Source organism: Zeus faber (genome assembly GCF_960531495.2).
Source record: "Zeus faber genome assembly, chromosome: 2".
NCBI classification, from domain to species: domain Eukaryota; kingdom Metazoa; phylum Chordata; class Actinopteri; order Zeiformes; family Zeidae; genus Zeus; species Zeus faber.
In genome coordinates this window covers 33,814,601-33,867,355 of record NC_137189.1, presented here as the reverse complement: position 1 = coordinate 33,867,355, position 52,755 = coordinate 33,814,601, and the positions used below count along the sequence as shown (strand labels likewise).

Here is a 52,755-nt window from a genome sequence, read left to right as displayed (position 1 = left end):
CAGTGAGCATGCAAAATGGCCGAGTCGCCCTGTGGTGATTCGGTGTCAGTTGATCCAGGATCAAACGCACGCCTCCTGTACGCCTCGGGACCACGAAGTAGTTTGAATAAAACCCTCCGTTACGACTGTATCGCTAGTCTCATGGTCACGGCATCAATGCCGGGCGACCCCGCCTTACCTTGAGTGAGCCGCGCAACGGCACAGACCCTCCCATGAACAGTCTGTTCTGGAGCCTACAGCTCCACAGAGAGGGGGAGAGGGGAAAGCCCTGACCATCAGAGGGGAGAACAGTCAGTGAAGTGACATGGAGGGTGTCGACCACACCAGCCCGTGGGTCAACGAGACAAGCGCTTCCCCCCGCGCACACTTGTACCTCCGCTTGAAGGCCCCCAGGGGCGGTGTATAACACATGCACACTACGCTGGCCCACGGGTGGGCAGGGGTGGCAGCAGGAGGAGCTCTCCGTAGCGATGCCGGGTGGGACTCCACGGCAGGCCGCTTCCGCGACCATCTAGCTGCTGCAGGAGCCAGTCAGGTGGTGGACGTTCTGGCGGCTGCTGTGGGGCAGGGACGGGGAGTTGTGCTCTTCCCTGCCAGCGGCAGGTGTAGAGAATCATCGCTACAGTGGACGTCGCTGCCACTGCTTTGGTCGACAAGACGTATCTTGTTGCTCAACAGGGCAGTAACTCGTCCTTTGCTGACAGCAGCAGTGGTTTCCTGGATGCGCCGGATCTCACTGAGGTCGGGACGAAGTAGTGTGCCTGCGACTTCTCGAGGTGCGGGATGCCTGTCCTCTGCTTCTGGAATCCTGCAACATTCCTGTTCAACGGCTTATAGGAGGACACCGGGGCGCAGGCCTCCCAGGGGGACACTCAGGACCACCGGTACTGGTGGTCGAGGGGCCATTTCCGCTATCCACTCCTGAACGTGTATGCCCCACCCACTATCAGTTCCACATCCACGATGGTGATGTGGGGGCATGGGAATCTCCAAGGCCTCCTGCAGCGGAGGAGAGGAGACCAAAGAAGTCTGCCCAGAGGGACCGGAGGCTACCCGCTGGAGGAGCATGCCGGCACAAGAGAGGCATGGCCCTCGGAGGAGGCTGGGAGAAGGTGTCCCCCCCCCTTCGCTCCCAGACAAATGAAGCCTCTGTCATGGGGGTCACGTGCTACCGTCACCCCTGTGCATATACAGGTGGCTCTAGTTGGCAGAGAAGCCATTTTTCAAGATGCAGAGAAAAAGTCTACGAGGTGACGGTGATCCTGAACTTGAACTTGAAGAAAGGTGAGCGCTCGTATATCAGTTGCTGCTCAATTGGAAAAGAGGATAAAGAGGGGCACTTCTAGGGTCCGTCCTGATTGGCTCAACCGAGTGCACGCGGTGAATTTTAGTAGTTCCGCTGTGTGGGGTTCGACATAAACTAGCCCCTAATGGGCGGAGCCTCCTGACATACAGCGGCAAACAAGGATCTATTGAGTAATCAGTGATAGATTGATTTTGACGTGAAGATACAGCGTTTCATCAAACTATTTTGTAATAACATATTTTAGTTAAATGTTTCTGAATATAAATCCTTATGAGTAAAACATAATTGAAAAGCATGAAACTACAAACTAAACAGTGGCATAGGACTAACGTGTCGTATAAGAAATAATCCTATCGTACTAACTAAATAGTGACGGTTTGATAGTCTTTGCATCAAAACTATTTAGTGACCTAGGTATTCGGTTTGGGAAACACGCTTCGACACGCTTGTAACTAACGAATGTGATGACAAGCTTCTGCCACTAGCCGGCAGTGTGCGCCAGCAGTTTAGAAATGCTTCGAACGCTGGTACTCCTCACTTTAAGACCGCGGTCTGTTCCTCCGACCAGGTGGTTGAGCGAGTTGGTCGATAAGCGAGGACCCGTGTTATTTCACGGTAAGGTGCCGTGGTCATTGTGAACGCTAGTGTAGTGAATACTGACAGACTGCGGGAACGAGACTGAGGACAGTGCTGAGATGTATATAGTATATATAGTTTATATATTGTATATAGTATATATAGTTTATATAGTGTATATAAAGGGTGATGCGCAATGAGATGCTTGACGCTGAGACGCTGCGCTATTGTACACAGTGTACAAAACAGACCGGTCGGAGAGCTGGTCGTCAGTCCGAACGGTCGTCAAACAGGTAGGTCGTTAAGTTCCACAATTTCGACCTTGACCAAGTCCAACAACGATCCCACTAAGGCCACTAACAGCGACAGCCGACACCGTCACCAATAATACAAATGAAACAATGCTACTTACGCTTGTCAAGGACGCATACAAAGGAAACCAGGGCAGGGATTTCGGACTCCCCACCGCGACGTCACAGAGCCGGGGCAGGCGAGACCAGAGCGCGCACGGCCGGTTTTTATAACCTCGGGGGCGCGGACGTCGGGTGACCCTTTAAAGGGCGCAAAACATGACAAACACGGGAGTTGCTGATGCAATTTTTTATGTTTTGCTGTGTTCTACTCTATGCAACTAGACTAATATTCATAGTGATATATATAGGAAGAAACATGCAGGACAAAATAAAATAAAATAAACAAACCCGGAGCGACGCGTACCAAAAGGCGAGATGTTCTGTAGCCAGTTGTTTCAAAGTGCTCCTTGTCTTGTTTGTTGTTTTTTTTTTAAAACAGGTTATCCACAGGTTACATCTGACAACATCCCCAAAACAAATCCCTTATTTACAACAATTGCACTTACATGATCACCGTTATATATGTACATTCAGCCCGGGGAACTAACAAAGAATTTGGATTTAAACATGGTGTCCTGATTGAAGGGGTCTTGTATGAGCTGCTGCTGAAATGGCCGGTAGCAGCTTTTGTGACAGAAAGTGAAATTAAATTCACACATTTATATATTTTGACACTTAAGATATTACGCTATTAAAAAAAAAAAAGCCTCCCCACAATTCACGTGAATCATTGTTTTGTACAAGCTTCTACCTTCATGCACTGTCTCTGAAATGAATTTGGTCAAGTGTATTTTGGGACAGGGGCGTCTTGAAAAAACCCCAAGAACTAATTAGGAATCAGATTCTAACTTTCAGTGTAAAACCTTAAATTGTGGAGAGAACACAGCTTGTGTTGTCCTCGGTCGCTGTAGCCCCATTACTCCCTTCATCAAAATATACACACTTTCTACAAATGAGAATAAATATTATACATGTTGCTGCAGTATGAAAACCGGGTCACCACCTCTGATTTTCAGTCGGGTTTTTGTCCTTAATTCTAATGGGTAAATGGTCTGAAATGTTTAAAAAATAATGAAACTTAAGACAACAACAACAACGAAAAAAACCCCAAAACAATGCTCATGGAACTTAAAGGATGGATTGGCAATTCTTCAACACGGGTCTTGTTAACCTTGGGTCCAGCAGGTTGCCAGTAGGAAGCGCAACTTCCTGTTTCTAGTCTCTTACATAAGCACAGATGTAGCCAAATTTGCAGATTTGTGACAATAATACACTGGAAAAACCTGACAAAATTTACGGTTTGAAACTGGGTGGTTTTTGTTTTTTGGTGTAACGTATTGTTCTGACGCTTAAACGTTTGACTGCATTGGAGCACAGTGGGAAGCTGCAGCAGAGTGGCGAGTTTCTCACAAACCAACATTTTAATAAGGCCCGGGTTGAAAAATGGCAAACCTTTCCCTTAATCAGCACAAGAACACCAATTTAGAAATGAAAATGACTACAATACAACTGCATAAAACACCGGAAATTGGGTTTCATGTGACCAGGAGCCTAAATGAGAATTTTGTGACCGGTTTTCATGCAACAGCATCGGTGTGCACAGTTCATTACACTGATAAAAACACAAACACTTCATGTAAACATTTAGTATCCAATGTAAAAGCTAACATTAGCACACAAATGCTCACATTTATAAAACACAGACCAAACAAAAACTTTTTTTTTTTGTTGCATAAAACAAATATGCTCTTTTTTTTATGCTCAGAATATATTACGGTTTAAGTTGTATCCTAGATTTCTTTTTTACGGAAACATAACAAAACAACAGACCATCCTTTTCTTTTTTTGTGCATAAAATAAATATGCTCTTTTTGTTGCTCAAATATATTACGTTAATTATATGAATTTTAAAACTCCCCCAAAATAACTCCCAGGCTCTCCCCTCCTCGATGTGCAAGTCTCCTGACTCGAATAACCCACCAGAACCGTTCCCGGTACGTTAAAAAAGTAGAATAATCGGAATAGCAATCACAAAATACGCTGACAATGTTCCAAGGCACATACGAGATAGAAAAATAAAACACACTGCTATTTTCTTTTTGAATAAAGAGAATATTCTAGCTACTTCCATGTACTTTTTGGAGGCATTGTAGAGGTATAGTGTGTTTGTGGACGTTAGGCCTTCGTCAGAGGTCATTAAACAGCGACTTTGATTCGGAAAGTATTCAGACCCCTTCACGCTTTCCACGATTTGGTAAGTTACAGCCTTACTGTAAAATTGATTAAATGATTTTTCTTTTTTCTTCGTCGATTTGCACATCTACATATTTCAGTTATTTGAAAAAGTTTTCCATTCACTGCCAGTGAGAGTTAGACATCTCTTTTGTCATCTAAGAAATGTAGTTGTGGGAGGAAGGAATGAACCAAATGGAAAAGCAGGGGGAGTTCATATATAAAGCGAAATTTGGAGAATACTTTGAAGTGAAATACAGTCATCTTATTATATGTTTTGGGGAAAAAATGTAATAAAACTGACATATTTGAAAATAGCTACAGTTTATACATATATATATATTTATATAGCTACTTTCAAAAATGTAAAACATTTTTATTTTCATTATTATGAATTCAATTGATATTAACAGCAACATTAGATTTTTTTTTTAGATTAGATATTTGAAGAATTTGCCAAATGTTTTCCTTTCATCATTTTTATTTTTTATTTTTTAATCTTTGATGGTCTTTTCCTGTGTTTCTTAAATATTTAAATCGATCAATATTTATATGTAAATAGATGGACACGTCATGGCAGGGGGTCTGAACACTTTCCCCTCAGTACATATGGGCGTTTTAACAAAGCTCTGGTGTATATTTCAGTTGCATATATCGTTTAGAGACAGTTGATAACGAAATACACAATATCTGTAAAAATAAAAATTAAAAATAATTGGAGTTTTTAAACCGGATTATTCGGCTGTTGTTTATTTGTTTTAAATTTATGAATAATCTATGAATTCAAAGCCAGTGAAATTCCTGTAACATGGAATATTAAGACTAGTTATGGCCACTGGTTATGCTCATCTATTTACCACAGGCATTGTGTGGAACGACTAGGCTCCATTTTGTTTCACACATAGGACCTCATGCCAAACAGTTATCGTGGGGCGTCCAGGCTTTCTGGTGATTCATTTTGTTTTTTGTCGTATCACGTGGTCTCCTCTTACGGTAGCGGTTAATGTTTGGTGTTATTTGAGAGGCTAAAACAGCTTGTAACTCTAACAGTGCACGTTTGGGTCCTGCTGAAAAAAAATATATAAAGTGGTTGCGGTGAAGATGGAACATCTACTCGCTGGGACTAAAATCCACAGAGTCGAAGGAGCGAAGAAGAGCCGGGGACGTCTGTCAGAAAACCTCCTGTGGTTGTATTTCTCTGGCGATGGGGGAGAGAGAGCGAGAGAGAGAGAGAGAGAGAGGCTGTCACTTCAAAGCCACAACGGCCACATTCATGACAGTAGGAAACAACACACCGACGTTGCCAATCATAACGGACATAATCGTAAAATAAAACTGTACTTTTCCGTATTTTTCAATAAATCTTTACACGGTATTGAAGGGGATAATGTAGAGCCGGCCAGTCATTATCACAAAGGTACCCCTGATCAGATCTTGGATCACCTGGCCGGCTGTAAATGATACCGCTTATTACACTAACACTACTTACCAATTTGGCTACTTACCAAATACACTTATAGTAGGAACTATCTCGGAGTTGATTGAGCGATTTGATGTGATTTTATTACTGGTTTGCTTGGTTTAGGCTTCAGCTAAGAAAGACATTCCGCACCAACACAGCTTACACAGCAACAACGTAGTCAACTATTCACCCGGCACACAACTAATGAATGCAATGACAGCTTCTGCCAGTGGATGGCAGTGCTGAGCCGGCTGTTTTGAATGATTCCGTTTTGAGTGTTTCTAAAACGTTTCAGAGCTTCCCCTATGTTTCATCTCTGATTGAGGTTGTTTGGGGATGAGGCGCCAACATCCGCCGGGTCAGGTTTCCGCCTACCTTTTTTTGGGATTGGGCCCGGCTGTGTGGTTGCGCTGGGCGTCCTCTGAGTAGCTGCTCGTCTGGGTGTGGGCGTGGCTTTCCGACGGTAGCCCCGCCCCCTCACCCAAAGCCGCGCCTTCATCGTAAAAGAGCAGGTTGCGGGAACGAACTGCAACAAACGGAAAATATGGTTTCCCTCCGATTTGATTGAGATCGATCGATGGACCAAAATCCACACACATAGTCGTGATTGTTTTTGTGGACATTTTTGTTCCGTTCCCAGGTCATTTGGTGGGAATGCGACGTGAAACTCTGTGCTATGATCCTGAAATGGGCATTTTGGGAGGGAAGTCTCCAGTAGTGAATATTCACAGACTTACCCTGACTGGTGGTGTAGAGGTCCACGGAGGGAAGTGGAGGAGGGGGAGAATGGGAAGAGGAGGATGATGAGGAGGAGGAGGAGGAGGAGGAGGAGGATGAAGATTGGGTGAGTATGGAGAGAGGGGGAAGACAGGGGGAGAAGGAGCCCAACACCAGGACAAAACACAACACCACCACCTGTGAAAACAAGAGGATAAAACCACAATGAGAACAATGATAAGGTTGATAACAAACACAAAGTACATCTCCTGATTGGTTTACAGTATATCTATATGCTTTAACTTGGAATGGGGCTCGACAAGTGATAGGTAAGCTTAGTAGCGGAGATGACGACAATATGTTCACAAACAATATCATAAAGACAACACCACAGCAGCAAATTCAAAAAAATACACATACGGTGGGTGGTGCAAGACACAAATACAATAATCACGCTCTCAGTATGTATAGATTTGGGAGATGTGTTCTGAAATTCAGAATTTTAGATATCTAATTATTTATTGACATGCGATATACAGTATACAGAATATGGGCTATCAATTGATTAAAATATTAAATCGAGATTAATCACATGATAGGCTTGGGCCGATTTACGATTAAATCGTCAGCGATCGACTCCATCGATCACGACTGACATTGATGACGGAGGGTTTTTTTTTTTGTCTGCCAGGAAAAATCAGAGAATTTAAACGATGTACATGAGTGCAGTTTACAGTGTTCTGAAACTGGAGCGGAGAGGGAGAGGGGGGAAGAGGGAGAGAGGGGAGAGAGGGTGCGCAGGCTCTCCCCCTCTCCGAGTAACCACTGGTCGAGTAACCACTGGTGATGGGGTCTCACTTCCCCTCTACAGGCCCGTACAGAGACTTTTAGGGACAGGTGCCAAAAAAAAAAGGAAAAAGGAAAAGGCCCTTGGACCCCCAGCTCTGGTTCTAGGCATTTTGCCGCTCTGGGCAAACGGAGCAGCGCAGCGGAGTCGCTGTGCGCACATCGCAGGTGCACCAGGTGCGAGGTTCATGAGGAGTTCCTCGTGAATATAATTTGCCCAGACAATCCACTACCTCAACACCCATTCATTAAAAAAAAAAAAAAAGAAACACGCCTAATACCGTGGACCATGGGGTCCATGGGGCAGGTGCTTGGACACCCTCTGCTGCCCCTCCCCTCCCCTGCATGTACCTGCAGCTCAATATGAAAATCTTGTGATTATAATATAGCAATATATGATATAATCTCACCGAAAAACATTTGGATTTATTTTGTTTGCTGAGTTTCTTACTTGTATGGAAAATTAAAAGCCTAACTCAGAGAATTGGAGCGGAGGTTTTGTTGTTTCTCCTTCAGACAGCAATGCGCGCTGCCTCCCGTGCCTGTTTTTTGATATTTTAGGTCAATTTATTTTTGTTTTTTTTCTACATGTGTGAAACAATTTTTATTTTATTTTTTTTAAACACAACTGAGTTAAGGGACTGTCCAAGTCCTTACCCTGTACTGTTCCAAAAAAAACCTGTGCGTCCACACTGTCGGGACACACGTCTCCCCGTTGCTTTCCATTGCTATGGAACTTAATTTGGTAAAAACTGGACGTTTTTGTTTAAATACTTTACTTGTTAATAATAAATCCTGCAATTCTGGAACGGGGAGAGCACATTTGCCACATTACATTACGCTCTATGCGCGCGCGAACCCCACCGCCGATTGCTGGGGCAGCGGCGTTTGGAATTTTGCACGATCGCCCAAGCCTATCGCATGATTGTCTATAGTAAATTGCGATTAATCGCACATTCTTTATTTGTTCAAAATGTACATAGTAAGGGATATTTTCCAACTGTTTAATACTCTTATCAACATGGGAGTGGACAAATATGCTTGCTTTAAGCAAATGTATGCTTGTTGGAAATCAATTAACAACGCCAAATAATCACAACTATTGTCCAGAAACCCTTAAAGATACTGCATTTAGCATAAAAAATATGCTCAAGTCATAACATGGCGAACTCAGGCCCAACAAATATCATTTACTACCAGATTGTCCCAGTTTTCACAACAAATAATAATAATAATAATAATAATAATAATAATAATAATAACAATAATATTATACTTGTTTTCAGCTGGCTCTGTCTGACAGAAACTGTCTATCTGTGTGCATAAACACACATACCTGTTAACCCTTCTGTTTCACCTGGGATTCTCCGTCCTCCAACTTCACTGTGTGTGTGTGTGTGTGTGTGCGTGTGCGTGTGTGTGCGTGTGTGTGTGTGTGTGTGTGTGTTAGAGTCACCATTAGACATGTCCCAGTTTGAGTTGAAGCCATTTTACAGGAACAGGGAATTACTCTTCCAGAAACCAATGACTGGAGTTTCTGGAGTTGTTGTAAGAGAGACCTGAAGAGACATGAAGAGAGAAGTCAAAGAAAAGATAAATAAAACCTAACAGCAGGACGTGACATGAAGCTGATCGATAGGTCTGATACCGTTAATAAATAATGTTAACAGAGGAAGTGAGTAGAGTCACCCTGACTTCATAAATGATCCGTATCGCAAACATTTCAATTTTTATTCTATTTGTAATATAGATAACACATCAGTTACTCCATTCAAAAGAACAATAGTTGTACATGGCTGCATCTGCACATAGGTTTGTGTAAAATTACGAAGAATCACAGAAAAACAGGAGGTAAAGAGCCTGTGTGTGTGCGTGTGTTACCTGTTGGACGTCTCCAGGTTTTCTACTTTCCTCCACAGGTCGCCATTTTCTGACGTGTAGTTCTCCACCCTGACACACACACACACACACACACACACACACACACACACACACACACACACACACACACACACACACACACACACACACACACACACACACACACACACACACACACACACACACACACAGAGAGAGAGAGAGAGAGAGGTCATCGGAAGCCTTGTGGCGCTTTTCCACCGCATGGAACTGGCTCAACTCAACGGTTTTCCATCCGGCAAAAGTTGTGGATAGTAGCCGATACTTATTTTGATGCTGCCTCCGTCGAGGTTCCAAGCGAGCTTGGAAATTTAACGTTAAATTTTGGTCACTTCGTCTGGGTCATCACTGCGTGACAGGGGTGCGAGAGCGACTGAGAACAGGACTGAGAACGCCTCCCCAACACGGGGCTATTTTTGTTTCATTCAATTAAGAAAAGAAATACACGGACTATAAAGAAAGAAACAAAAAAAAACAACACTTATTATTGGTTTTGTTTGGAGAAACAGGGAAACACGGAGGCGCGGGATCACTCCGAGAGCTCGCCGAGCGGAGAGGTCGGAGAGCGGAGGTTTCTCCGATGGGTCCAAAGGAAGTAGAGGATCGGCGACAAAACGGTTACGAAACCGTCTTATTTCAGGCGGCTGCTTCCTTTGGTAAGCGGTTTGAAATGTAATATTTTCCCGTACAAAAAGTGGGCTTCTGTATCTTAAAATGACACCCCAAAAAAAGAATGAAACCACCTACGGGGGGGACAGATAAAGGGAACAAGCATGGGCTCTAGAAGAGGGAACGCAGCCCGAGCAGAGGACAAAGAGGAAGGTAAGCGGTGATAAACAACGTCGCTCAAATCCCCTTCCTCCCCGTCCTCCTCTCCCTCGTCTCATCAGCCGATCGCAATCATCGACCGGGGACGTCCGCCTGCGCTCCCCGCCATGTGATTACCACCCGAGCCCTTTCATTCCATCCGCGCCGTCGTACAATTGAATCGACGCTCCTTTGTCTCTTTATAAGGGATCCGCCAACTAATCCCACCCACTCCACTTGGAAGGACGGCCGAGACCGAAATGATGGAGGGAAGAAAAGAGGTTCGTATTCACACGGGATTAGCCTCGCCGTGGACGCAATTTGGCGTTTCTTGTCTGTAAACACTTGAATTTTGGAGCAGAGTGCTGAGTTGCTCCACGGTTAAAAAAATGTATAAAAAATAAAACAATAAAAATAAAGACAGGAACCAACATTTTAACGGGGCATGAGTTGTAAAATGCCGCCGATTTGTTTCCCCATCTCACCTCTTCTCCAGGCATTCTACGTACTCCTTCTTCTTCCTCCGACTCTCCTGAGCTGAGATCTGAGAGGAATTTGAGACCGGATAACAAAGAAAGAAAAAAAAATAAAATCAGTAAATAGATATTTTAATTTATATAAATGTATACTATATAAATACAGTATATATACAACCTTTGGCAATTTTGCTAGAGGTAGCAACACACAATGACACAAAAGAAAATGCCCTATCTACCCAAACATACGTAAATAAATCCTATATAACTTATAAGACTAAAAAAAATACTGCTCCTGATAGTATGTATAAACTTTTTTTTATTTTTTATTTTTATTTTTTTTACTTTTACAGTTTAAATTTCATACCCCTTGTAAAAGGGAAGTTTGAAGGTTTATTTCCCTTATTTCAAAGGGAGCTAGGCTAGTTGATTCCCTCAGCAGCCATGCATTGAGTTAACACAGTTAGCCTGTGGCCCATCACTATCTTTGTACTGGATACACAGGTGTGAAATTTGTATTTACCTCCTTATCTGAATCTGGTAAAATATATATATATAAAAAAAAAATTGAAAAATAGATTAGAAGCCAATTCCCCATAAAGCAGACCTTGTTTTTGATCTTCCGTCTGACTCTCTTCAGCGCCTTCTCTTCGCTCTTGGTGAGAGGCAGCTTGTTGGGGACAGGATATCCCTCGGCCACGAGGGTTCTCTTCTCTTCTTCTGTTAGGAGGAGTGGTCCGGAACCCTGGAGCTTCTGTGTCGACAGAAACCGCATACAATTAGGGAGCCCACACATACCCAGGAATACTGCAGTTTAATATCTCCACAACTGCAACCATACATAATAGTTTGAGCGCAAAGTAAGAAAAAAAAAATCCTGACCAAGTAGGTGTATGTGGTACTCACTCTAAGGTACTTGGCAAAATACTTTAAGGCGACCTATTATACAAAACTCACTTTTTCAGGGCTTGTGCACATATATTTTGGGTCTCTGATGGGCCTACTCACACACAAACTGTGAAATAAGACAGCCCAGTTGGTATAATGTGAGCTGTTCATTTCAGAAAACATGTGATTCCGCTGGGACGCCACACGGCACCTCAGTAGAATGAGAACCACCCTCCGTCTGAGTAACTCTGCCCACGGCTGGAGCCCAACCGGACCGGCTAGCATTGAAGCTAAGAGCTAAGCATGGGAAGTGCTCTGTTGTTGGCTGCACAGACCAGCACAAATCTTTTAAAAGAAAGAGGAATTAAAAAACCAACTAACCCAGTTGGTTTTTTAATTCCTCTCAAAGTCAAAGTTGGAACACTTTTTTTTTTTTAAACGTGGCCTTGCAGATCTAGTATGAGTGAAGATCCAGCCACTGGATTGCTTATTTCTCACCTCAAATTTGTTCAGAAACAGATTTTGATGGACTGATAAGGGGAAACCAGAGAAAGTTTACAGAGAGATACAACTGAATCCGGAGTAAAGCTCGAACCCCATCGGCTCACAACCAGGGGCCTGGCTGCTCGTTAGCGAATCCGAAGACACAAACACACACACACACACACACACACACACACATCGCGATTGTGGCGCCGCCCCTTGCGGCCGAATGCGCGAGCACCTTGTGTCGATTACGCACATTTTAGTATTTTTAGTATTTTTACAGCTTATAGAGCTTATTGTGCGTAATCACCGGGTGTCACGACATGTCACTGCATATACTGTATGTATGACCGTATGTATATGTATGTGACAAATAATCTCTTGAACTTGAACATTTAAAGCTCTACACACTGAAACAGCCCGTTTTGGAACAGGAGGGTATAGAGGCATGTCACAATGGCTAGAATACATAATCTGAGTGGTATTTTCAGCAAAAAACTTCAGACATGTTTTGGGGACCTCAGAGACCTATATTAACTTGTGTAAAAAGCAGCATAGTAGGTCACCTTTAAAACTGCGGGAAAAAGTACTTCAAAGTAACCAGTCTCATTTAAACCCAACTGACCAATCGTTGTTGTACGATGACTCCACAAAGCGGGATAAGAATTCCTGACCTCCGGTTCGTGGTACCATTTTGAAAGATTTCAACTAATACAATGAATAGAATACTGTCTTACTTAGGGTGACCGCATGCAACATTAGAACGAAAAATCGTGTTACTTACGTGCGGGGCGGTGAGGAGCGGTGAAGAGGAGATGGCAGAGGAGGAGGAGGAGGAAGACGAACGAGCCGCCACCCTCTGCTGGGGCTGGGGGGAGGCGGGGGAGTGGAGCAGGTGAGGCGAGGAGGGAGGCAAAGAGCCGTCGCTGTCCCCGCCGTGGCTACTGCTGGGCGGGGTGGGGGGAAGCTGGAGACCGTCATCTGAAGGGAAGGAACCAGTGGTGTTACAACCTCTTGAAATAGACAGACAGACAGACATGTGCGACATACAGTATATGCTACGTTTAAACGTAGATAAACAGATGATGTACAAAGGAATAAAACCACGTTATGCGTGAGTGTGTTTCTGAGGCCTGTGTATTCACCGTCGGACATGTAGTCTCTCATTTCCCTGGGTTCATCTTTAACCGCTGGTAGCTTCATGTCGTCATCGTCGTGATCCTGCAAAAAAAAAACAATTAATATAAATATAATGATACAAACACGAAATGAAAAACTGTTTGGTAGTCATACATTATTACTCACCATGGCCAACTGGGATCCTCTGTGGGGGTTGAGCATGAGGGGCAGGTCATCAGCGGCTGGCGGCTCCGACCTCTGGTCCATGTCCGGCTCTTCCTCCTTCACCAAAATGGCCGACAGGTCTTGACTGAAACTCCACTCAAACTCTTTTGGGAGAAATAGAGGGGGGAGGGATGAGGTAGCGCCTCGCTGATCCGGGGATTCAAGCAGGTTACCGTGCGTTGGCTTGACCCTTCCTCCATTCATGACTGTCAGCTACGAAGCGGCGCTTAAGAATGCAGTCGGGGGCGGGCCACACGCCGACAGCGATGCCTCGCTCCGGAACATTACCGTCAACAAAACTCAGCTGACCGAATTGGCGACCCCACCACACCAACAGGCTGGGTTTCACAGTTGATAATCACTGCATTCAGCGGATGGATTAATGGTTATGCTGAATATATTTGCATTTAAAAACAATTACGATTTAGTTTATGTGTTCTACTCATCACGAAGACGCAAGACGCACAGGGGTGAAATTGGTATCGATATTCTCTCCTGAATCTGGGCGAAATGGACAAGAAGCAGACTTCCCGGAAGATTTAATCTCCTGCTTTTCCCACTCAAGTTTTCTACAACATGAAAAAAACTGGGATACGGTTCGTAAGTGAATGTCACACTTGAGCAACGACGTGGCAAGCAGTGATAAACAAAGCAGATTCTCACCAATGCCATTATCATTCACTGGCAGCAATAACCCGGGCGCCTCTACATGGCAGCCCACCGCTCCTAGATACGTCAGATACTAGGATGGGAAAATGCAGAGAAATTGCGAATTTCCCTGTTGTGGGACTGATAAGGGTATATAAATAAAAAATAAATAAAAATAACTGAGCGCCCGGCTCGACGTAGCGACCACTCAAATCAAAGTTGACATTTCTCCATATAAATATCTGATATGGAATGTTGTTTGTGCGCAAACATTAAACATTGACTGGACTTCTTTTTCCTCACCTCGCAAATAGTTTCATATTAAGCGTCTATCGCGGCTACTCCAAAAATACAGTAGCACTAGACGGGGCCAGTTAACTCCTGCCGATGCTTTTCAGTTTTGCCACCTTTAATGAATATTTCATGGATTTAAGCTGGTGATCACCAACCACCATTGTAGGCCCTGTGCTGAAAAGCTTTACTGTGACTCCAAGGCATAGAGAACCCACTGTGTGCAGGTACAGATACCCCTTCAAAGTGTTTCACTAATATCTTACATATGATACATAACATGTATCATACACTGACTTTAAGTTGGAATGTATGTGTGTGTGTATATATATATATATATATATATAGCAAAATGCAAGGAGTGTATTGTGCAACGTCTGGGTGTGTCAGCGCTTTTCCATTTTTCGAAACACTTTGATCTCTTCCACACAGACAGGGGGGAAAGCGGTAACAATATAACAAAACAAAGATGTCTACTTCTGCATGTACTTGAGTGTGTGTGTGTCTACAGCGAACCGCACTTTTATGACCTACTATTTCCTACCAGCAGGCATGGTATCATGCTTTGATGTTTAGGAATAGAGGGAAAATTTAAGGAGTGGTGAGGGGGGATAAGTGCTAGTTAAGCCTGCCTCGTTAAATTCCCCCCCCCCCAACACACACACACACACACACACACACACACACACACACACACACACACACACACACACACACACACACACACACACACACACACACACACACACACACACTAAAAGGGAAAATATACCCTGAAAACACAACACACATCTCTATCGTATCAACAGTTGGAAACAGAAGAGCTTCAGAAATCGTTTTAATGCAATGTCACTTGCCCTGTAAAATATATGTTAAATATGCACAAAAATATGTTCCCTCTGAAACTAAGTGAGAAAACTGGAATTATCTTAAGTTTTAGATTTTTTTTTAAATTGTTCAATATTATGGGGGAATCTATAAATATTGTATAAAATGTATAAATATTATAGTAAATATTATCTTTATTGATTACAGCAATATAATGAACTCAGTGCGATATCTCAGACTTGAACAGAATATGCACAGAAAATGAGCAGTGTAATGTTTGCAATCTACTATGCACAGAAAATGCGTGGAACATTGAGTTTTTCGTTTTAAGGTGGACCTTTACTACCTCCATGAGCTCCACCGGTCTTTTTAATGGCTCTTATTCCTCCTCATTAAGCCCGACCTGCTGCGAGCCTGGCCACAACCCAAGCCCCATTAAGACAGAAGTCGACTGGAAACCTTCTACTATAATTGTGTCATAAATGCCAGAAGCTGTTGGTCCTTGGCCAGTGAAACAGAATAGTCATCTTTATTGGGTTTCAGAGGATAGGATGTCCTCGTGGTTTAAAAAGAAATACTACAAAATGAAGAAAAGGCTACGATATTGAATATTTTTGTGTGACATAAGTGTGATAACAATATGCCAATTACACTGAGTTAAAGTTCGGTTCTATCACTTTCTACGACTCGGAGGCCTTTAAGATTCAGGAGTAGGAGTGGTCTGCCCGCTGAGTCTTTACAAAGCGAGCTGTTGGATTCACCAGCAGGGGGCGGTGCTGGATAATGTTGCCAAGTGATAGAAGCCGCCCTCCAGGGATGGATGTCTCTAGGTTGGAAATTGCTAAAAGTGCACAATGTAATGTTCAAAAGTTCAATCCCGAGTAACGACATCACACACAGTTCCCAGTCTCCGCTAACGGTGTGTGTTCCTCTTGATCCATGAAACTTTGCACCGTGGGAGATGGAATATTTTGGACTGGACTGGTCTTGATGTTGGGAGTCTAAACGACATTGGACTGAACTGGTCCTGATGTTGGGAGTCTCCTGGCGCCCCTGGACTGATCCAGATTCTGACCCACCTCTTTACTGGAGGCGTTTATCGTCGGTGCCGTGCACCACCACAATAAAGTCCCATGCTGTCTCTCAAACACGGCATATCATGGAGTATATATCCTAAAACTTAGGATCCAAGATAAGGTTGCCAAGTGGGCAATGTATACAATGTTGCCCACTCGGCAGCCATACTCCTGGCTGTCCTCGAGAGCTGTCTTCTAAAGGTTTCTTCCTTTTTTTTCCCCCCTCAAGGGGTTTTTCTAGGAGTGTTTCCTTGCCCGGGTGGGGGTTGAGACTAGGGGATGTTGTTAATCTTTATGTGAAATGTGAAGTTTGTCAGAGTTTGTTTAAATGCATCCAAGTGGTTTATTTGTTGTCTACACCTTTTTGCCAGGAACAAATATATGAATAGCCTATGTTATTTACTGACAGTATAATCTATGAACACTATACTGTATAAATTGCTCTCCGATAATATATTTGAGCCATTACATTTTCAGTCAAATTTGATAATATCACGATTAAATAATAATAATAATAATAATAATAATAATAATAATAATAAATGTCAAGGAAGGGAAATCCAGTGGAGGAATTTGGATTTGGGACAACGCTCAATTTTCCTTTTTAGTAAACCTATACAAGTTACTTTTTTATTTGTCATTTCGTGTTTTAATGCAGTCAAATGGGGCAAATGTTTCAGGATAAGAAAAAAAAAAAAAAAAAAGAAGAATCGACATCGAAAACGGGAAAATATCTTCATCTGTTATATCAAAATAAATGGTCATTAACCGTACATTTTACCATTTTTTTCAGGGTTTTATTGACTCCTTTTCATATCTGTAAATCAGCTAACATGAGAGCCTAGAAACAGGAAGTGGCGGAGCTTCGGATTGGCAACATGTACCGCAGCAATTACAAAAAAACTATTCTAAATAAAACGAGATATTACTGTCCCTCAAAACATGTACAAAAAATTACATTGACACGTGTGACTCTAATGTGATATTCCTGTTTTCAAAAAAGTTGATTTAACATGTTTTATGACGCTTAAACGTTTGCCCCATTGGACTGCATTGAAGCACAACGACAAACTGCAGCAGAGTGGCAAGTATCTCAGTAGTAAAGTGATCAAACAAGGTGTGAACAGTTAAAAACGATACATTTTAATAAAGCCTGGGTTCAAAAATCATGAAACTAACCTTTAACTCAATACATCCAATATGGGGGGGGGGGGGGGGGGGGAGTGAAATTGGAAAAAAAAATGCTTGGGGGCGATTAACAAAAACAAAGTTGTGGTGAGAGCGAGAGAGAGAGAGAGAGAGACTGATAGGAATAATCCCCCCCCCTCCTTCTCGACATGCAGACCGAGAGCAACAGCTGCTTCAAAACCACGTGCTTGTGTGTGTGTGTGTGTGTGTGTGTGTGTGTGTGTGCGTGTGTGTGTGTGTGTGCGTGCGTGTGCGTGTGCGTGTGTGTGTGCTGTTGCTGGCAAGCAGCCTAGACTTCCCAGGCAGTGGGTCAGGCGAGCAGACAGGCAGTGTTTGGGTGAGCAGGGCTTAGCTGGAGGAAAACGCTCCCTGGTGCTCAGGGATAAAGGGAGATCGGGAAACAATGATCAGATGGGAAAAGTCACGATCAAACGCTTCTGCAAACCGGTGAAGTATAATGTCTACACCTAGATGAGCAGGAAAGCGTCATTTATGTAGACTTTCCAACGGTGAGTGTTTTGGTAGTTTAGGCAACGGGAAAACTGCTATATGGAAGTGTATGACTGGGGCTGAGTGGTCTATTCTTATCCCATAGTGCTGAAAAGTCCGACTTTTTTTTTTTTTTTTTTTTTTTTTTTAACTCGGTTCTTGACGCGTCAGGCAGTAAAAAGATTTGTTCAATTTTTCAACTTTCGGTCGGTCTAACGCACGGTGAGCGAGGGAGAACATCCTGGAAGAGGGAGGGCTTCCTGAACGATGAACAAGAGTCAGAAGAGCGGCTCTGGCATTTGTGGAGGAGTTGTGAATGGAATCGTTTAATTCTGTCACAGTTATTCATTTTGGTGGAATGCAAACGTGTAAATCAGTCACATTCGATCCACACTTAAGGAGCGTGTTGGGCATGTACTGGACGGCTCGGAGCACATGTGTGACTTTGTGGCTCACGGCTTTTCTTGTTCGCAAATTGATTCGGGAGTTATTAACGCTGCTTGAGGCGCAATGTGCATGCGTGTCTGCTAAGTCCACTATACATGCCAGTGTTTTTTTGTCTCCCCCCCCCCCCTAAAAAAAAAAGGAAAATTCACTGTCACTGATTTCACCCTTTTCAGTAGGTGCGTTAAATTTGTATCCACATGCCCCAACTTGATTGGCTCTCTGAACAACAGTGACAGGAGCTCCCCACCCATTTACAGCCTGATTTTCGCACTGAGGTTTCTAACAGCAACTTCATGCAAATGCCGCGTTAAAGACCATTGGCTGCACTCTGTAAAGCAAAATCCAATTGGCTCTTTGCGCACGGTGATTTTTCCTGAGAGAGGAACTTGTGAGACGGATTGGACAGATTCTTTCCAGTCCTATTGTAGGTCTTCCAAACAGCACCACAGTGGACCTTTAAAGAGGTGCTGCACACTAGAACATGCTTTTTGAGGGGTAAAATGGTAAAAAAGACTTTTCTCTAATGAAACACATCAATCCTGTTAATAGAACCGATATGAACATTTATTTTACAGATGATCAAATTGGAGTCACATAATATAGCAAGTAGTAGTAACCAGTAATAACTATCTACTGGTTAAAATCAGCATAAGGTGTGTCGGGAGGATGTTGACATAGATTAGTACATTTAGTGGCTAGTATGTCACAAATTTGAAAAAAAAAGTACCGTGAAACCACGCTCAGTTTGGGAATTGAGATACGCCCCCTCCTTGCCCACTTCTTGGCACTGTTCAAAAGTGCAATGGGTGGAGTGAGGCTCAAACCATGGCGGGAAATGAAATTCACATTCTCCCTAAATTCACAAAAAGATATGCCTACCAGAGTCATGGTCCATTTTGATTGACAGGGCAGGGCTCTGGGGGGCAGAGTCTTCACCTAAAGAATAGCTGTGTTCTGCTTGGATATCTGGAAGCAAGATATCACTATATAACCGTTCCACTCATTCAAATTACAAAATAAAAACTAAAAAAGGTACTCAATTAGTAGATTTGGAATTTTTGGCGGTCTTTGCAGCCGCTGTGGACGAGAATAGTCACATTTTGCGGTGAAGTCAGGCCTGGTGACAAGCATTTAGAACATTTGCGAACTTTGGAAATAAATTGTTAATCTGACCACAACTGCTCACATTTCCTTGTGTCGGGTTGTATAGACGAATCAAAAAAAAATACTGATGGGTAAATAATGAAAAAACCCCTTTAGTGCAGTTAGCGACAATATAGTAAGACGTTGTAGGAAAAGAAAAAAGTGAATTACCTGGGCTGGCCTCCAGCTCTATGTTTAAAAGTGAAGGTCTGTCCACCAATAGGGGGCGCCCTAATATATGGTCCTCAAAGAAAGTGCTGAATAGTTCACTGCTAAAGTCATCCATCTGGTCGGCTGAGAAAGGCTGAGGACAAAGTAGACAGAGAGATAAAGAGAGATGAAGTTCCTGGAAGGAGATAGACACGAGCAAACAATGGCAGGACTAGTGGCTAATTCGGTGACTTTTACCAGATGTACAGTGGAAATTAGATTCATCACATGCCTCATATGCAAAAACCTTGTATTTTTTTTTTTCTTTTGCTCCCCCCACCGGTGCATAATGTACATTTCATTAAAGGACACACATTCTCTGATGTATAGAAAATATCGACGTGGAGCCGTTTCCGTATTTTGTTTTCAGAATTGTCTTTGTGGTCCAAGTATCCTGATTCCTTAACCGAAAATACAAAACAGATGAATGATTTGATTTCCCTTTTCCTCTCAAAATCACAACAAAGCTTCACTGCAGCTTGTGAGCTGCGCCAAGTGATGAATAATTACCGTGTTTGTAATTACATCGCCAAAGTATTCAAAGAGTCTATTTAGAGTCTACTCTACGCAAACATTTGTTAAAGTGGTAATCTGTTTAAAAATCCCACATATGTCATACACCGCATATGTATTTAGACTGGGACTTAAGAAATAGCCCTCAATGTGCAAACTGCATATAGAATGTGTATTGTAATTGTAGTTTCCATTGTTGCAAGAATGCACTGACTGGGCGTGCAGGAGATGAAGGCAGCGTAGCAAGTTGTGGTCAGTAAACGGTCGGTATGGATGAACATTCATGAAAAACAACAGTACACTCAGAAGAAAACATATACCTACCCATCCCTTCCATCAAATTGGAAGACAGTATAGTTCTGAGAAAAGAAAGCGACTGACTGAGACGGAGCACAAAATGAGGGTTATCCCAGATGTCGAAAACAACTTGCAGTTCCGAATGGAGCAGAGCAATGCAGGGAAAAATAAAATGCAATATCACCTCAAGTTTACAGGTTCAATTTAATTGTGTCGCTTCACAGGTGGCTGTAGGGTATCAAATGCATGCATGGGGGTAACTATTGGAAGCAATAGGAAAAGGGTATACTTTTGTGATTTGTTGAGAAATCTGGTTTAATTTGTTTATTATATTTGAGTGCCGCTTCTTACAGAGCTCATAGCACAGAGTTTACACACTATTTTAAGAAAAAAGGAGATAGCCATTACATCCGAAATGTTGATGCAGATTCACTTGTGCAAGATGGAAGTCACCTAGCAAGTGGAAGTTGGAATTTCCGTTTAATAAGTACATGGCCTAAAGAAATAAAAATGACTGATGCTGATGTATGCAATAACATAAACAAGAGGTCTCAGAGTGTAGAGCACAATACCAAATGTTAGAACACCTTCATTGTCTCTACCACAGAGATACCCATGCACCTGGTCCTATGGCCAAAGATGGTGACCAAAGTTCCGCATTTACCGCGATGGAAAAACACAATGAAATAACTGTGTCACTGGTGCAGCGACAATGCCTCTTATCACTGCCCAGGAGAGACATCCACATGTTTTCATTGTGATCCCCTGCAAACCATGGAAGAAGGCTTGACATCATAAGAGATTGTCTGAACTTCCTGGACCAGTACACCAGAGGGCAACCCATACAGCCCATCAGAAGGTATCGGCATATGGCCGAAGATCAAGTTTAAACAAAGGCACAGGGTTTAGAGTAGAGGAGAATTTTGGAAATTAACACAAGATCGCCTCTGCCTATTTGGAATGGGTACTTATTAAACCAGGGGCTTTAAAAACATTTAGACAGGATGCTGTAATGCCATGGAGGAAGTTCACTACATAGAACATCTTTATTCGTCGTTGTACAAGTAGGCTACAACAAAATAAATCCTCTGCACTTGACCCATCACCAACTGCCGGTGCCTTGGTCAGAGGCACCAACAGGAGTATTACCCCCAACATACATGTCTTGGTGAGCGAGGAAACCCTAACATACATGTCTTGATGGTGGGAGGAAACCCTAACATACACGTCTTGATGGTGGGAGGAAACCCTAACATACACGTCTTGATGGTGGGAGGAAACCCTAACATACACCTCTTGATGGTGGGAGGAAACCCTAACATACACGTCTTGATGGTGGGAGGAAACCCTAACATACACCTCTTGATGGTGGGAGGAAACCCTAACATACATGTCTTGATGGTGGGAGGAAACCCTAACATACACGTCTTGATGGTGGGAGGAAACCCTAACATACACCTCTTGATGGTGGGAGGAAACCCTAACATACACGTCTTGATGGTGGGAGGAAACCCTAACATACACATCTTGATGGTGGGAGGAAACCCTAACATACACGTCTTGATGGTGGGAGGAAACCCTAACATACATGTCTTGGTGAGGGAGGAAACCCTAACATACACGTCTTGATGGTGGGAGGAAACCCTAACATACACGTCTTGATGGTGGGAGGAAACCCTAACATACATGTCTTGGTGAGGGAGGAAACCCTAACATACACGTCTTGATGGTGGGAGGAAACCCTAACATACGCGTCTTGATGGTGGGAGGAAACCCTAACATACGCGTCTTGATGGTGGGAGGAAACCCACACAAACACGTGGAGAACATGCAAACTCCACACAGAAAGGACGTGGGATGGTGGGGAGTCAAACCCAGGACCTTCTTGCTGTGAGGCAACACTGCTAACCACCGCGCCGCTGTCAATGTATGAATTGAATATGCCTCGCTACCTTGCCTGCCAACATTCTTACTCTAATTAAGAAAGTTATCCCTACAACTCGAAAGATCAAATGGAGCGCGCTGTTGTGCGACATTCAAGACAGCAGCCACAGCAGGACTACTTTAATGGACAATGTGGGCTTCATTGAAAGCAAGGTGAAGATTTCAGCTGATGCTGTATTTGGGGATATAAAAATATATTCCAACATCAGCAGCAAACAAAGATGGTGAGAGAGCAAAATATCACCCTTGCTATGAAGCGAAGGGAAGTAGCTTTTATACTATATATATTTGCTACAGTTGAAAGAAAAACCCAAATCCTGAAACCAAAATTAAAGATCAGTATTGCAAAGGTTGACACACATTGGAGTTGGGTTCTGTATTTGACAAAAGCCTTAATGCTTTCCTGAAGGAAATGGAGTCCATGTTGGCCGTTTGTGTACTGGGAATATCAGTAATAATCGTAGGAATCGTTGCTCTCATAAAGCATGTGACTTGGAGGCTTTTTGAGCATGCTTCATACACAAGTAAGAGAAATTAGATGATCGCCTTCACAAGGATTTTTTAGCACGGCAGCTGGACAATATGGTGTACTGTGAACGGACCGACATTTTCACACAGAAAAGATGCCCTTTCACAACGGTAAAAAACAGCCAGAGAATGAATGAGGCCCCATTCAAAACTTGGACAGCTACAGAGAAGACAGGGACAGTTTGAACAGCCCATTGTACAAAGGGGTGTAAAATGTCGAAGACCTGCCGAATCGATACGTACCGCGATTCTGCAAGTATTGTGATACGTTATTACAATTTTTATTGCCATTTTCTTTAGACTACTCACTAGACCTATTTCTTTGAAATGTTAATCGATGAAGAGTTGTGTTTTTGCCATTTGACACTGCCTTTGCATTTGCTCTATAACAAACCATTTGACGTTACTTTGATTTCAAGTCAAAAACTTTTGAGTTGTTTATTTTGGTTTATTGTATTGACTTTTAATATTTTATTGTATTAATGGTGTAATTTATGTGTTTTAATTTTGCTTTGTGAAGCAAAATTTGGGCTGTGTGTTGCTATAAAGTTGAGCATTATTTAGAGTCATTTGGAAAAGATAAAAATAATAAAGGTTGCTCTTTTCCAGGAGGCAACCCATTTTTGCAAAGCTGCTTCGATTGTTGGCTGACGGGTCGTTTTCGGCTGCGTCTTAGCATCGTCTGCACTTAGCTCCGGGTGGCGGCGACTGAGATGCGCCTGTATATTTGTGGTGTTGCCACAATATTTAGTCTTGTCGCTGCAACTAGGCCTGGGCAGATTTACGATTTAATCGCAAATCTTGATGACGCTTTTTTTTTGTATATGTGTATGAAACAAAAATTTTAAAACACAACTGGGTAAAGGGACTGTCGCATTTTGTTCCAAAAAAAAAAACTCTAGCATTGAACTGAGAGGGTGCAGCGCTCCAGGAAGAATCTATTCCTGAGTCGTTTGTGAGCAGAGTGGCAATACATAACTGAATAGATTTTTTCTTCACACCCCTGATTGTACATGTACGGCAGAACTTGGAGAGACATGTTTGCATGCTGCAGCGTTGATGTTTGCAGTTATGTGCGGAGTGACGATGCCCAATGCCACACCGTGCACTTTATTGCCATGTCAGTGGCTTCAGTCAACACAAAGAAAATCTGCCACTGTGAACTGTCTCCTATAGATATGACCCATCCCAGAGCGCAGAGGAGAACGGTTTTGATTCAAGTGGATGAGAATGTGGTCAGTGAAGCAACACTCAGGATGCCAGGGCCCTGTGATGCTGCACCTAAACCCACAGAAAATTAAATTGCAGACTTTCTGGAGAAGCTCAAGCGTGCAACCCCAGGAGCTGCCGCGCTCTCTGTCGCCCCAAAACACTTGACTTTGGCTTTGTCCCTATGGCTCTGAAAGAAGTGGAGGCATCCTACACCATGAGGACAACTTTATGAAGCTGGGAATGTTGGTTTGAGCTACAATGAGCTTCTTGACAAATGTGATAAGTCTTTGAGGTTTTGTTGCTCCAAGATGGTCAGTGTTTAGCAATGTTTACAACCGCAGCCACAAGGTATTATTTAATCATTTTAAGATTAAAGGCAACTTATTGAGTTTCAGTTTAAGTTTTTTTTATTAAGTTGTTGTTCACAAATCAAAAAGGACATGTACGTGTATTTATGCGCCAAACTTAGCTATGTTTTATTCAATATTTCCAGGTGGGGAATTCAGCAGGCGACCAAAGCAAAGAAGGCATACATCGAGAACATGCCATCAAAACACATTATTTTGATGAAACCCCCGCTGGATTTCTCTGTAGTACGCTCATCTTGGCGCATGGGAAGGTGTCTTGTGAATCTGGGCGTTTGGAGATCAAATGTCCCTACTTGGCAAAAGACAAGATACTGTTAGAACTGTCAAAAGAAAAATACTTTTGCTTGGTTGCATCCTCACGCTCAGATGTGAGACTGAAACTTAACAGACAACACAACTATGACTTTCAAGCAGAGTTTCCGTTCGAAAGAAAATGCTGCCGGTCGAAGTGTCCTGGAAGATTTTAATTACCCGGACAAATGGGAGAGATTCCGGTCAAATATTATCTGTGTGTGAGCTGAAAACAATTGATAAACAGGCTTTACAGACAATGACATCATCAAGGCATGTAGATGTATACATTTTTTTGTGGAATATTTAAAATAAAATAAGCCCCGTCAGTTAAAGCCATTTTGAGAATAAAAAAAATGAAAACACTAATTTCCGTGTAGCCGCTTTAATTAACATTTCACTAAAATACATTTTGATCAAATCAAAAACAAAATAAATATGGTAAGTAGGTCTAAATAAATAATTAAGTGTGTGGCATATTTTACACAATGAATATTTACCGTCTGCTTTGGGTTGGAACTTAAATATATAAAAAAAATGTAAAAAAAACCCGCCAAACTATGGATGTATGTGTCCCTACGACACATCATCTTTCTGCTTTTCCCCAGAGTTCTAGACGCTGCGGCTCCGTCCCTGCTTTGTGTGTGCGTGTGTGTGTGTGTGTGTGTGTCTACAAGCGCAACCTGTCCAAGGGGGAGGGGGTGGGGCTTAGTTCTATATCGACAAACTTGATTGGTCAGAGGTCAAAATGATCCACCCAGCACTAATTCAAATTGTGCTGAGAGGGAATTTCTTTCACCGGACATTATGACCGGAGAGATTTAAATACGTCGGACTTCAACAAATTTTCGTGGTCAAAAACCGGCAATTACCGGATAACGGAAACGCTGCTCTCAAGTACAGTGCCAGAACCATGTTATAAAATATAAACCATTCTGTGACTTGTGTGTGTGGACACCTTCAGAATTATATATTGGGAGAAAAACGCCAGATTCAAATTTTGAAATACATGTTATGAAGGCAACAACATTTTTCAAATATGTATTTGTCAAGCTTGCTTTACAAACATTTCAGTCACAATCTTATCAGAGCATAACAGGGATGTGTCATTCAATATGCAAACCCCCCCATTTATTTTTGAATAAGGAAATATGCAGTCACCCAAAAACATGAAAACATGAAAACATTCCTGTGAAAATACTGAATACATTACTGTTAAAATAATACATTCATTAATGTGAAATAACTAAATAAATGACAGTTTTAATATTTATTTTATATTTAATATTTTTTTCCATTTTCTATTATTGATGAAAATGATATCTAAAAAAGGTAGAAAATTCCCTTTGAGAGTGACCATGGCTGTCCTCCACTTTGACAACTTCCACTCTAATGCGGCTTACAAGCAGAGCTGAGCCCAGAATTTTACATTTGTGCCTCAACATTCTAATCAACCGTTCAACATACATTCTCACACAAGACATTTCTCGGGCAGATTCAACGTCTTTGCAGCTAAGCTGTTTCTTCCCTCGCGTGAATGGAGGTGTTACTAATTCTGCACAAAATAAGCCTGCCCTGGAACCCCGGTCAGCCAGTACCAAATCCCCTGGCAGGAGCTGTGTCAGGGAGCCCACTGTGTTCGGTAAGATGGCTGTCGGTGACACGTCCACCCTAGGCCTTTGACACAAAGGAGATGCCTCCTTTTGGGCTTATTGAAATAAAAAAAAAAAATGTTATGGTGGTGTGTTGTTTGTAGTTGCTCCATGTTTGAGCTTCAGCTTTGAAATCTGAAGGACCCTCTATGAAAACCTAAAAGCAGTCAATTATGCTTACACAGCTCATAAAAGAAATGTTCAAAAAACACATTGGTAAGCTGCGTCTTCTTTCTGGCCACGACATTAGGGCATTGTAGCCTGTTTGCCATGACATGTATCCAACGGCGAAAAGATTCTTGATATTGTTGACTGATGAATCCCGAAGAGGTAGCCAAAAAAAAAAAAAAAGAAATCCTCAGATTGAGAAAGCCTGACCACTCATTTTACCCAATTTAAGTCTGTAAATTGGGTGGTCCTGTGAAATTTTTCATTTAGGTGTCATCAAATTGTGAAGTGTCAAGAGTAGGATGTTTCAACTCACTTTGTAATTTGTGAACTTAATCCCTCAGTGGTTGACAGTCAGTGTTTTAAGATTAAATCCGTTCCTGTAATGAGGCGTCATTGTGTGCTTCCTGTCTGGACCTAAGTGTGTTGGACTTCAACAGTCTGTACCTCCACTTCTGATGCAGGACTTTGCCGCAGGTTCAGAATTGTTGTGGCAGCGAGTGCTCTACTTGTGTTGACAAGTCTTTTCTCAGAAACTTCTTGAGATTGTAGATCTTTCCAGGTTGTTGACAGCCTGAGTTTGATCAGTGAAACTAAATACATTTGGCATGTAGTTGGAGTGTACGGAATCATCGCTCATTGTTCATGAAACAAACAAAAGGTTTTACTAGTATTTATATATAGAATATAGTATATTTATTTACATCTTATTTACCTTAAAAGGTATGATACCTGAAACTAAATGGCAACCACAAATCCACTTTTCGGTGCCTGTATTCCAGTTGTTTCTGCGAATTGCAGCGATCCATTTGCATGTATTTTCTTTATTTTTCGGCAGACGGTAAAAAGACTTCTCTCAATTTCTCCTTGAATCTATTTGTACAGTCAATCGCACAACGGCTCTCTCCTATTTCAGATGTTTTTTGTGTGTGTTTTCGGGCTATTCAAGCAGAACGCTAGTGCTGCCAATCGTCTTTCTGCCAGTCAGTGGGTGTAATTGCAATCACGTGCGTAGCCTCTATAGACTATGCCCTCAACTTCTTCCTCCACCACCTGGCCTCTTCTGGAACACCCCCCAGGATCCTGATTGTAGCCTTCAGCTGCGCATTCAATACCATCATCCTCGCTCTTCTTCTTCTCAGTTCTTCAAGACGATATGACGATGGTGGTCGGCACGTGAAGCCGATGAAGCATGTCTCCAACCCTGCCCCTCAAGGTTCTCTGCGTTCTCTCCACGCTGCTCTCCTCACCGTTCATCAACTGCTGCAGCCAGACACCATCTTTCAAGCTTCTGAAGTTTGCAGATTACACCACCTTCATTGAACTCATCCCGGAGGGTGACGAGTCTACTTGGGCTGGAAGCTCAGGAGGTAGAGCTGGTCGTCTAGTAATCTAAAGGTCACTGGTTCAATCCCAGGCTCCTGCTAGCATGCTGTAGTGTCCTTGAGCAAGACACTTACCCTCTAATTACTCCTGATGACTGCGTCCATTGGTGTTTGAATATTGTAAGTCACTTTGGACAAAAGCGTCTGCTAAATGTAATGTACTTACAGATAGAAGGTTGACGATCTGGCAGCCAGAACCATCTGGAGCTCGATGCCCTCAAGACAGTTAAGATGGTGGTGGACTTACAGCCGTCTTCAATCAGCGGTCATGCTACATTCACGGGTCTGTAACTAAAGCGTCAGCCCCGTGTGAATATGGTATTGTGTAAAGACTTACAAGGACACCGAACAAGGCAAACCTATTTTGTTTTTGTCATACACAATGTGCAACTACCACATTTCTGTAATTTCAAGGTCACACAGAAAGCCTCGTTATAACAAACGCCGATGCAAGTGCAAGAGTGTCCCATGCTCGTCCTCGGTGACATGAACATCCACTTGGACAGTGCGAACTCGGTTGACTTCCTGTCTTTGGTTCGCTCATTCGACCTAAGACAGGTCCAGACTCCACCGACTCACGAGGCTGGCAAAGAGCTTGATCTCATTCTTGCTCGGAGCTGCGCCACAGACAACCTAATGGTCACCCCTCTCCATCTCAGACCACTTCTTCATCCGCTTCAATGTTCAGCTTCCAGAACAGCCCTCTACCTCCCCAACCATGGTTTCCATCCGTCGCAATCTCCGCAACCTGTCTCACACCCACTTCTCCTCTGTGCTCTCCTCTTCTGCCTCACGGCACTTTCTCCTCTCTGCAGGTTAATGATGCCACTGATTCTCTCTGCTCCACCTTGAGCTCATGTCTGGAGAGCCTGTGTCCACTATCCACCCGAACTGCTCGATCAACCCAGTCGCACCCGTGGCTGAGTGACACCCTCCGGACATTGCGCACTGACCTCAGAGCAGCCGAGAGGAAATGGCACAAATCCGAAGTGACTGAAGATCTTTCAAGCTACAAGACACTGCTGTCCTCCTTCTCTTCCAGCATCACTGCTGCTAAGAAGGCTTTCTTCAACGACAGGATCAACGGTTCCACGGACACACGTAAGTTATTCTCCACCTTTAAGTCTCTGCTCTACCCTCCACCACCCCCTCCAGGTACCAACCTCACTGCTGATAGCTTTGCCTCCTTTTTTACTGACAAAGTGGCAGCTATCAGCAGCCAATTCTCCAAACAACTAACTCACAACCTGTCTACTCCGGCTCAAGGCTCATTGTTCCCTGGTTTTACCCCTCTCGCTGAGAGTGAGGTATCTAAACTACTAACATGTAGCCGTCCTACTACCTGTCCGCTAGATCCGATCCCATCTAACCTCCTTCAAGCCAAATCACCGACTGTCACCCCGGCAATCACACATTTGATTAATTCTTCCCTCACTTCTGGCACATTCCCCTCTGCTTTCAAAGTGGCTAGGGTAGCACCACTGCTCAAAAAACCTTCACTCGATCCCACTCGAGTGGAAAACTATCGGCCGATCTCACCCCTCCCATTCCTTTCCAAAACCATTGAGAGGGCAGTCTCTAGACAAGTTACAGCTTATCAGCTGCTTTTGACACTGTCAATCACAGCATTCTCCTGTCCATACTCTCAAGTATGGGCATCTCTGGCAGTGCAATTTCCAGGTTCGAATCTTACCTCACTAGGCGTTCCTTCAGTGTGACATGGCAAGGCCAGTTGTCTGTGCCTCACCACCTCACCACAGGGGTGCCCCAAGGCTCTGTGCTGGGACAACTCCTCTTTGCCATATACACCACCACGCTGGGCCCGATCATCCGCTCGCATGGTTTTTCATATCACTGCTATGCGGATGATACTCAACTCTCTCAGTCTTTCCTGCCTGATGACCCCACTGTCTCGACGCAGATCTCCGATTGCCTCCCCGACATATCCACGTGGGTGAAGGATTATCATCTTCAACTAAACCTGGCAAAAACTGAACTGTTTGTCTTCCTGGCCAAACAAGGTATTTATCACAACATTGATATCAAAATTGACTCTTTATCTCTTGCTCCTACCAAGGCTGCAAGGAATCGAGGTGTCATTATCGATGACCAACTGACATTCTCGGACAATGTTTCTGCCGTCTCTCGGTCGTGCCGCTTCGCACTATTCAACATCCCAAAAGTCAGGCCGTACCACAGCCAATATGCCACTCAACTGCTGGTACAAACCTTGGTGATTTCCCGCCTCGATTAATGCAACGCTCTCTTAACAGGCTTGCCAGCTTGTGCGGTGAAGCCACTGCAGATGATACAGAATGCGGCGGTGCAACTGGTGCTCAACCAGCCAGAGGGCACACGTTACTCTGCTGCTTATTGAGCTCCACTGGTTACCTGTAGCCGCTCGTATCAAGTTCAAGTCTCTGATGCTTGCCTAAAGAGTGATTGTTGGGAATGCTCCCACTTACTTAAATGCTATTGTAAGAGAACATGTTACCCCCCGGATGCTGCGTTCGTCAAATGAGCGTCACCCGGCTCTGCCGGCTGCACAACCACAGCAATCCAGGCTATTCTCATTTGTAGTTCCATGTTGGTGGAACAAGCTGCCAAAAACCACCAGAGCAGGGGCCTCTTTCTCTGTCTTTAAGAAGCATCTGAAGACCCAGCTCTTCGGAAAGCACCTCCTCTCCTAATTTACATTTATTAGCACTACTTAGCAGTATTTATTTATTGTTACACTAATGTTTCTGTTGCAATGTAGCTTTAATGTTATTCTCCCTTGTTAGTCACTTTGGATAAAAGGGTCTGCTAAATGACTAAATGCAAATGTAATGTAATGTACTTTAGGCAGTTTCCTGGGCACCATAAAGCCCTGGTTATAACTTCAAGCACCGCCCACACACAGCGTTTATACATTCTCTGTTGCAGCATTCTCAGAAACCACATGTGGCAAGAGAGAGAAAGTACCGTGTGAAAGAGGGAAGTAGTAAACGAAGAAGAGCGCTGTAGCAGATAAGGGGGCCTGGTCAAGCTGGGCTCTGCGAGTAACAGCCGGTCCAGGCCCAGGAACTTCAGTGCCCCTTATATGACAGAGTAGCCCGACTCAGACAATTTGCACCGGGAGGCAAGGTGTTAGTGTTGCATTCTATGTCCAGCTCTAAATTACTTGTGACGTGGCAAGGGCCCTTCGTAGTCCCACGGCGGGTTGGGGATGTTGATTATGAGGTCGAGCGTCAGACAGGGGTGGGGCGACTCAGATTTACCACATTAACCTCCTAAAGGAGTGGAGGGAGAGGGTGTTCATATCTCTGGCCACCACGGTGATCGAGGGGGAGGAGTTGGGGCTGGAGGTTCCTCAAAGGACCTGTCCCATGCAGGCCCTGTCCAGTAACCACCTCTCGGCGGGCCAGAGCATAGACAGGCCGCATTACAGCAGAGGTTCTCTGATGTCTTCTCCCCTCTGCCAGGCCGCATATCACTCATACACTACCATATGGAGAGGACCCTGGAGGTAAAAGTGCACTCCTGACCGTACCGCCTGCCCCAACAAAAACGCAAAGTCATGCAGGTAGAATTGGAGGCCATGCTGGACTTGGGGGTGAAAGAGGAGTCTACAAATGACTGGTGCAGTCCCATCGTGCTGTTAGGCAAGCCCGATGGCTCGGTCCCGTTCTGTGTAGACTACCGAAAGGTGAATGCGGTGTCAAAATTCGACGTGTACCCTATGGCCCGTGTCAACAAACTCCTTGACCGGTTAGGCACCGGTCAATTTTTCATGACACTGGATTTAACCAAGGGCTACTGACAGATTCCCTTGTCTCCAGAGTCCAAGGAAAAATCGTCTTTCTCCACTCCCCAAGGTTTGCACCAGTTTGTCACACTTCAGTTTGGGTTGTTTGGGGCCCCAGCCACCTTTCAGGGACTCATGGAGCGGGTCCTGCGTCCACACGCAGCATACACTGCAGCCTATGCCGCAGCCTACTTAGATGACCTAATTATTCATAGCGACAGCTGGGGGCGGCACATGCAGCAAATGGGCGCAGAGTCCCTGAGGCGGGCGGGGCTACGGGAGGTATGGTATCTGGGTTAGCACCTGGGTGGAGGGGGGTCAGACCCCAGATAGATATAACCATGGCAGTTGCGAACAGTCCGAGGCCCAAGACAAAGAAAGAGGTAAAGCGGTTCTTAGGGCTGGCCGGCTACTACAGGAGGTTTGTAGCAGACTTTTCACAGCTGACCAGCCCTTTGTCTGATTTAACTCGAAAAAGTGCATCAGTGCTAACAGGCGTTTGAGAAAGTAAAATCAGCTTTCTGCGGGAAGCCAGTGCTGTGTACACCTAACTTTTGTCTCCCTTTCTGCCTGCAGACTGACACGTTGGACAGGGGGCTGGGGGCAGTGTTGTCCCAGCACTGACCGGTGCTGTACATCAGCCGGAAGCTCTCCGAACGGGAAACGAGGTACAACATGGTCGAGAAGGAGTGTCTGGCCATTAAGTAGGCCGTCGGCACCAGTCACTGGTAATTCCTCCTGGGATGCCCTTTCACCCTCCGTTCGGACCACGCCCCACTGCAGTGGCCCCACCGCATGAAGGATACCAACACACGGATCACCTGTTGGTACCTGGCTCTTCAGCGCTTTATGTTCAAGGTGATCCATAGGCAGGGGGCTCAGATGGTGGTGGCTGACTTCTTCTCTCGCTCTGGGCAGCAAGACGGCTCCCTGGCCTGAGTCGGGCGGCGGGGATATGTGGCAGATGAGGGTTGGTTAAGATGAGCCAGGGTCTGCGGGTTATAGTGTGGGCTTCGTACCGCACCGGCACAGCTGTTCAGACTCGGCCGATCAGCCCGCTGCCGCTGATAGGTCAGGGTTGACTGGGAGAGTTTTCTTATGTGTTGTTTTTCTTGCAGTGAGGAGTGCGTGGTGCAGGATCTGAGAGCCTGCGGACCAGATCGCGGAACACTAAGAACTCTGATTAATGTTCCCTTTTGGCTAGCGAGTCATTTTGTTTGTTTACTTAATTATAATAAAAACCCCGCCGATTCAGCCAGGAAGTCTCCGTCTCCCTCCCTGAACCCGTGTCTCTGGACAAAGCTGTCCACAAGTGCTAAAGAGAAAATGCAAATGGCTGCACGCACAGCATTGGAGCTTGTTAAGCCGAGGAGGAATTGCTGTTCATGGTGGTTGATAAACAGTCAAAGGCGCCATAAATACCAATAAAAACGTTACCTGTCATTTGTAAACTAAACTTTACAAAGCCCCTCTTAATTTACAATAAAAATCAGCAAACCTGAGTGAGCTGTTTGCAGATAATTTGTAATAATACCACAATTCATATGTTTTCTCCCCCGCCCAATAGGTTTCTGATCAATTTAAATATGAGTTCTTGACCAATTCATGAAATTTGAAAGTATAAGTTATAATTTTAGATCAATTTCCCAGACCCCCTTGACACCCCCCCCCCCAGAATTCCACTGGCACCATTAACACTTGCTCAGTATTTGTGTCTGGCAGGACAGTGTTAAAGTTGAAGTTACAGATTATTATTATAGTACGTTTGTGATGCAGACAGCTAGAGAATGTACCTGTTTTTTTTGGGGGTTTTTTTTTTAATCATAAAAAAATAGGGTCATTAAGGTGAGATCAATTTTGACTTTAAATTGAGACCACCTTCTGGGTTAGCGTCATAGTAGAATATACAGAAGTAGAGCCCTATACAACACACACACACACACACACACACACACACACACACACACACACACACACACACACACACACACACACACACACACACACACACACACACACACACACACACACACACACACACACACACACACACTTCTCTGCACTGTTGCAGGGATTAGCAAAATTATTCAACCAATCAGCAGTGAGCATGCAAATCAGATAGGTGTGGTCTTTGAAAAACTGGAGTAGCGGGCTCACATGGTGCAGATGACAGGGGAAAGAAAGGGAGGAAGCAGGAGAGAGAGAAAGGAGAGAAAGGAAAAGAAAACAGTCCAAGAGTATGAGTGGAAACGCATAAACAAATATGCTGTTAAAAAAACATGAGGAAAAAGGCAGAGTAAGTTGGAACCGCAGATAGTCCTAGAGAGATAGAAATCCATTTTATCATGTTTTTAACCTAATGGAGAGAGAAAGGCACCCTAAAATAAAAGAAACAAAAGGGAGAAGAGTGATATACAGTTTGGTGAGCGAATGGTCTGGAAGCAGTCAGACTTTATTTGAAGGACTGATATAAAACTGCTGCTTTGCTGTAGTCTGCATCCCTTTTAGTATTCTAGACCAATACTGTGATGGCTGACAGATAATAAACACTCAGTTGTTTTCTATCTGAAAATATGTTTGTGAACTACGAGCATCTGCGAACGACATTGTTTTTACAGGATTTGTCTTTTCATGTAAACAATCATTGCAAAAAATCCGGAACAACAATTATATAAAATATCTGGTTCATTCGTGATTGTTTCTTGTATATTTTCTGAATTTTCGTACTTTAGTTCATTTCTAGGTTATTGGATATTGACAACTTTTCACCTAATTCTTAGGTTTATTATATTAATGCCTATTAGTGTGTGAGTTGCAGTGACACTGCAATTTCCCTCCGGGATGAATAAAGTGTTTATCGATTTATATTTTCGTCAAGTGGTGTAAATGGAGTACTATTTAATTACCAGTTGGGTTGTACCGTTCAGAGACCTTCAGAGCCTCTCGTTAGCCATGGACCTTGGATCTTAGCTCTAATGACCAACGTAAATCTACTTTAACCCACACGGCAATTTCACCAAAACAGTGAGTTCATCCTCCCAGTGTGAGCCACCCTTCCCAGTCTACCACAGCGGTACCTCCAGTGGTAAAGCCCAGCCTAGAGGCTTCATACCAGAGAAAACGTCTTAATTTAGAACAAAAAACAAAAAAAAAAAGGGTTTGCAAACCACAACCACCTACTGGAGACAGACAGACGGACCAATGATCCGCATGTAAAACACATTGTTTGGAAAAAAAAGAGTTTCGCTGATCCCCTCGCAGAATCCACGTGACAGCCATTCATTCTAAACAAACTATTCTTTATAAATATTACAAATGAGCTTTGCTGGTTATGATGTGAGAAATTTGAATACAATGGCCTAATGCGTATCTTTAAAAGCTAGAGCCCTACTGTAACAATATATCTAAATCCATGTAATCACATAAACATATATGCACACCCGTAATGAAGAACACAACTTCATGTAGCTTCCAGCCACACACTTATTTCAGCGTACGGGGTTCATTCTTTCACAAATCTTTTTCATTGTGTCCTCCCTTGGGTTCCTGCCAGAAAGCTTGACCCATCCTCAAGGCTTTCCTTATCTTGGCCCGACCAATTATTTGCTGCGCCTGTGAAGGCAAGCTGACTGTATATTCTCTGCATCTGTGACGTCGAACTGACCATATATTCTCTGACCCCCTGAAAATAAACTGTTCGTCTCAGAGAGCTGCTCCTTTGCACATCTCTGATCAGACCCTTAATCAAGTAAAAGCCCACGTCTGCCTTCCTCTTTATTCAAAACCATCGACTGACAAACTGCAAATAAAGCGACCCTTTCAATTCTGTACCATTACTGATGTCCTCCATTTCACACCGTCGGAGAAGATGTGACCTTGAGTACATATTTTTCCTGCAGCTTTCTTTCCCATACTCTAAAGCCTTTTTGGCCTGTATAGGAAAACGAAAGAAAGAAAGAAAGAAAGAAAGAAAGAAAGAAAGAAAGAAAGAAAGAAAATATCACAGTCAGCTAATACATGTTAAATAAATACACATGGGACTATAATGTAAGTTTCCGATTATTAAAGAGGAGATTAACATTTATTTTTCGGCTTTAAGTTATAAAGTCATAAATGATGGGGACCAACCCGTTGGGTTGAAAAATAGTTGTATAATACCTATCATTTTAAAGAACACAAAACCACCCCACAGGTGTCCCCACCTCAGATTGTGGATGAACAAGCGAAAACTTAAATGTTTCTCCCGTTCAGACCAAGTTTCATATCTATGCCCTCAAAATCTGAATCTCGTTATGATCTCAACCTACCGCAATCTGACGGACAGAACACACAAATCTATAAAGTAATCCATCAAATATGACTTTCAGACAAACTGCAGTGGTTTTGGTTCACTACAGTACTTTAGCGACAACGGCACAGGAACTGGATCAAAGACGGCTGTGGGGATTTAACATTTAGCGATATTCTTTCGGTCAAAGTTCGAACCTTTCTTTGTTCTTATTGGCTAAGTCGTCTTCGGATATTTCCTCTGATAGCACAATGTTTCCCCCACTGTCATTGATCATTCCTCTACGATATTATATCATTTGAGTAATTCGCTCAATACTGTACACCGTCATTTTTTCCATTACTGTATGTCTACCGGGAAGGCCAAGTTAATTTACTCCATATACTACAGCAAAGGCCGTTCTAGGCAGTCAGGTAGAGAACGCATCACGGCAGCAGCTGAAATGTGGATACAACCAGAGGAGGTGTGCTGGTCGCCCAGACAGCTGGCAGATCGACCTACACACGACACGTGCGCAAGTGATTTATACGCCTTGACGTCTGCATGACGGCGTGACAAGATTGGCTCTCATTGCTTTTCTTCGAGTGGAAGGGCAGCAGGTGGCGCCGGGGCCAAAAAAACACGTACAACGTTCATTTTTAATTGCCGCGGGTTCAGTCAAGGAGAGAGCCAAGCGGAGGTTTGTTGGCGCAGGGGAAACGAGGGATGAGACTTTGGCACCTGCCGAGACGGAGGAGGGGATGGAGACGGGCCAAGTCCCGTGGAACTATAGCGCCCAGACAATTATTCTAATATCACAATAACATTGATAAACAAAGATCGAATTAAGAAGAAAACATCAACAATGAAGCTATAGGCAGCACATTAGTCCTAGAGTTGTTGCTGTTCCTGCTATTGTAACAGATGCATTTGGATTGTGAACCCAAACTATTGAAGCCTGGAAACAGTAAATGATTGGCCGTTTCTTTGAACTAAAAAGGACAATGCACAGTGGGCTCAATAAAAACTACACAAAAAAAATCGAAACAAAAACCTTCCTGTCTAAATGATTTAATCTTAACCTGAGGATATAAGTGAATATTCCACAAAAGCAGGCGGTTGCCTTCCGCCAACCGCTTTGAAATAAAAAAATAAATAACAGAAATGTAGAGTTCTATTATGTTTTTATTTGTAATAACAGGAACATCTAATTATGGTTTTTCCATTTACAGATTTCCTCCTGTATTTCCAATTTTCAATGGACAACTTACCATTCTATACCCACAACCCACTCCCCTCAGGCTGCTGCCTCTCATCCAGAAACATGTCTCCATCACACAAGGACACGTGTATAACTGAAGAGATCAGATCCAAAACGCTAATGCGAGCTGAATTAGTCATAATAGCTCATTACGGTGACTGGGATTGCATGAAATATTCTCAATCCAGCTTTCTAATTTTGGGAACATTGTTAATAATGAATTCTAAATGCTGGAAACGCAACCCTTTAAAGGATGAAGAAATGATCGATTTAACCAACCGATATGTGTGCGTGCTGTATCTGGTTGTCTTCCAACACAGATATAAAAATGTAAAATCTTTCGTGAAATCCTATTAAATTTTTTTAAATATTTTCCTTCTTATATTACTTACTTCTTATCCCTTTCTTGACTTGCACCACTTTTTTTTTTTTTTTGCTGTTGTAACATCTGAATGTCGCCACAGGGATTAATAAAGTGTTATCTTATCTCTAATCTTAAAAGAATGGTTCATCATTTGAATGATTCTTATCTTAATGGATTTTCTATAAATTAGCTATTAAAAAAAACCCCAAACCTATCTAGTAAGACCGCCAGCATGAATACATGAGGTACTGACAAACAAGACATGATCAAATAGAAAAACAAGGTTTCAAAAAGGATTTCAGCCGGGTAACGGATGATAGCCCCCAGCAGGTTAATATCACATGTTAGGAATCAAAACAAGCATTCATGCCACTGATATGTTCTTTTTGGTGCATGATATAGATAGGAATTGTTTAGCCTCCTTTCACTTTGTTCTCAGAATAACTACTAAAATGCTGTGTATACCGATATTAGAAATCATCCTGTAGCACACAATGGGTTGTTTTTTTTTTTTTGTTTGTTTGTTTTTTTACAGTCGTTCATACTATAAATGAAAGAACGATATACAAAATGGATGTTGCACGAACTCCCTGTACTTTGTAATGAAAGCGAATTCCCCACAGGCCAGAGGAATTGATCACATCTAGTGCCCTGATGGTATTAAGTAGCTACTGTACTTTTTTTTTTTTCCCTTCATGTATAATGTGTTAACAGTTTAGTAAAGAAATCTTATAGGTGGTAGTTCATAGGATATGGACCTAATGAATCATAGATGAGCAATCCTACATCAGCAGTATGATAGCGTCAATCCCTGATTTGCTGTGTGTCTGTGTGTGTGTGTGTGTGTGTGTGTGTGTGTGTGTGTGCGTGCCCAATATATATATATATATATATGCTTTGAAATTTAATGTAATAAATGGTCTCTGCAACTATACTTGGATTTGGAAAAAATATACTTGAGCACAGTACTCACGCTTGGTTACCTTTACATAACAATTTTGATAGATCATTAAAAATCGAAAAGATTCCCTCCCATTCCCGCACGTCGAGGCCAATAAGAATGAAAATAAAATGAAGCTCTACAGAAAGGTACAGCCAATCGACGTTTGACTGAATTTAATCGGGAACACGTCCGCTAACTCGCCAAATGGGTTCATTATGCAGCGATATCGCCGCTGATTGAGTCAGAACGGCAGCGCTGAAGTGTAAATCCATGCACGCGTCTGCGTTGGTCGGATGACACTACAAGTCTCAGAACTCCATCTGACAAGGCCATGTCCCCGCCCCGGCGTTCGGGTTTACTCTCGTCTCCGCCGTGACAAGGGTCCAAAGCGTTTCTTGAAAGCCGTCTTCTGTACGGTTCGTTTTTGAATTTGTTGGTCACCCGGGGTGGTGAGGATCCTTTCTCAGCCGGGGGCTCGGTCCTTTTTTTGACTTTTCATCCATGTCGACAGTTTGATGACCACAGGGAGCTGCGCTGCTTCGGCAAGTGCTCCGCAGCTGCCATTCACCTCTTGCACGCCCGATCAGTGCAGAGGCGGACCCCGCCACCCGCAGTCGAAAACACCATATACAGGAGCACATGTGCATAAAGCAAATACATTGAGTGACTGTTTCTTAAAAAAAAGTGCCAGCTCAAAAAAATAAAATAAAAATAAAAAAGTATATGGGAGAGAAATGCGATTTTCTTTCAACGAGATAATCGTACGGATTACCACTTTAATCACGGCGTCCGAGATCAGTCGGTACACCTGGAGACGACGTTCCAGCCACGCATTCGGACAAGGAACCGGGAAAAAAACGATCACGGAAAACGGTGACAATTCTGGAACACCGTGAGAGCCGTCCGCCCGTAACCGCCCGCTCACTCACCACACTGCTGAGGAAATCGCCGTCGTTGAGTTCGTCCAGGTCCAACAGGTGATCCGCGGTCCCTCCGGAGTCTAACGGATGGCTGTCGTTCGTCCCCCCGGCGGCAGAACGCCTCTCTCCGCTTAAACTAATAAGAATGGGATCCATTATTTGCTATTTGTCGGGTGTTTTCACTGCGTTAAAGACTCAAAAAAACAAAAACAACAAAAAAAAAAAAATCTCAAAATACTGGAGGGGGGGGGGGGGGTAGGACGTTATATGTCGCGTCAGCAGTCATTCGTCGCCCTCCAATGACGAATTATGGAAATTGAACTTCGCTTTTCTCGAGGGGGCTTCAAATGCCTCGGAATTAAAATGTGTAAATCGCCGCGCTCTCGCCGGTTGGGGTGGATATTTCCACGGCTAAAGGACTCTCCGCCGTAGCCCCTGGAAGAGCACCGACAAGTCATGAATATTCATCCGCTCTTCATCCCCCCGCCCCGAGGTTTAGTATTACACCGTCCGGGTTGTTTCTCTCCCCCCCCCCCTCTCTCTCTCCCCTCTTCCACTTTTAATGTCGCCCGTCGTCTCGCAGCCCGCCACGGGTGTTCCGTCGCCCCGGTGCAAACCCGAAACCTTCTCGGCGCCGGAAAGAAGAAAAAGAAGAAGAAGAAGAAGAAGAAAAATAAAAAATGACGTTATTGCCCAAAAGTAACTTTTGACAAACGCCAACCCACGGGTCGCGAGAACACGGGTGAGGCAGGCTCCGGGCGCCGGTCACCCGGGGGACGGAGATAGCGTGGATGTTTCATTGAGATGACGTCATTACTGTCGGCTTGGGTTTTTATTCCCCATTCACCGCTATCGCATATATCTGTCTGTCTGCCTGTCTGCCTGTCTGTCTGTCCGTCTAAAAAAAAAAAAAAAATCAGGTTAACTTGACCTTTGAACCTCCACCGTCCAACGCAGGCGCTTGCGTCGCGGGTGAAGCGCTTCGGCTGCCGCTCCGTTCCCGGCGGCGCAAAGCGTGGCCGCCGTTAGTGAAGTCGCGGGAGGAGGTGTTTTTTTGTTTTTGTTTTTGTTTTTTTTTTTAACTGTAAATCCCTCGATCGACGCGGTCGACTGTGCGTCCTCGAGGCGAGTCCTCGGTTCGTGTTGTTTGTTTAGATTTGTTTTGACATCACCGTGCACGCGTCAGACTGGCCGGCTCGCCTCGGCTGGTTCTGGTCGGGGCGGTCGCGCCGACGGCCGCCGGGCGGCGCGGCTGGGCGGCTGTTCGCACGCGTCGGTTTATCGACGGCGACGGACGTCGTTTGGGATTTGACGCGTTTCGAAAGTTCGGTCGACGCGTTCCTCCCCTTTTGATTGTATCCTGGTTATAAAGCGCACCTCTCTGCTGGGGTTCTGTCGCGTGTTTTTGATTTGCACACACTGCTTGCGTAAATAACGGTTTTTCATTTTATTTATTATGATTTTTTTCCCCCCAAAACGCTTCCGATGAAATGAGGACAGAATAAAGCCTGATTCTGGCAGCTCTAGCGCACAGTGGCGACTAATGGTTTTTGTGAATCCTAAATGACGAGCTCGATTTATCACGCACGCTTGTCCATACAGTATATTCTCAGTCAAGTCATTTCCCCCTGGGATTATGAAAGTATTTCTGATTCTGATTCTGATTCTGAAGTACAGTTAAACATAGAATAATAATTAAAGGCAGACCACAAACTACACTCAATCTTAAGGATTTTCCTCTTTTTATTAAAAAAAAAAACAACAACCCAAAAAAACAATTACCTTTACCACACACACAATTTTAATTGTTACCGGCAGAAACGATGGTTTAGAAATAGACATATTTTTATCGATCGTTTTCCATATATTTAGAAATATTTAAATAAAGAGCGCCACCCAGTGGCCGACCAACCCCACACTACCGCGCTCCCTTTCAACAACTTCTCGCATGTTTCTAAAGCATTAATTGGGTTCAAAATTTGGCAACGAATGGCTTCGTCACTGTCACAACACGCCCAATGCAATAAAGCTCCGGAATCACCTTGAAATAAGTTTGGGATTTTAGTTCCGGCTGAGGTAGTTCACTCTGGAAAGGCAGACATGGAATAACAAATATGCAAGAACAACCTTTTTCTTCGGAGACAGGAAATATCAACGTTTCACGCGGACCGCGCCGACGTGCAAATGGCGACCCACGGAGAATGCGAAGTAAACACAATACCGAGCCCTCCACTTTCCCCTCCGTCCACCGACAAAAGACGAGCGCAAGTTCATTTGTCACGTTTTCCTCATTGACAGCATGTTACCACTGCATGGTCTTAGAGCGGATCAGCTTCCTTGTCAGAGCGTGCCGGACACTCAGCATGTAGGAGCGACGGTCCACCAGGTGCGGGCGCTGTTGATCCAACACTAACCTGGATTATGGGACAAAGCGTTATCGAGGGATAAGAGTTCATTTCCCTTCATCATAACCCTGTCCCCACAAATGAAGCACGCACGCAGGCACGCACACTCTATATGGAAGTGACAGACTACCGTGCACAGTGCGTTGTGTGGCCTACCAAACGTGGAATGCCTTCGTGCGGCGAGACTGACAAAACACGTCTCTCTGGGGTGTCAAGGCTTGTACACCGGATCAGCCACAACATTAAAACCACTGACGGGTGGAGTGAACAACACTGATCATCTCGGCCTAATGGGACGTGGGAATGGGAAATAATAATAATGATAAATAATCATAGCTTTATTATTATAGCACCTTTTTAAAGACGGTTCAAAAAGTGCTTTGACAGATGAAAAAATAGCCGTGTCCACGGGCAACGGCAAAATAACGTGAATACACAGGAATTAAATTAATTCATACAATTGGAAAAAGCTGATGAAGAGACAAATTTAATCACATGAAAGTAAAATCACATTAAGATAAGTCAGTGACTCTGCCGTATCTCCTCAGGCAGATCGTCCAAAAGCCGAGGGGCCTTGACAGAAAAGGCACAGTCACCTTTTAGTTTTGAGTCTAGACTTTGGAACAGCCAGGAGGCCCCACCTGAGGATCTGAGGCTGCGCACTGGCTCATATGGGGTCAACACATCTGTTATGGAGCTTGGAGTCAGACCCAGACGTGCTTTTAAAGTGATCTGTAAAATCTTAAAATCGACTCCGAAGCGAACAGGCAGCCAGTGGAGAGAAGCCAGGATTGGGGTGATGTGATCGTCGTCTATTGGAGGCGGTGAGAAGCCGAGCTGCTGCGCTCTGAACCAGTTGGAGGAGGGAGAGCGACTTTGGGTTGATGCCGGAAAGGAGGGGAAGTTACAGTCGTCTAGTCGTGAGAAAATTAGGGCGCGGATACATTTTTCCAGGTCGCTGTGTGATAGTACTGGGTTTGATTCTTGAAATGGTTCTCAGTTAAGGGAAGCAGCAAGTGACCAGTCAGTTATTGAATTTGATGTATTGGACGCAGGAAAAACGGGAAAAGTGAGCAGAGCATCTCCAAAACGGCAGGTCTTGTGAGGTGCTCCCGGTATGCAGTGGTTGGTACCTACCAAAAGTGGTCCAATGAAAGACAACGGGTGAACTGGCAATAGGGCCATGGGCTCACTGATGCACGCGGGGAGTGAAGTCTAGCCCGTCTGGTCCGTTCCCACAGAAGAGCTACTGCAGCGCAGACTGCTGAAAAAGTTAATGCTGCTGTGATAGAAAGGTGTTAGAACACACAGTGCATCACAGCTTGCTGCGTATGGGGCCAGTCAGAGTGTCCATGCTGACCCCTGTTCACCGCTGAAAGCGCCTACAATGGGCACGTGAGCGTGAGAATTGGACCATGGAGCAATGGCAGAAGGTGGTCTGGTCTGATGAATCACGGTTTCTCCTACATCACGTGGACGGCTGTGAGGCGTGTGTGCCGTTTACCTGGGGAAGAGATGGCACCAGGATGCACTATGGGAAGAAGGACTGTACAGGACTTAAAGGATCCGCTGCTAACGTCTTGGTGCCAGATACCACAGGACATCTGCAGACGTCTTGTGGAGTCCATGCCTCGACAGGTCGGGGCTGTTTTGGCGGCACGAGGGGGGAGCTACGCAATATCAAGCAGGTGGTTTTAAGGACGTGGCTGATCCTGTATAACACAATGCGAACACACCTGATCAGCTGGAACACTGCTGCTTCCACGGCTAGCACCGTCTCAGACACAGACAGTTCCCTGAAACCACATCTACACACACACACACACACACACACACACACACTCTCTGAATAGTTATGTTAGCGCAGTTTTTCATGCTTTTAGTTCTGTGAGCATTGCAATTAATAGCTAATTATGATTTTTTCAATTGATCGATGGATACTGGATTTATCCCCAGAGTTCAATTGGAGTGTCGCAGCAGTTCCTATCAAACATGACACACCCACCTTGCTTGAATGTGAACAAGAGACCTGTCAAGCAAGGAAACCACGCGCCCAGATATACACATCCTTAGGCCTGTCTTCTTCATCAAACAATCATTTTTAAAATCACTAACTAGACATCCACTGCAAGAACTAAACTTAGGGGTGGTCGCCCCCATTGGACTTCATTCGAGCACAGTGAGAAGCTGCAGCAGAGTGGGAAGTTACAAGGCCTGGGTTGAAAAATGTAAGGCTGCCCCCTGGAAGTCGATGTGTGTGCATAACAATAACAACATAAAACAGGTACAAGCTTACAAAATGCACTGGGATAACATTTCAATGAGGAATTCTAAATAAGGGGAATCATAAATATATTTTCATATGTGTGAATGGTGCGCATCTGGATCCAGACGTAAGCACGGCTCTCCGCGCGCCCCATCGCCCTGCCCTGTTCCTCCAAATAAAACTATAGTTGTTTTATATGGAGGAACAGGGATGGGCGCGGAGGAACGGCGCACAAGTGGGATGGGTGTCCTCAAGATTTCAACGGTACTAATACTCTTACCGATAACGCTTATCGATCTGGTACTTTAACAGCACTCGAACCGTTTCATTTTTTCAGATAAAAACTAAAACCAATTAAGAGCAGAATTGGACCGAGTCGGGTACAGCCCTAGAAAAATGGCTGACCTATCCTATAATATAAGTGGAGTACAAAAAACCAAAAATGTATTAAATTAAATGAAAACATTCTTAGACATTGTCACTTTAACATCCAATGAAATTCTACCCTTTTGCGAAATGCAGACCCCCCCCCCCTCCCACACACACACACACGCACACACACACACACACACACACACACACCTGAGATCCTTGGCCAGCTTCTGTCCTTCCTCCGTTGTAATTTGTCGACCAAGCTCCATGTCTGCCTTGTTGGCTATCAGCACTGTAGGAACAACTGACACACACACACACACACACACACACACCTTATATGGAAGGGACCGACTACTGTACACAGAGCATGTACAGTATGTTGCATGGCCTCCCAAACATGGAACACCTCAGTGTGTGCGTGGCGAGACTGACAATTGACAAAACACATGGCTCTCAGGCTGTCAAGCCTTGAGGTAAAGCAGAGTCGGACCTTAACAGCAGCAACGCAGAACAAACTGTTCCTGCTTCAAAGTCACGGATCAAATGTCACATGCTCATGTTCTCAGCTCACTGAGCTCCGTCAGTAATTTAAATGTTAATTGGTCGAGTAATTACTGTGAAATCAATTGCCAAGCTAGTCACTTTCACTTGTCTCGCTCGCTACGTGTGGGTTGGACTCTCGAGGCGGCGGGTTCCTCAGTCGATCGCAGTAGTGAAGCAATAGGAGGGTTATGCCGAGTTCCGACTACGTGGCTCCAGCCTGATTTTCCACTCGCCGACAGGTTTTTGGAAATTGCCAAGCAAAGCCCTCGATCGGTGGCAAGTCGCAGTGCGCTTCCGTGAGAGACGAGCGCGCGGCGCGAGCCGCTCACAACGCGATCCGACTGCTCGTCGAGCGCCCGCCGGTGGCTCGCAGACGCCGGCGAGATATCGAGCGGGTTTGATACCTGGTTGTGTCGAGCTGCAGCCAGTGAGAGCGGACACGGAGGTGAGGAGGAGGAGGAGGAGGAGGAGTCGAGGAGGGAGCGCACCGCAGCAGCCAGAAAAACAACAACAACATACCCATTTGACTTTTCTTCTCTATGTTTATAATATATTCTCTATGTGAATTCTGCTTTTATTATTATTTCTTTATTTTTATTTTTGAAATGTGATCCAGATTTAAAAAAAAAAAAAAAAGAAAGAAAGAAAGATCCTGTTGATTTCCGGTGTGACTTCTAGCGCGAGTTTTACTGAGACCCGACAGACTGGTGAAAGATCGCCGACCAGTCATGTAGTGTGAAACCACAACGACTTCATGACCGCCCCCGATCGCAAGACAGAGAGTTGTGAAGTGGGAACCAGTGCCGCGATCCGACCGCTTTTTAAGTCGTGTACCGTGCCCGTGGCACACGTCGTCAGAAACACAAGCTATGGACGTCTGCTGTAACCTCAGCTTTTTAGGATTTCGGGCCCAAACACATTTGCGACGCAAGCTCCAGCACCACACATTACAGTTAGGGGGCGCCATAGCAAGCAACGATAAAAAGATGGCATAAGTGCTCAACAGTTGACATGTTGGTACATGATTGTTGTGATTGTTCGTCCGTTTGTCCAGCCACGTAATTCTACAAACCAGATCTGGTTTGTCCTCCACTGCCCCCTTGGTGGATGTCAGCTGTATTCCCTCCACAGGAACTTAGGCGCACGCGCGTCTAGTTCTTACAACCGGACCTTGTGTTCACAGTTCGTGGGGCCGCGTACCTAAGCAGGGTTGGTTTGTGTCCTTGGTCGGGTGGCGTTTCTCGTTACCTGGGCTCTGCTTGGTGTGGTCGATGAACCTCTTGAGATGCGGAATCTCCTGGAAGCTGAGACGCTGCGTGATGGAGTACAGGAGCAGGAATCCATCTGCCCAGCGGATGGAGGACTCTAGCGACGCCAGGGAACTCTCCTGGACAACTCAACAGAAACGGAAGGGGAGCAATAAGATATCCACACCCAGGATTTAGGGGACCACTGTCCTGCGGCTACAAAGAGGTAGCCGCACACCTGTCTGGCTGTTTTGCCAGGTGCCGCGAAGAAGGAAATACAGCGCATTCTTGTGGGAGGACTCAAAAATACACCGTGCACTTAATGCAAAGTATATTCAGTATACGAAGAAAGTGTCGAGAGACCCACAGGCTCTCAACCCAGCAGCCCAAGTTGGGTTTCGAGCCCAAGTTGGGTTTCGAACCCAGGACCTACAAGTTTGTCCCTGCTGGTTTCAAACATATCCATTTATGCTGGTTCAAACTAATAACATCACATGGTCAATTGTTGAAGTAAATTACAATCAGTATTTAATTTATATATATATGTTAATTTTTAAAAAGCAGGGATTTTTTTTTGTGCCATTTTGAACTTTGGCCGTTACCAGACTTGGGCGTAAATGTCAACTGTGGTATTTGGGCGGCTCAGTACTGCGTCTTGTTTTTTGGCGTCGATCATGTGTGAACGCATTAAAAGGTGTAAATTGAAATAATGTCAAGGAGCATCATTTTAATTCCTTAAAAGCAGATCAAAGAGAAAGTAAACTAGTTATTTCCCGTAATTATAATTAATAAAGTATGCAATAAAATGTGAATCTGCCCATGTTTTAGTCATTACATCATGTTTTATTTCCACTGTTCAACACTAATGGGCTTCGGTGGAATTCTCAGAGCATTTCTGTACGATACCTGGGAAGTTTTGTCCAAAATCTCCAAATCGACAGGTTCCTGGTACACCAGTCTGCGACATCTGTACGTCATCTCTGGGAAACAGGCGGAAAAAGAATATGTGACTCTTTTCTGCGCATCTTATCATTCCCTATCGCTCGTAAGACACTTTAAATCCCAGGGTCAGATACTGAAGCTTCGAGAAAAGTGAAGTCGTTTTGAGGCCGCACTGGACAAGTCCCCACAGCAGAACTGAGAGTTAAAGCAACAAGTTGGTTTTTTTGTGTGTACATCGGCAAATATTCTTTTTTACTGTTTGTTATTTCACTTTTATTGTTTATCATTGTTGTATGTTGTATATTGTCAAGTGTTTATTGTTCATTGGTTGCTTCTGGTTTATTGTTCTTTTTTTTTTTTGTTTTGTTTCGTTGTGTATTTATTTTTCTATCTTCTCGTGAATTCTTAGGTTGATTGCATATTGCCATTTTCTTTTCTATTCTTGTGACTTTATTATTGCCTATGTTTTAGCTGTTGTGGCACTGCAATCCCCCCCCCGGGGTGAAATAAAAGCATTTTTCTATCCATCCACCCATCCTTCCATTTCTCCATCTTTTCGTTCAGTCTTTATTCCCCCCCCCCTTCCCTCCAAAGGATACGTTGACATATCACTGGCAACGCCGGTGAGTTACCGAGCGCACCTTACCCTCATCAATTCAAAGTTGCACTTCCCTGTCTTTCCGACGACACACAAACAAGAAAGAGCGAGCGCTCAGAGGTCTACAGCCGCGGGAGTGCCTTTACCCTTTGTATGGTCATATTCCCCGATGAATCGCTTGGTTATGAAGCGGACACACAGCGCTGGGGACAAAGAACAGACGCCGTCACTTGGAGCGCACACTCCTTTAGAAGAGACACTGCACGCACACGCACACACACACACACGAGCTGTCAAGCACACACACACACACACACACACACACACACACACACACACACACACCTGAAAGGCAAAGACAAAACCATTAACACACATGTAGACACATTTCATTCTCTGGGGTCTGTTGTGCCACTGGTACGACTGTCCCGCGCTTCCCAAGTTGTTCCTAAATGTGTGTGTGTGTGTGTGTGTGTGTGTGTGTGCGCGCGCCCGTGTGCGTGTCTCTCCCCGGTGCGTCGCGCCCTGTCTTATCTCGCCCTTGTCCTATCTGCGCGTTTTGGCTCCGTACCCGTTTTCCCCGTGTCCTGGCTCCCCAGCACCAGCAGTTTGACCGGAACCATCGTCCCGGCGGTGGAGCCTCCGCGCCGTCCGCGCCGCGTGTCGCCCCTTGCGCGTCCGAGGACTTGAAAAGGCTGCGGGGGGGGGCGGGGTGGGGGGGGGGGGGGATGGAGGGAGAGCGGGCGGAGACAGCACGGAGCGCCGGAGAAAGAGAGAGAGGGAGAGAGGAGGAGGAGGAGGAGGAGGAGGAGGAGGAGGAGGAGGAGGGTGTGAGTGTGATGCAAAAGGAGAGGGAGGGGAGAACAGAGGAAGAGAAGGAACACCGCTGCCTGTGATGAGGTGTCGTGTGGAGAAGCGGGTCAGGGTTGGGAATATTATATATATATATATATATATATATACATACACACACACACACACACACAGACACACACACACACACACACACACACACACACAGAATAAAAGGTGACATGATTGACCTTTAAGGAAGTACATTTTATGGTTAGGTTATTGGGCATACTGGGACCGTTTTGTTCGCACAATTTTATTTTATTATTATTATTATTATTTTTGTGTATGTATTTTGAAGGTTTTCTTGTTTTTTTTTGTTTTTTCTTAATGAAACGATCAAGATTGAAATCCCCTGTGCCACCTGCTGCCGCTTTCCACGACTCGTTTGGTCAAGAGCCAAACGGCCGCGGCCGCGGCGCGGTCGCTCGGCCAAATCAGGGCCAAAGAGGCGGGTCGTGAAAAGGTTCACTACAGATTGCGTCCGGCTCAGACAAACTGCCACTTATTTGTTAACGTGTGAAAGGTATATGAAAAGTAATGGAGGACAAATGGGGTTGGTTCATAAAAAAAAAAAAAGAAATGAGAATAATGAACTAAATAGCACCGGGTTATATTAACCTATCAATCCGATCAAGCAGTAAAGGCCTCGAAAATAATATATCATTGATCAAAAACACAAGTACGTTTCGGGTCCTCTGTGTGTCCCGAGAAGGGGCGTGTCCCATTCCTCTAAGTAAAGAAAATTAAAACATTTTTTTTGTTTTGGATGTATTTTACTTCACTCAATTTCCTTCTATTGAGAAAAAAAAAGCACCCTGCGTAACGGGTACACTCTCAGCATCGCACCCCCCCCTAATTTTTACTTTCAGAAACACATTTTCTCCCTCTCACCTTTGGTTGTTGGAATATTTGTCATCATCACCAGAATTATTGAGCCACACTCACTTTGGAGTGGAGAGGGACTGCAAAATGTCTACAGCAGCGCAAACGAAGTTTCAACCAGCGACAACCTTTCTGTCGTAGAATGGACGGATCAGAAAGACCCGGCCGACAGGCAATTTGTAGTTTGGTGCTGGGGATATTTAGGAAGATGGAACAGGGTTGTTATAACTGAGGATTAGCCAGGAGTACCCAGACAACGATCAGTACGCCGGCTTTATACCCTACCCCCCCTCGGGTGACTGAACTGGGAGACAAACCAGCTATGGCATCTACTGGCATCTAGTAGTTCCAAATTCTTTGTTTCAAACCATCTGTTATACAGCTGGGCGGTATGGCCTAAAATTTATATCACGGTATAGTTTGGCAACTGCATGGCAGCTATTACTGTACAGAGGTATTTTAAGAACATTTACTGTGCAAAACTGCAATGATAAATAGAAAAAAACAAAAACAAATACAAAACCTTTTCTCAAGTAACTTCCATCGCTGAAAAACAAATTTTCACGAAATACAATAAAATTAAGCTGCACGAAGGGAAAACAAAAGCTGACTTCAAGTATTAGTTGTTATTTATCCCCCCTTTTGTGCCAGTTAAAATATTTCAACTTAATTCCGTGACGGAATAACAGCCAGATGTTTCGTAGCTACAAGCGAGGAGCTGACTCCACTGTGCATGTCTGCTGTGGCTTCCGTTTTCTCTGGAATATTGCACTTGAATGGCTTAAATAAAAAAGTGTGTGTGTGTGTGTATGTGTGTGTATATATATATATATATGATAAAAGTTTTTTCCTGTTTATTAATTGAATGGAGGCTTGCTTGTTTGGTGCTTGTAGCGAGGAAGCAGACAGAGGATTTGGCGGTGGCGCAGTTGGTCCGATGATAAGTTGCGACTCCAGGTCATTACTCGTGTAATGAAATACGAATAATTGATAAAAGAAGGGCTTCTGTTGCCAGTGGAACCCAGGTGATCAGCCACTGATCACTTTCAGTTAACTGATCGTTGATCTCCACACCAGTAAACAGATCTCTATAGATGCGCTCTCTCCTGAAGCCGGGCATCAACATCCATAAATATATTGAAAAAGCGGAATAATCCATTGTCAAACCTGCTTTGAGATTAATATGATGCTTTATCGGCGGTTGTGTAAAGTTAACCAACTGCGACAGAGTTAATTTAAGGATTCTACACTAACGGGCGTTCAGATGGAACAGGGTAAACGGGAACGGGGTAGCAGCACTTTCCGAACGGCACGGAGGGAAGAAAACAAAAAAACAACACCAAAATAACACTTAATAATTTGGTTGAATATATTTTCTGCAGTCTTTTGTCCGACGCCATAGCGACATATCATCACGCTTGTTTCACTTTGCCGCCGTACGTCCCCGTACCTCCCATCTGTGAGCACTCCACCAGTCAGCACGTTATAGTCAAAATCCATACCGTAGGCCAAATTCATATTGTGGCGTTGATGCCGTCCACCCCTCATCTGTGATCATTTCTTCCCTTTCTTTTCAGTTAAACCTTTCCAATAAATATGTAGCAGCTGGCAGTTAACTTGCAGAATAAACATTTTCTACTCACAATAAGTTGTCAGACTCAATGGAATGTCCCCCCCCCTCCCTCCCTCCCTTCTTGGCTTTCGGAAACCGCAGTATGCAGCGCAGGGCGCCGCCTGCAGGCCTCTTGGCTGCGTCCAGTGGAATGCCGTCAGGTTAAGCCCGAAATAAAAGCCACAGTAAACTACAATTGTTTCTCAGTTACATATCTTGGCGAGATTAGGCTTAAATAAAGAAATGACAAAGTGGTTTTATGAGGAATTGCACGGTTCGATGATGATCACAGATGCCTTATGCAGCCATAAAGCCACCCTCTTTGGTGGGACTTGCAGAAGGACTCTGTGGAACCTTAACGCTCCAGGACAGAAGTCTGGTGCACACGGCTGAGCTTTGCAACGTCTTTCAAAAGACAGTCGTTTGCCAGCACTTCCCGAAGTCGGTAGTAAGGCTTTGTTGCTTGGAAGAAGCTATTGAGGAAATAAGTCATAGCATATGGCAATGTATAAAACAAGAATGTGCCAACCCTGCACAGTTGCCCGGGTGGAGGAAGGGGCAGAAATTAATTAAATAATGCACAATGTTCGATGTCATCATAAGAATAGGAGATAGCAAATAGTTTGGAAGATATGCAATGCACACAATACCAAATCGTGGACAGATTTTGCCTGTCAGCTAGAGCTGCCTGGATGTTGAGCTGCCCAAACACAGGCTAGAAGCCACATTCATTGTCTGACACTTATATAAAAACATGACATGCTGACATGGCTGAATTGCAGCCAGAGTCTAACTTGTGCCACGTCCGGTCCGGAGCATCTAACGCACTTCGGCCGTACCCCCTCCTCTAATCCCCCCCAACCTCCACCGAGCCCAGTCCTGGCTGCCTGGCCCAGTTGGTCTTGGCATGTGGGCCCGCGGGCCTTACTGGTGCTTTGGGTAAGCCTCTGTGCCAGGGTGGACCAAAGCCCTGTGGGATTAGGCTAATGCAGGGGCGAACAGCCCCCAGGCAGGAAATCATCAGGCGTGGAAGCACAATCATGGGAAATGAAGAATGCATGAAGGATATCTGGGCCGGTTTGTGATGGACATTTGGAGTGAGGATCAAAATCCCGACAGGGTAGTGTCGAACACTGACGTGTCCTTCAGGGCCGCCGCTTGCCATGGATGATAGAGGTAGTTTTGAGGCAGTGTGTGACCCTCGCACTATGAAGTCGTGCCATTGTGATGTTGGAACAAAATGACAACATGCAATTTATTGATATGTTCTGTGGGGTAATCTAGCAGTGCTGCCAATGTCCTTATCCATCAAAAGCTACGCTAAGCTGCCCACTGAGAGCTGCATTAAGCAATATCTTTGCTTATGACCCCGCTAATCATCGACCTGAGAATCATCT

At 44.3% G+C, this 52,755-nt stretch overlaps 2 protein-coding genes across 3 annotated transcripts; both read right to left on the bottom strand.

The window, feature by feature from the left end:
• Nucleotides 1–2,473: 2,473 nt before the first annotated feature.
• Nucleotides 2,474–42,034, bottom strand: creb3l1 (cAMP responsive element binding protein 3-like 1). 2 transcript variants are annotated; one of them, XM_080024278.1, is made up of 14 exons: nt 41,940–42,034; nt 39,643–39,769; nt 19,695–19,827; nt 19,260–19,346; nt 13,375–13,517; nt 13,215–13,290; nt 12,854–13,050; nt 11,303–11,449; nt 10,705–10,763; nt 9,374–9,442; nt 8,949–9,051; nt 6,667–6,844; nt 6,305–6,455; nt 2,474–5,665 (listed from the first exon to the last, which is right to left on the bottom strand). In XM_080024278.1, the coding sequence occupies exons 1-14, from the start codon at nt 41,996–41,998 to the stop codon at nt 5,638–5,640; spliced, it is 1,557 nt and encodes a 518-aa protein (XP_079880404.1). In that variant the 5' UTR covers nt 41,999–42,034; the 3' UTR covers nt 2,474–5,637. The 2 variants fall into 2 exon arrangements, with proteins under 2 accessions (XP_079880404.1, XP_079880405.1); XM_080024279.1 differs by lacking the exon at nt 19,260–19,346.
• Nucleotides 42,035–43,501: 1,467 nt separating this feature from the next.
• Nucleotides 43,502–48,632, bottom strand: LOC307247770 (ras-related and estrogen-regulated growth inhibitor; the record flags this gene model as incomplete). Its single annotated transcript, XM_080023892.1, has 7 exons — nt 43,502–43,542; nt 43,713–43,846; nt 44,887–44,980; nt 46,471–46,609; nt 47,376–47,449; nt 48,156–48,212; nt 48,581–48,632. The coding sequence occupies 7 exons, from the start codon at nt 48,630–48,632 to the stop codon at nt 43,502–43,504; spliced, it is 591 nt and encodes a 196-aa protein (XP_079880018.1).
• Between the last annotated feature and the right edge of the window lie 4,123 nt (nt 48,633–52,755).

Coding starts and splice junctions, on each gene's coding strand:
- creb3l1 (XM_080024278.1), bottom strand. CDS start 41,998: ATGCTGAGTGTCCGGCACGCTCTGACAAGGAAGCTGATCCGCTCTAAG. Junction 39,770..41,939: donor CGCTCTAAGACCATGCAGTG/GTAACATGCTGT, acceptor CATTCTTATTAG/TTTAAGCGGAGAGAGGCGTT. Junction 13,051..13,214: donor GAGAGACTACATGTCCGACG/GTGAATACACAG, acceptor CCTTCCCTTCAG/ATGACGGTCTCCAGCTTCCC.